This window comes from Nicotiana tomentosiformis, chromosome 11 (genome assembly GCF_000390325.3).
Source record: "Nicotiana tomentosiformis chromosome 11, ASM39032v3, whole genome shotgun sequence".
NCBI classification, from domain to species: domain Eukaryota; kingdom Viridiplantae; phylum Streptophyta; class Magnoliopsida; order Solanales; family Solanaceae; genus Nicotiana; species Nicotiana tomentosiformis.
The window spans coordinates 117661638-117733726 of record NC_090822.1 but is presented as its reverse complement, the minus strand read 5'-3'; the positions used below and the strand labels follow the sequence as shown (position 1 = coordinate 117733726).

Sequence of the window (72089 nt, the reverse complement as noted above, 5' to 3'; positions counted from 1 at the left end):
AGTGCATTGATCACTGGCCCCATGTTGGGTGCTACCTCCCTCATACTAGTATTTCCAAATAAAAGGCTTTATTTTTCAAAGAAAGATCCTCTTTTAAACATGTTTCTTGAAACTTTTTCAAATAATGCTTTGAAAAAGAAAAGAGTCGAGGGTCTACTGGAAATAATATCTCTATTTTCACAAGGTAGAGATAAGGTTTGCGTACACACTATTCTCCTCAGACCCCAATATGTAGGATTACACTGGATATGTTGTTGTTGTTTTGAAAAGGAAAATCTCTTAAAAGATTTTCAAAAAAGTTGTCTAAATGGGCACGCATTGAACACCATGAAGCGGATATAAAATTTAAGTCTATAAATGAAAGGATGTAGCTTAGACTTGGATAGATAAAAACTCGATGGTCCCGGTTTGGCTCATACATAAAATGTTATTCATATGTTCCAAATTTATTGGATATATCTCAAGCCTACTGAATTCATGAGTCCAGATTTTATAAAATAATTAACCCAAATAATCGTTCATTCAATCACTTAAATTAAAAATAGCTGGTAGAGGTACAATATATGCATAATTTATGTATTATATATGTATAATTGTGTATAATTAATTTATATGGCTTGAAAAAGTAAACAATGAATATAGCCGACTATTTGTGTAAAGATCTCTTTTTTTATAGTCGAAACCAGGCCCCTTTTTATCGGCCCATGTTGTCTTAATCTCTTAAGTTCGGCCTGGTTGATTCCTAAAATCTCTCCTCACAATTTCGTAACATGTAGAGATAGTACTGTTTAATTATGAAGGGGGAAAAATTGAAAACGTATTTGTGGAAAAAGCAAATGTGTATTTAGAGATAGTTTATTCTTAAAAGGGGTAATAATCTTAAGCCACTTGTTAGACACACTGCTTTTTGTGATGTTCCATGCATTTATTGGGAGCAGTGGTTTTGGCAATAAGATAGAGTCATGTCTCAAATTTTCTTTAGAAAAAGACGTTCTGAAATTGATATAGAGGCAAAGGATGATACATCAATAGCTAATAAAGATCAACCGTTTTGCTTCTTTTACTTTTATATGAGCAGGTGCTTGCAGCTCGCTCGCTGTCTACTAAATGAGTCACTCCCGGATCTTATCTTTAATCTCAATCAAATTGAAATCAAATTAATAAAGTGAGAAAGAAAATAATAAAAAGATTCGATATGGTGCTCACTAAACCTCCGAAATATCTAATAAGTTGAGTCTTAATTATGTGAGTCATATAGAACGTCAACTCATAAAATGGGGGTTATAAGTAAGGAAAATATAGGACACATTTGTAATGGAGAGGACCTAATTGAATTAGTAACAGAGAACTGAAATAAACTATGGGACCATTTGAACCTTTTTCCTATTTTATAGGATAAGTTAATATTAAATATTGAAATCATGAGCAGCGTAACGTCGCTTTGGCCGAGTGGTTAAGGCGCTTGCCTGCTAAGTAAGTGGGGTTTCCCCGCGTGAGTTCGAATCTCACAGGCGACGTTTGAATTATTTTGAGCCACTGATCTTTTATTTCTATCCTCTTCTTCCCCCCCCCCCCCCCCCCCCAACATTAGGAATTTAGGATTATTACATTTTTGCCTTTATCTCAATTTTATCGATCTCCAAGTCACATTGATTAAATTTTATATATATACAGACTATAATCATTGCGTATCTTTAATTTTCAACAGCAAACTTGAAATTAAATAAAACATTTCACACGAATTGTTTGACTACATGAGATAAATATAATATTATCGAACAAATGAACTAATAGCACTATACATGCAATGTTTAAGTAAATATTATTTACCCCAACTTTGCTTTGAAAAATTGGGTAAATAAAATAAATAATGCAATGGCAAACTGTTAAAATAAATAAACAAATAAGAAAAGGAACTAGCAGCTAATATATAACTGAACTAACATACATATTTGCAGTGAAAATGACATTGTAACTTATAAGCCGTTATAACTGAGATGTCATAATCATGTAACTAAAATTGCCAAAATCAAAGAAAATGAACACATTACTTAAGATATAAATAAGGAATCTGTTTGGATCATGGGCAAAACCTTAATTCATTTTTGATTCTTTCTTTCTATTCGTGAATTGCAAGTTTGGGAAATTGTAAGTTTATGTGTAACCAACTTTAATATTATCGAAAAATCAATTGATGAAAACGAAACTGAAAGCTACTTGAGAGACGTACTATCGTGCATGGCTTTTCAATTCATTCTCTAATTGGTAGGTTATAAAATGAACTTGAATTTGTGATTATTTGTGAAATAAAAACTTAATTTGAGTTAATTTTTGTACACTAACAGTTTAAAGAATTTTTATACTATTAAGTTAACTAAAAGATAATACATGTAATTGTCAATAAAAGTGACAAGTTATTAACTGCAAGTAAAAACCGATAGACGAAAACGAAATCAAAAGCCACTCGAGAGACGTACTACCGTGCATGGCTTTTCAATTAATTCTTCGTTTGGTAGGTAAAACGAATCTTGGATTTCTCATTTTGCAATATAAACTTTAGTTGGATTAAGACTTCTCAAGGCAATTTTCGCTAGTGATTTTATAGTGGATAAAGTTTAATTACATTAATATAATAAATAATATTTTAATAACTTTAGTGTTATAATAAATATAGCATTTGACAAGGTGGATTGCTCTGATGGTAAGCACCCTCCACTTCCAACCGAGAGGTTGTGAGTTCGAGTCACCCCAAGAGTAAGGTGGGGAGTTCTTGGAGGGAAGGATGTCGGGGGTCTATTGGAAACAGCATCTCTACCCCAGGGTAGGGATAAGGTTTGCGTACACACTATCCTCCACAGACCCCACTAATCGAATTATACTGGGTTGTTGTTATTTGTTATTTATTCATTAATTATGTGAAAAAATAAATATTTTTTTTCCTTTTGGGGCGAGAGAAAAGATAGAGGGTGATTGATTTAGGGTTTTTCTTATACACCATAATGGAAGACAATTAAATATACCTTATCTCGGTCTTATGTCACATCAGAACATTGACTAACTAATTCTTCCATAAATGTGAGATCAAATTTGGAAGTGAAGTTTACTTTGCCTTGTATGTTTTTTAATCTATATGCCAATCTTAAACCTAAAAACCTAGAAGGAAATAGGTGGAAGAAACAAAAATGCAGGCGCCTATTCTGGGCGAGTAAGTTTTTACCATGCTAATAGCTTGTTTGGCCTGAAAAAAATTAGTTTATTTTGAGAAGTGCTTGTGTTTGGCTAATCATATAAAAAACACTTTTGAACTACAATTTGTGTTTGGCCAAATTTTTTAAAAAATATTTTTTAAGTGTCAAATTACGAATAAGGACCTGAAGAGATTTTCTTAATAGTTAATGTTGTATAAGTAGATAAATAATTACGAATATTTATTATTAAAGATAATTATTAATTTTTTATATTATTTAAATAAAATATAAAAATAGAATTGAAAAGCACTTTATTCTTTCAAGATAATTTAAATATATCAAAAATTATTCAATAAATACGAAAGTTCATCCCAAAAATTATTATATATTACTTAATAGTTTAAATTAAGTAAGGTTCTTTTGGTATATATAATATTTTGATAAGGGTATTTTTGGTAGGAAGAAAAGTCAAAACTGCTTCTGTTTCTGCTTCTTAAAAACTGCTTCTTCTAGCCAGAAGTATTTTTTTTTTTCGAAAAAACTTGGCTAAACATAGAGTTGTCAATATGGGTCGGGTCGGGTTAACCCACCCAGCCCACCTGGGCTTTAGCAATTGACGGGCTAGGCTAGGCTAGCCCACAATCATGATGGGCCTTATAATGGCTAGCCCACCCAAGCCCTATGTGGGCCGCGGACTCCCACGGATCGACCCATCATTTTAAAATTATAATTTTATATTTTTTTAAGTACTAACCTAAAAAAAGATAAATGTTTAAAAGTAAAAAAATATCTTATTGGGAAAAATTCGCAAAACTTAATAATTTTTTACACTGTTCTAATATATCACAATAAACACTAAAAAGGTAAAAGACAAGACTCAAAACAAACTATTCAAGAGAACGTCTATGATGCTTATAGGAAATCCAACACATCATCTTCATCAAACACATTTAAATCCGTTTGTGATAAGGTTGTCTTAACATATCCAATCTCATCTACATCCACAATTCATATGCAATATTAATTAGTTAAATATTAAGAATAATTAAATTTTTAAAACTAATAATATTCAAATTCACAAAAAAAAATTACCAGTTTGATTTTGAAAAAAGTCGTGTAACTAATTTCGAGTAGTAACAAGTGTTTGGACATTTTCATGATGGATGCATCTCCTGTACCTGGTATGGACACGCCCACCAATGCTAAATGTTGATTCTGATGCTAGTATGCTACAATGTCATATACTTTTTATATTTTATATATTTTAAATAAATATTTTTAATTATTAGGCCCACGGGCCGGCCCAACCCAGCCTCAGTCAAGCCTTACGGGTTGCATGCTTACTCGTGTCGGGCTTAAAAGTCTCATTTTTAAATGGGCTCCAAAAATTCTAGCCCAACCCTACTAAATCATAGGCTAGACTGGGTTGGCCCGGCCCAACAGGCTAATCTCATGTTGACGGCTCTAGCCAAACATCTCAAATTGAGAAGAAAAAAAAAAAGAAGCACTTTTTTGAAAGAAAAAAAAATACTTTTGCCTTGGCGAGAAACTTGGTCAAACATGCTATAAAAGTGTATATCAGTGTGACTAACCTCATTAGTTCCCTAATTTGTTATTACGGTTATTTAATAAAATAAACTATAAAACATACTGTAAAATATAAATGGAGGAAAAATAATTAGAATCACATTCCGATCTTTTTTACATTCCAATCTTAAAAAAGATCGAATTCATGACTACCCTCTCTTCCTTCTCTCGTTTTTAACTTATACACATTAAAAATAAAATACTCTTATACAATTAGGGTACTTTAATTTGTTGTAGCACAGTTTTGCCTTATTGTTTTGTTAGAGTAATTTCATTTATTATGGATAATTATTCCTAATTAACTTATAAGTGATATCGATCATATACAAAAAAAATTATACTATTTAAAGAAGTTAAACAATTTTTTTAAAGAAAAAACATATCCTCCCTTTCTAATTGTGCCCAAAAGCTGACCTCATGCCAATGCATAATTTACGTAATCAAACAATCGTGTCAAAAAGATATTCAGAAACCTTCCAGACAAATACCGATATTAAAGTCAGATCAGTTAGTTATGGAATGTCATAAATCTTGAGGTGAAATGATTTAGGGAAGCACTTACTTTCATTCTGTAGCTAATTACCTTTTAACTATACAGAAATCACTTTAATTTGCCTCCTAACCTAAATCGACAAAAGAATATCTATCTTAGAGCTTTTTCTTGTAAAGACACCTCTCACCAGCAAACCCAACAGGCATGGAAATGGATACATGACTGAAAATGTAATGGGCAAATATTACTTTTAGTCTGTGATCGAAACTATATATTTGGTAACGGTAAATATATATATGAATATGAATAATTATAAATTTTATACATTTTTTGGCTATCATTTTTACATCGGCTATACAATATCATTTTTCGAAATGTATTCGCACTAAAGGATCGTTTGGTTCCAAGGTGGAATATCCAGGAATAACGGTCCTGGGATTATTATCCCACCTCCAATATAAGATACTAGTTAATACCAAGATCTTTTGGTATAAAATTTATAACGGTATTAACTAATATCCATAACCAAACATAAAATAAATATAATCTCACATTCTATTTAGGGATTAGTATTCTAATCCCGGTAACCAAACGAGCCCTATAGGTTAAGACAGATCATAAAAAGAAATCACTTCATAAGTTTTCTCTAGAATTTGAACCTTTGTCTCTATCATTTCACTTGTTCAAATATTAAAATTATTCCCAATTTTATTATAACCTTTTCATTGATATCTAGCACCAGATAAAAGATAATCTCAATTTCTGTTACTTATTGTAGTGGCGGGCGTTCGGTACTTCAGTACGGTATTTAATAATTACAGTTCGATACTTTGGTATTCAATATATTAATTGTGCGTACCAAATACCGTACCATAGTAGTTCGGTACTGTTCGATATTTTCTTATTTGGTTCAGTATAGTTTCGCTACGATTTCGATAACATATTGTATACGGTCGAAACCGGGCTCATCTATTGTATGACAAGTCATGAAACGTGACAGGTTGAAGCTCGACCCCGGATTATATCGAACCAAGGCGTGAAGTCAAATCATCGAGCTCGTGACTCCGGGACCGAACAAGATTGAGAAAACTTTATCGGGCCGAATAACGGAAGGCCAAAAATTCGCAATCGGTTGAATATCACGGCAGAAATCTCGGCACGTATCAAGGAGAGGCCGATTAATTAGCAAATTATGAGATTTTTACCTTTTATAATTGTATTGTGTACGGGTAAAACCGAGCTCGGTGTTCGATCGAGCTTGTGAAATGGAGGGCCAAGGTCGGTACATCTGTAATTGGGTAAAAATATAAGTCCGAGGTTCGATCTCACATCCAACATGGTCAACCAATGGCGGAATATAATATTCAAGATTGGACCCAAAGCATCATCAAAACTAAGCCATCGAGATTATCAGATTTTCCCTCGAGTCTACCGAAGGCGTAACCGGTCATGTTTCTGACGGTCTCGAAGAAAGCTCTGCCAACTCATCCGACAGGTGTCCGTGATTCTTGCCATTTACCAATCTTTTTGGTAGAAATTACGGAATTAGCCAAAAAGGGAACCAACGGTCTTCAAAATCAAGGACTTATGTTTTTTATAGTACAATAAAATAATACCCCAAAGGGTAGGTCTCCCTCAATATATAAAGGGGACTTGACAATTCATTAAACACATTGTAACACATATCAAAAAAGCAATATACTGTTATCTCTAGCTTTGGCACAGTTCATTTTACTCCGGCATCGATAATATTAGTTCTAACTCGAGGGAGATTAATCTCCCAAGGCTAGGATTGCTAAACTTGTGTGGTTTGTATTTATTTTTTATCTTTTATTCCCATAATTACTCTGATTTTTTACTCTGTATCAAATTAAATCACATGTCCTTAAAACTATATACAAATTCAATTGTTATCCGATTTTGAGGGTAACCACATACCAAGCTCTATAATATTACGCAGCAACAAGAAGCTCCTAGATGAAAGGATTCACTAGATTCATCTATGATTCACAGAAAAACATGTCCAAACTTTTAGACATATTCTTTGATGATCAAAGAGAATGCATTATAGGGCAGCGAAAGGGTAAAAGCTCATGAGATTTCCGTTTCTCAGTGTAGGACACTAGGACTGTAGGAAATATTTCGGTATATTGGTATACTGAAATATCGAGCACTCAATACCGAATATCGTATTAAAATATTAAAATACTAAAAAATTTATATCGAAATATCGAAAAAACTTATACTGAAATATCAAATTAATTCGGTCCTATATTCGAAATTCGATTTTTTTGATATTCTGCTCACCCCTAACTTATTGTGCTATGTTTCTTTATTACCCTAGCCATAATTTCATTTTGAACTGATTAACTTCCCTATTGAAAATGACTGTGTTGCTACCTTTAGGAGTGACAGTGAAAAGGAAAAAAGCTATCATTGTTCTTTGAATTCTACCATTAAGGTTAAGTAGTAATTAATGTTATGACTGCAAAGTCCTAATGACAATTAGCGCAAGCTGACTTTGCATTCTTTTATGTGGAAAGTTCGTATTCCAAGTGGACTTATCACCTTCGAGATTAAACCCCATTAAAGGAAAATTTTACTTGCGTGTCATATCCATAATCCTTGATTAATATCCATAATCGTTGATTTTTCACAATACTACGCAAAACATGCAAGCGCACACATAGATAGAAAATACATATCATACACGAGGACGGCTAAGAATGTCCATTAAAAGAAGCAGATGAATAAGATTGTTTTTTAAGCACGAATAAAAGGCGATCTAATTATTTATCCATAAGATAGCTTGTTCAATCCACTAATAAAAAACATAATTGCTTACATTTCAAAAAGTTTTGTACACGAAAGACTAATAGACAATATCACTAATCTCTACAATATTCATATGTGACTATACATATATTCCTTCAAAAGTACATGGTGATTATTACAAACATCAAATTGAAGTAAAAATGACCAAATTACCCTATTTCTAATTACATCATTTAAAGTATAAGGTAATGCAAAATATCCTATACAAAGAGTTAGGTGCATTGCAGGAAATAAAAGTATATATCTACCAGGAAATGATCCTTATTCTCATGAGATTCTTTACCCTCTCATCTTCAATTTCCTGTCCAAATTTATCTCAATATATGAGGTTTTATATGAACTATATAGGATTGAAATTATGTGGTCTAATATTGAAAGAAAAATAAAAGGTCTTGATATCCATAGGAAAATTAAGGTTGTTCTAGGATTATTCAACTTGGAAATCAAGAAAAGGGAAAGGTGAAACATCTTTCATCAATTCCTCCAAGTCCCACTCTCCCACTTTTAGATCATCTCCTTCCCAATAATTCCCTATCCCTCCAAAATTCTCTACTTTGATATTACTACTACTATTGAAATGGCTAGTCAAGTTGGTCATATTGTTATTATTAGGGTTATTGTTTTGGCTGCTCCTTTCAACTAAATTCCCACCTTCAACATTTTGATACTCAATACTTACACTCTCCAATGGTGGAACATAGATCTCTCCTTCAATTCCAAGATTTCCTCCAAATATCCCATGATTATTCCCATAAAAAAGACTTCCATTAGTCACATTCCCTCCTTGTACCATGCATGGTTGTGTAGTCAAGTATGAAGGTGCACCAAATCTACTAGGCATGTTCATTAGACTGTGCTCGAGCGTTGGCAAAGGATCGATAATGGTGTTTAGGGCCATCGATGAGGAAGAAGACGACGTTGAGTCCATGTACATGGCCATTAGGTTATGTTTTTCCATTGACATGAACCCTTGATTGATTCCCATGTTGAGATCTTTGCAGGGTTCTGAGGATGAATCACTTGCATTTGGTGATGGTGTAGAAGAAGAAGATGAATTCTTTAGCCTCTTTTTCAATGTCGAATTCCAGAAATTCTTGATTTCATTATCAGTACGTCCTGGCAAACGTCCAGCTATTTGTGACCACCTTTGAAATAGAAAAAAGGAAATAGGAGTCAACATATAGGTCAAATTGTGTAAAAGTGAAAGTGAGACATACATGTACGTAGTTTAATTTTATTATTTGTTTGGAAATGTTATTCTTAAAAAGAAGATTGTAACAAGTGGAACAAATTCTAACTCTAAGTCCAAGATGCTAAAACACTTGATCAATATTTATTAAAATCCATCTTTAATTTGCCCTTTTGACTAAGAAGAACTAAGTGCTTAATTATGTGAAACAACCTAAATGAGAACAGCGCACATGCATGTTTTATAATTATATTTCTTGTTTGTTAATATTATTAGGATTTAGGATTTTACTTATAAAAAAAAACTACTTCCCCTCCGCCAGATTTGCTAGCTAAAAAATTAAATAGATATGCTATCAACTTCTATAATCACCAATTAACTTCTAATCATACAGTATAACATATAAATTAAGAAACCTATGATATTACCTATCTTTCCTTATTTAAATCCATAAAATTTTATAATAAATAAAATACCTCCTATTAAATGACCAGTTGGCGAGATGTCTATTTTCTTCTTTGCTTCTTTCCTCTTCCAATTAGACAAAATCTCAATATATATATATATATATATATATATATATATATATATATATATATATATATATATATATATATATCAGAAAAATAAAGAGAAAGATTCATTCGTTAAGTAACACCAAATTCTTGAAAAGAATGTGAACTCCATTAATTGTAAGCAAGTAACCAAAACTACAAACCTTAAACAGATGGAGATTATCAGACTTTAATTTAGGGGATGCTAATGCAATTCTAGAAAACATTAGGGATTGTCCAGTGGTAGACCTAATTGTGTGTTTAATTACAAAGAAATTAAATTAGGCGCGCAGAATAATTTGGTGGATGTTAACTCATTGAAAACGTATAGCTAAAGATATGCATGTCTATAAATCATATTATTAAGCTGTTGAAGTCAATAACATCATGATTAGCTTTATCATGTTGCCAATGAAGATTACCTGGAATTCACTGTGTTGTCCCCTTAATATTACTAAGATTCATATATATATATATATATAGTTTCCTTCTTCCTACCAACCACCCCGCCAAACCCTAGTGGTGAGATGGGGTGGAGAATAATTACCTAATTTATATATACTAACACTGCTGTAATGATTTTAATGTTATGAGTGTATGTTAACTTGTCCTAATAAATTAATTACATTATACTTTTTTTGTTATTATTTTCACTTATTATGAACGGTTTCATATAGTTATCATTTAGATGACATAACTTTTTAATTATCAATGTTTAGATATTAAACTATTGGGAAAAATAATTCTTTATGCGTTAATAGTATTTGTATAGTAGGAATTTTGTTCCTTATTCACCTTTTTTTTTTTATAGAAATATCGTCATGCAGACTAGTAGTTTTCAAAAGACGTGGACATTAATCTTCAATCTTATTCACTCAAAATACATTTATATTTATATTCTAAAATTTTCAAAATTGTGATAATATTTTATGTATAATCGAATTCAAAGAACATTATTATGTGTATGCTGCAAATTAATTATGTGTGTGGTTATAATGCCTTTATTTTATTTAGAAAATTAGGGATCCCGCTAGGTACTGAAAAATAACACTAAGAAAATTGGAGTTTGATTAATGGTCCTTAATTACCATGTATTCAGGTTTTCTTCCTAAAATAAAATAAAAAATAAACCTTAAGAATTATTCTCCCTTAATTATCCAACCCCCTCACGCCACACACGCACACACACTAACAAAAGAAGTAAACTGAAAAGAACGAATAGGGAAACTTAATCTAAATATTTATCCTAAATTCCCTGTATGTTTTCTCGTGTCAAAACTTCTGAGAAAACGACTGCAGTTTCCCTCGTATTCATACAGGTAAAAATTGATGCATTCTCATGCATAAGTTAATAATCTTTCTTGCTTAGCAGATTGATGAAATTATCAAAGTTGTCTTGAGAAAAAGTTTTACTACTTATATTCACTGACATTACGAAAAATTTTTACTACTCCTATCAGTAAATTTTGACTTGTAGTATCAGATAACTTACCTTATTATTTAGTTTACTAATCTCGCTGATTATGGATGACTAACTATAGTTCTTATATCTTTTAGGTGGTTTATAACAATAACATACCCGGTATATATTTCTACAACTGAGTTCTAGGTAGAGTAATGTGTACCTAGACCTTACCCTTACCTTGTGTACAGTGGCGGAGCCACCTTATAGGGAGGGTCTTCGTGAGAAAAATATACTGTGTAGCTAGGTAAAAAAATAAATTATATGTAAATATACTATGTATGACTCCTCTTAATTTCTTGGTATGTTTACTTTTATATATTTTGACGCCGCTTAACGAAAATTTTGGCTCCGCCACTGCTTGGATAAGTATATACAGGTTGTTTCCGAAAACTCACAGCTCAGGTAATCACAGTAAACATCGGTAAAGATAAAAATTTGTTTGGTTAATAGTATAAAAATTTGTTTGACACTTATAAAATGTATAAAAGTTAAACTCGTCCAAAATACTAGTGACCTTCATGCACCAATAAATCACATGAACACATTGAGAGAGAAAAAAAAAAAAAGAGAAAAAGAACAGAAAGAGAAAAAGAACAGAAAGAGAGAGATATACCTGTTCCCAAGAAGGGAATGTAAATGGATAATAAGTTCTTCTTCTTGAGGTGAAAAAGCACCTCTTTTAAGATCAGGCCTCAAATAATTAATCCACCTTAGCCTACAACTCTTCCCACACCTTTGTAATCCTGCATTTCTTGCTACATCACTCCAACACCCTTGTCCATTTGTCAACATATAATGCATCAGCTTCTCATCTTCCTCTGGTGACCATAACCCTTTCCTCAACTTCACGTTCGCGTTGTTGTTGTTGTTGTTACTGTTCGTCCCGTTCTTGCCTGAGGAGGAAGAAGAGAACTCAGGCTTCCTCATTGTATGGATTCTTTGTTTTGTGTTCAGAGACTCTTTTTCCTGTCTCCCCAACTGTTTTGATGTAAAAAGAAGTCACAACTTTATATTGATGAGCATCATCATCCTCAAAAACATTTTTTTTTTTTTAAAAAGAAAAAGAAAAAAAGAAATTAGAGAGAGAGAGAGTGAAACTTCCATGGAATGAAAATCATAATCATGATGATATTGATGGTTGTGGGGTTTTGCTTAGAAATGGGGAATCAAGAAATGACAGGGTATAAGGGATAAAACATAGGGGTGGGAGATAAGACGCGGATTCAATATTTTAATTTGACGAATTTAATATTTATATTACGTAACGTATTTATTATTGAATTCATTTGCGTATTTTACAATTATGATATTAGAACTTTAATACCTATTGAAATTTTTTGTTATATATTAAATATATATTGTATGCTCAGTATAGAAAAATATTGGGTTCAGATAAATCCGTTAAAACTACTTTAGTGTGTGTGCGGAGGAGGGGTAGGGTGGTGTTGGTTGATAAGTCTAGGTAAAAACGGTTTGGAAAAGGATAGATGGTCTTCTTGTCTTTGACTCCATATCTTGTCTTTTTCCTCTATGTATATTTCTTCACTAGTAAGTTAATGATTAAAAGTTGAAGGGGTACTAAAATATGTATATACTCTATGAATATTGGTATATCTTTGATACAACTCTATAAGTGCATGAAATTAAAATGGAAAGTTTGTTTTGTAACCAAGTCTAATATTATTATGATATATATTTGCTTCCACTTCACATAATCTACCCCACCCCCTGCCGACAAAAAACCACAATATATAAATCCACACGTGTACATAAAGATAAGAGAAAATATGATTATTATTTTATAAAAGCAGGATGATGGTTTTGGATGTGGTGGAAATTTTCAAGAATTCAAATCATCAGTTATAATACATGATCTTTGAATGGAAATTAATCATCCACCAACATTTTTCCATTTGTAAAATGACACACTCTATTACATTATTAAAATAAAATACCAATACAAAGAAGTATTAATCGTCTTAAGAAGATATGGAATATTATTTTTCAAGGGACTGATATTTTTAGCATTTTCTTGAATATCTAATTTCAAGGGACTGATATTTTTAGTATCTTCTTGAACATCTTTCAAGGAACTGATATTTTTAGCATGATATTTTAATATTATACAAATTTTTACATCCAATAGTTTTCTTCTTTTCTTGATCGTTGAGTCTCTAGAAATGTTCTTAATATTTGAAAGATAATTTAATAACTGCTCAAATTATCGTGCAAAACTAAAATAAAACAATTGAATTTGAATTTTTTCTTTTTTAGATAGAATAACATCCTTATAAAAAAAATGAACGTCCTTATGCTATAGTTTTAATTAAACCCCACCATTTTGATTTTAGTTTTTTATAACCATCAAGGTTACGGTGGAGTGGTATGTACTGCTCATTTCTCAGGGGCGGCCAGACCCTAAAGCAAGTGAAGTTGCTTTAGGCCCCAAAAATTTAAGGGCCTCAAAATTACTATTTCTCTATAGTCAATCTTATTTTATGTTTTTACTGAATTATATTTCTCTATTCATTAGTTAGTCACGTAACTATATCAAATAATCTAGCTTATCATTTATTTTTCTTACATAAATTATACTCTCTCCGTCCTAATATATATGAAAGTGTTTGACTGGACATGGAGTTTATGAAATAAAGAAAGACTTTTGAAACTTGTAATCTAAAATAAATCATAAAAATTTGTGGGTTAGAAATCAACTCATTAAGTGTAAAACTGAAAATCTAAAGTTGAATTGTTTCCAAATATAGAAAGAGGATTGGCTATAAAAAATAGGAGTCACATAAGTTGGGACGGAGGAAGTATGTTTTCTGGGTTCTCCCATTTCAGTAAATTCATTCAATTTTTTGTACTTTATAAAATCAAGTTCTCATTTTTTTCATTTCACATCCTCACTTGTTTAATATAAAAAAAAAAAAAATATATATATATATATATATATATATATATATATATATATATATATATATATATATATATATATATATATAAGGCCTCTTATTAAGGTTTTGCTTTAGGTTTCAGATGTTGTTGAGTCGTCCCTGTCATTTCTTAACCAGAAGTCGGGTTTGAATCCTTGGTGGAGCCAGTGTCGGATGCAACCTCAAAGTACCGGATTCATATGAACCAAGTACTTTCGATGCGGCGTATGAATTTAAGCGTAAAAAATACCTAAAATTGCAAGAAATAATATATATAAACCTATAACTTTAAAAATATAATAAGTTTGAACCCATAGAACTTAAATTCTAGATCACCCTCTCAGTGAAGCCTCTTTATTAGAGATCATTTGACCATTCAAAATGAAATTTTTCAGTGCAAATTCAAATTAATCAGTCCAAAGCGGGATCAGAAAGAAAATAAAAATCGGTCATTTTCTTCCTTCTAAGAGAGGAAAAAGAGGAATGAAGAAAGAAAGTGGATTTTTTGTAGATTTGTGTTCACAATTTGCCAAATCTTGAATGTACACGAAAAGTTTTGAATTTTCACAACGTCATTTGTCTTTCTTTGAAAATCAAATATATAGCATTATTGTATTTTTGGTCAAAAATGAACTTAAAAGCAATCACTGTTCACTTTGGTTACTTTTTCTTTCTTTTTGAATCTATTAAAAAATCATTCATGTGTTTCACTTTTTATTTATTGGCCCTTTGAGCTTGCTATTGCTTCCCGACACGTTGCAATGATTATTATGTTAAATAAAAATAACGTTATTAGTTGTACTAATAACAATAATAATTAAAAACTCCTTTGCTTATGCATAAAAAAAAGAATCAAAGAGAAGTAGATAAATTGTGGTTTACGTAAGCGTGATAATATTATGTAAGACAAGAGAGAGAACCTCATGAGGAAAACAAGAAAGAAATTTTCCAACTAATTATCAACTGTTTAGACCCCACAAATTCACTTTTTGTTTGCTTCCTCTTGTATTTTCATATTAAGAAGTGGGGATCAAGAGAATGAAAAATGAAAAATATAAAGAAGAAAATAATGGAACCTATTTTCCTAGTTTTGGTTTTACGAGTAAAAATAGAAAATAAAATATTAAAGTGTAGAATCCAAATGAACATTTCAAGAATTTAGAACGGTTTTGCTGAATAATTATATATATATATATATATATATATATATATATATATATATATATATATATATATATATATATATATATATATATACATTTAATATATATAACGGTTTTGCTGAATAATTATATATATATATATATATATATATATATATATATATATATATATATATATATATATATATATATATATGTTTTTCGGCTTTAGCATTTTTATTCAATCATATAACAATTTATTAATCAAACAAACTCCATTATTTTAAAAAGTATTTTTTTTTTTCGCCAAACCATGCGGACTCTAATTCCGCTACTCGCCGAAGTATATGTAGCTTGAGAAGCTGCTAAACATAACATGTGCTAGCTAATTTTAGGACTGGTAATTGAAAAATAGCCAACATTTGTAAAGTCATTGAAAAATAGTTATTATTTGATACGAAAATAGAATCTGGACAAAAACACTCTAGATGAAACACATAAAGTTACAGCATAATATGTTGAATTATGGAACTCCTGCATATAAACTTCCAGCATATTCTGTTAGAACTCCAGCACATTATGTTGGAATTTCATATGTAAAAAATTCAAACTCCAACATATTATGCTAGAATTTTTCTGATTTTTAAGGGAGTTTTTGTTCAGGTTTTATTTTGACATGAAAAAGTAGCCAAATTTCGATTACATTTGAACTTGTGGCTAATTTTTAATTACTAGTTATAAATAGGCTATTTCTGATTATTTTTTTTCCCGAGAAACTGTCTCCATTAATAGAACCGTAATAAAAAAAATCGTAAGGAGAACTACTGCTAATATGTGAAAGATCACGTTTAGGTTACTCTAACGTGAAATGATTTAGATAAAATACTTGAAAAGTGATGTTTGAGTACAGTTAATGTGGTTTTGGATCTTTTCATTATGTTTATAAACCAGATAAGAAATTAATTACAAAAGAAATTATATATAATATTCTTTTTTCTTATTTTGTAGTCTCAACCAGAAAGACACGTTGTAAAAGTCAAGCTATATTAATAATAACATGCATGAAAATAGGAATTCCCAAAAGGCCTGAAAAGCACTTTGCCCTTCAAAGTTAGAGTTCAATCACATTTCACTTCATTCTTTAGATTTTGTCACACTACATACTACCCCGACAATCTTTGCATCTCAAAATGGTCTAAAAAATCTTGATATGGCACCAAGTTCTTGTTGTTACAATCTATTGTCTCTTTTCGTATTCATGAGCTGAGGGTCTTTGGGAAACAATCTTTCTACTTTTCTGGGATAGGGGTAAGGTCTGCGTACACTCTATCATATTCTACTTGTGAGATTTTACCGGATTGTTGTTGATGTTGTCGTCGTCGTTGTTAAGGGTTAAACTTTAACAATGTGAATATCACTATGTATCTTACTAAGGGCATAATCGGTATTTTATCATGAGAAACAACCAAAACAATAACAAAATAAAATAAAAAATAGATCAAGTTATCTCATATCCTTTCTATTTTTGTAAGAGATCATGATAATAATTCTATTAAAAAATGTTAGACTTAAAAGCATGAACTTTAGTTATCTTACCAACATAACATTTGAAAACTAATTTGCTATAAACTAAAAATTGGGGATCGTCCGTAGATGTCACGATCCGAATTTTCCACCTTCGGACCGTGATGGTGCCTAACATTTCACTTGCTAGGCAAGCCAACGTTAGAATAATATTAACCATTTTTAAAATAATTTTTAAATTTATTAATAACAAGGAAGCAAATGAGGAAGCAATTTTGAAATAATCTATAATAATTACGGTGTCTAAATACCATCCCAGAATTGGTGTCACAAGTGCACGAGCTTCTAGAATAAATACAAATAAAGGTCTGAATAAAATAAAGCTGTCTGGAAATAAACACACAGCTAAAGTACAATAGACGGGGACTTCAGAACTGTGAACGTCATGCAGTTATATCTCAAGTCTCCTCTGATAGCTGAAATTCGAGCAAGTCTATGGTACGCCGCTGGGACCAACTCCAAAATCTGCACAAGAAGTGCAGAGTATAGTATCAGTAAAACCGACCCCATGTACTGGTAAGTACTGAGCCTAACCTCGACGAAGTAGTGACGAGGCTAAGGCGGTTCACTTACATTAACATGTACGCAATATTAGTAACAACAACAATAATAGAAATAAATCAGGTAATTCATTTATAATAATTGAAGGCAACTCAGCAGTCATAACCAATTATCATTTCCATTATTTCTGTTGCAGCGTGCAACCCGCTCTCATAATATATCTACATTCAGTTTTGTTGCGGCGTGTAACCCGCTCATCCAACATATTCATTTTAATCAAGTCTGTTGCGGCGTGCAACCCGATCCTCCAATATTAACTTTTTAACAAGTCTGTTGCGGCGTGCAATCCGATCCTCCAATATTGACTTTTTAACAAGTCTGTTGCGGCGTGCAACCCGATCCTCCAATATTGACTTTTAATAAGTCTGTTGCGGTGTGCAACCCGATCCTCCAATATTGACTTTTAATAAGTCTGTTGCGACGTGCAACCCGATCCTCCAATATATTCATTGTAATTAATCATGTTGCGGTGTGCAACCCGCTCCTCTAACATTTTCATTTACCAATTCGTATAGAAAAAATTTTCCCAATAAATGTAACAATTAATATAAAATTACAAGATAATAAGCATACAATAATTATGGTTTAATTATGAAGCAAACAATGACAAATAGCAAATTATTATGGAAACCAGAGAGTAAATAGGCAGTTTAATATTTATTATGCTAAATATCAAATAACAATTAAGACACATAATTCAAATAGCATGTAACAATTAATGCAGGAATTCAAGAATTTATATTTGCAAAGAATAAGAGAGAAATAATTATTATAATAATTAATTTATAATTAAAAATAATTTGTAATTTTTCAAGTAAGCAGGCAAACAATTAATTTGACGACGTATAGACACTCGTCACCTCGCCTATACCTCGTTTACATGCAATTCACATAACAAACAATTTAAGGGTTCTATTCCCTCAAGTCAAGGTTAACCCCGATACTTACCTTGCTTTGCAAATTCCAATCAATTATTCAACCACAGCTTTTCCTTTAAAATTTGCCTCCGAAAGCTTCAAATCTATTCACAAACAATTCAATATATTCAATACTAATCATAGGAATTAATTCCATATAAATTTATAAATTTTTCGGATAAAAATCTGAAATTCATTAAAATATTCGGCAGTGGGACCCACATCTCAAATCTCGAAAAAACTCACAAAATTCGAACACCCATTCCGATACGAGTTCAACCATACCAAATTTGTCTAATTCCGATATCAAATGGATCTTCAAATCTTAATTTTTTATTTTTGGAAAGTTTTACAAAAATTCCAATTTCTTCCATCTAAATCCGAAATAAATAATGAATATAGACATGGATTTATGAAATACAGTCACTATATGATAAAGAACACTTACCCAGTCCGAAATCATGAAAAACTCCTTTGAAATCGCCCCTAAGCCGAGTTATAATTGAGGGTTTGTGAAAAATGGGAAAAATTCCGTTTTTGGTTATGTTTTAAGTCACAGGGGTCAGGCCTTCTTCGCGTTCGCGAAGGACCTGTCGCGTTCACGATGAGTAGCAGCTCGTGGCTTTCGCGTTAGCGAGTCCTCCTTCACGTTCGCGAAGGTTTCCCCCCTGGCCTTCGCGTTCGCGAGGCATAACTCGCGTTCGCGCTGAAGGAATGATCGACCCTCCCCCAGGTGTGCCTAACACTACGCGTTCGCGAGGAGATGGTCGCGTTCACGAAGGGTAATACCCCCATCGCTTCGCGTTCGCGACCAAGCCTTCACGTTCGTGAAGAAAAAAGATCCAGCTGCCCAGTTTACTCTTCGCGTTCGTGAGAGTACCTTCGCGAACGCGAAGAAGAACATGCTAGAACACCTACTGCAGCAAAATACCAGATTTTCAAAGTCCAAAACATCCCGTAACCTATCCGAAACTCACCCGAGCCCTCGGGACTCCAAACCAAACATGCACACAAGTTCTAAAACATCATACGAACTTGCTCGCGCGATCGAATCGCCAAAATAATACTTAGAACTACGAATCGGACACCAAATCAAAGGAAGTTTTCAAGAAAACTTTAAAACTTATATTTTTACAACCGGACGTCCGAATCACGTCAAATCAACTCCTATTCTCGCCAAATTCGGCATACAAGTCACAAATATAGTGGACCTATACCGGGCTCCGGAACCAAATACAGACCCGAGGTCAATAAATCCAATATCAGTAATTTCTTAGAAATCATTAAGCTTTCAAGCTTTTAATTTTTTATCAAAATTTCATAACTCGGGCTAGAGACCTCGAAATTTGATTCCGGGTATACGCTCAAGTCCTAAATTATGATACGGACCTACCGAAATTTTTAAAATACTGATCCAAGTCCGTTTGCTCAAAATATTGACCAAAGTCAACTTAGTTGAGTTTTAAAGCTCTATTTCCCATTTTAATCCATTTTTCACATAAAAACTTTCCGAAAAAATATACGGACTACGCACGCAAGTCAAGAAATGATAAATGGTGCTTTTCGAGGTCTTAGAACATAGAATTACTTATTAAATTTAAAGATGACATTTTGGGTCATCACAGTAGAACAACTAAAATCTAACTTTTGAGGGGATAATTAAGGTGCACACATCCCAAATCTAAGCAAGATAAATACTAGGCTCCTATACAAGTCCCTGGTGATAATAACTAAGAGTCCACTAAACTGTATAGAGAACCAGGTTCTCTATCAATTTCCACAGTAAGAAACAGACTATAAAAACCAAACAGTATAGGGAACCGAGTTCTTTATCTATTCCCACAGTAAATCGGCAGTAAATAAAGAACACGCGATATTTACATGAAAAACTCATTGCTCAAGGGATTAAAAATCACGACCTACCCTAGTTAGATTTCAACTCCGCTAAATCGAGCAAACTTCAGATTATAACCAATTGCAATCTAGGAATTAAACTCTTAATCCCTCACCCCTTATAATAACTTTATTGTAAGCCCTTTGCAATAACTCTATTATAAAGCAACAAATATTGATTAACTCTAGTCAAGAAACTAAACCAAACAGTGATTTAAATCTGTCCTACAAAGATACTTCTTGAAAGTAGTGTAAGATTATAAATGAAGAACAAAATAACAAAAACTCAATAAACCTAAGGACTTAAAATATCTTCGATCTTTGAATCTGGTCCTTGAGGTTGCAGCAACTTTGTTCTTAAGAGAGGTGGTGGCTAGCACTTGAGAGAATAATATCTTTTGATTTGCAAGTGTTGGAAAAATTAAATCCCTTGCCTCATGTTGATAATATGTGTGTGTGAGGTCATCAAGGATGATGCAGTAAAGTGTCCTTTAGATTGGCCTTAGCAAGCTACAGATATGTTGCTGCCAGACGGTACAATGCAGCAGTCTGCCAGACGGTACAGTGCAACAGCTTTTACAGCTGTAGAGTTGACTGCACGACGACCAAGGGAACTGATCCCTATCTGTTCCCTTTGTTGTTCCCTTATCTGATTTCATTGAGAATTGAACCGGACATCTAATTAGTTACTCTGAACGCAAAGAAACTAATTGTATCAGGTTCCTTATCTGGTTCTCTCATGAAGTTTGTCAAATTATCAAAACAAAAGACGCATAACTTATCACCCGGCATGACATGGCATTGGCAAGGTTTTCACTCTTTGTCACTGGCCTAGTGCGCTTATGGGTTCTTATAGCGATATCAAATTAATAATTACAGTCAAATATTTTATACATATTTTAGTGGATCTTTTAACCTAAATACAATATCTGAACAAAAGTTATTAGGTTCACGTGAATCGATAACCGACCCTTTAAATCTGGGAAAAAAATAAGAAATTAAAGAGCCTGGTTTATATAACTGATAATTGAAAAATAGTCACACTTTCAAAAGTAATCGAAATTTAGCCACTTTTTCGTGTAAAGATAAAATCTGGAAAAAAACACCCTTAACTTAAAAATCCAGAAAAAATTCAGGATAATATGCTGGAGTTCAACATAATATGCTGGAAGTTTATACACAGGAGCTCCATAATTCAACTATTCCGCAACTTTTTGTGTTTTGGCGAGGGTATTTTTGTTCAGATTTTATCTCCGCATAAAAATAGTAGCTATTTTTTAATAGCTTTGTAAACGCTGACTATTTTTCGATTATCAGTCCAAAAACTGACTAGGCTATGATATTTTCGCTCTAAATCTGCCCCTAGCAGCATGCATGATATAAGAAAGAATGAGTGAGACCTAAGTATGACAGTGAACCCTTAGGCATGCATATTATAAGTTAATTGCCTTCAGGTCAGGAGCCAAGGCAGTGTTGCGGATCGATGTTGGTATTCAAAATGGAAAAAGTTTGGCATCAATTAAGGCAACGATGGCATTCAAAATGGTAAAGTTTGGCACCTATTAGAGCATATCATAGACGATTTTAGTGAGGCATGCGCACTAGCTATGAACTACTTTTTGTCGGGAAGGACGGACATATTCAAAATTTTGATTTGACTGTCATTCAACTATTATATTTTTAAAATTATAAATTCGGAATCTGTTATTTATTAGAATTTTTATTGATTTTCACATATATTTTCTATGTTCTGTATTAAAAATGTTTGGTTACTTATGTTCTCCATTCGCCATGTGAGGAAGGGAAACATTAGATAGTAACATGTAACTTTCGATTGTACTAGGATATAAGAACTATCAGTTAGCTATGACACTGTATTTTATACGATCATATATAATAGATACTATTAATATCGTTTGAATAAAATAAAAAATAAAAAGGATGTATCTCCTATTTGTTGGGATAAAGTTTCTTCTCTACAAAGGCTTTTTGTAAGAGTCGTCAATCGTCCTAAAGTATATCACTACTAGAAATACTGTCTTTTCCCACATAAGAATCGGTGAAAAATTTGTGTGAAATTTAAATATTTTTACGACATTTCAAGGGGAGACGCTCAGTGAAAAAAATGGTTGATGGAAAAACTATGTAGTTTTCGAAAAACTTTCGGACCGAAGAATAATCTTATTTGTAAGCATAATATTTATGGTCGAACCATGAGCGTCAAAGGTAGTTACATACAAGGGACACTCGGCACAATCTAAGCAAATCTTATAAGTAAACATCCCTAATTAACTGCTAGGCCTACAAGATTAAAGATTCAAAAGTACTAATAATTTTCATATTGTGTTTCAAATGCCATTAAGTTATTGTTTCTGCAAAAAAAAAAAAAAAGTGTAATATTTCATCTTGAAATGTCTAAAGTGATCAACTCGAATATCAAATGTTTTGTAACCTTAATGAGTATTAAATTTAGTGGGTGAAATTTAACTTTCATGTTAAGAAAAACGAAAATAGCGAAATTTATTAATTTTATTAAGAAATTCCTTAAAACTAATAATCTTAGTTTCCATCTTATGCTGGTCATTTAGGTTTTAAACATTTTCCAAGTATGAATAAACTTGAATTGCAACTCTTAATTCGCTGCTAACATTTACTTATCTATTGATTAGTGTCGGTGGATCGTTGGTTGGTGTCATATATATTTCCAAAGTTATATATATACATTATGTCATATAACTATAAGAAATGCAACTGCTATCTTTTAGTTTTTACATGTTAAATTTATACAGAAACCTTAGAGAGTAGTCAAATTACTACTTCTAAATCCTCCCAAAACTTTGAAACCAATATACAAATGGGGTCCAAATAGATTTTCTGAAATTACTTTTCAATATTCTGAAAAGCTTCTGCAATATCCGATCGAATTTATTATTTATTTTTTCTAGCCAGTATACATAGATTAATTCTTTTAATTTTATTAGGAACTAAGAAGCATCAAAACCACCAATATCCACGATCCATTTTTTAGTGGTGAATAAAGAATAATATTCTTCTTTTGTAGAAGTTTCATCTCAACTCCAAAGCCACCTTTAATGTTTAATATTTACAAAAAGGAACCCCAAAAAGGGATGAATAAAATAAAAAAGAAAATAAAAAGGTGGAGAAAACATTGAAGTTACTTCAAAGATCTCAACTTTTTGTATGCTTCCTCTTTACTATTTGTTTTCTTTCCAAACTTTCTCATTTGGTCATGTTAATTATACCACCAAAATAAGCAATCCCTTCCCTTTAAAGTTCCCTAGAATGGGCCAAAGAATATTCAATTTGTACTTATTGGAACCTTGTAATAGAATGAATTTGCTATCAACACAAAGTTGCCTATCAAAATAGACCCCAATTGAGAAAGATCTTCACAAAAAATCATTCATGATACTACATAACTCTAGCTAGCAAAAAGAAGATAGAGGCTATTTAAAAATGTAATTTGAACAAGTTGTATGCTTTTCTTTTCTGCCTTTTCTTTCTTTTATGTATGTAACAATGCGGTGAGGAACACAATCAAATCTTTCTATAACAACTTTGTTTGTTTTGATATTTTTTTGCTGTTATAGTGAAGTATTGTTATAAAGTCAATATATTATAACATAATATAAAATTAGTTCCTAGAAAAACTTCGCTTCTATAATGAATGTATGTTATATAGAGATACTATTATAGAGATACTAGTATTAAAGATAGTTTTTTTTTTTTTTGGGGGGGGGGGGGGGTTGTATATGCTTTGGAGAATTCATGTTTTACAAATTTACAAAATCTACGGAAAAAAGTTGCAGTAATTCGATGTTTACACCAAACTATATTAATTTTGTCATAGTCAATGATAAAATTGAAGTGAGAATATGTATTAATTTTCTATAGTTAAGTGATAACGGTGTAAAGATGTATTGGTAGGCGTCTTTGATTTTCAATTTTTGAGGATATAAAGATGCATTCCTCTTTCAACTTACAACCTGCAAAAGAGGATTGAAAATCCAATGATGATCACGTACTATGATTGTACATACTCCTAAATTAGTATGAAATCACGGGGCTTAAAAGACTCTCAGCCTTCTAAAAGCTACTATGCCCCAATCAGGGACGGAGCTAAAGGGTTAGATAGTCCAAATCTCATACGTCGGAAAATTATATTTTATATATAAGGTCAAAGTGTGGGGTTAGTTTTGGGAAGCTTATACCCTAAGTGTCCGAATGTGTACTTTAAACACGCCTAACGCATAGTACTCGGGACTTGCCTAACAGTTCATGTGCAAATCATGTGTCGAATTATCTAATTAGTATTGTTGATCCTCAAAATATTTTAACAAATGATGAATGTTTTATTTTTATCTGAAAAAATATGAAGATTGAGAATAACTCAAATAACGAGCCATAGTATTGCAATTTATTAATTGAGAGAATTGTCAGGGTGACTATCATTGAATTATTTTATTTTTGAAAATAGATAGGTGAAGTTTATATGTCCACTTGCTATTGATTTTCATTTCTTAGTATTATATTTTTCAAGATTATCATTCTTTTATTATTTTTCTATTAGAAAGTAATTTTATATTTATTCATGAAGGAGTAATGTTTTAAATTATAATTGATAGTTTATTGATTATTTACTTTTAAGGAGGTAAAATACGTAAATATATATTTTTGAGGAAAAATCATTACTAGCCATCCGCTAGAAACTTATATCAGCCGCCATCCATAAATTATAATTTATATTTTTATAGCCCAAAACTTATTCTAATAGCTAGCCGCTGAAATTAGCAAATCAAACTGACACAGAACATAAGGGGAAATGAGGGAACGAGAATTGAAAGGTAAAATATCGAGATGGCTCTTAATTTGTTCATAGGAAAATATTTATCATTTGATTCTTTTTGGCTTTTATGCTATTTAGATATTGATATTTTATACATATTTGTGAGGAATATAAAAATAAAACTTTTGTCATAAATGTTGATTTTTATCAGCTGATGGAAGGGCAAAAAGGACAAGTGTCGTGTACACAATAATCACACCTATTTGGGTCATTACATATTTTTTATACACATTAGTATATCATTTAAATTCATAGTATGAAAAAGATAATGCCAAGAAATTGATTTGTTCCTTTTCCTGTATGAGTCCAAGATGTGACAATGCTATAAGTGATCGATGGATAATTAAAACTTCACAAAACCACTATAATTGAGAGCATTTGTATGATTAGCCATTCTCTCATTACCGAAATTAAAACGAATAAATTACATCTAAATTATACGCGATCACTATATATAAAAATATATATTTATATAACTACAATCTTACTATACAAAAATTATATAACATTTAATATTACTTATACAAAAAATATACAAGTTTATATAACAAATCAAAAATCTTTCAAGTGTTTCCCTATATCGCAGTTCGTGTGCACGCTAGTATAAAATATATATGTATTTTTTTACACATTGTAGAATATATATATATATATATATATATATATATATATATATATATATATATATATATATATATACGTAGAATAGTCTATACACTTTGAATACACAAAAGCACTTGGAATACATTAATGATACATTGAAAATACATTTCAAAATACATGATACACTCTAAATACACGGTGTGTACACATTACACATACAGAATGCGTATATGATTTATATACACTATGTTTACATATTAGACAATACACATGTGTATACAGTTTTGATACATTGTATAGACATATTATACATTCATGATACAAAATACACTCGGGATACACTCAATATATACTTTAGATACACAAGCATACCCGAGATAGGATCAATATACACTAATGATATACTGTCAAACTTAAGATACAATATATATATATATATATATATATATATATATATATATATATATATATATATATATATATATATATATAATATTTATACATTGCAAAATAATATATATACAACTTTTTTTATAAAACTATAATAAAATTATCGCTATATATATATATATATATATATATATTGCTACGCTTCGCCCACCTTTAAATCCAAACCCACCATCAATACCCATTTCAAAAGATCTTCACTCGTAAAATGTCATTATGATTCAAAAAAAAGAAAGAAGAATAAGAAGAAATGTACAAAATTAAATACATAGAGCTTGACCATTGTCACGACCCAAAATTCAACTAGTCGTGATGACTTCTAACCCAACCCGCTAGGTAAGCCAACTTTCAACTATCCAATTCCAATAACAATTATTAAAGCAATTTAAATAAATAATTATCTTAACTTTATACATTCCCCAAGAACTGGTAGTACAAATCATGAGTTTCTAAGAATAGAGTTTACAAAGCGGAGATGAAATAAATACATAGTCTGTTTGAATAGTACATAAACAGAGCTTTTATAAATCTAAGGCTACCATGAACAAGAGGCATCTAGAACAGGAAGGCAGATACATCTTCAAATCCGGCAACCATCGAGCACAGCAACAACAACAGCCAACATCTGCACGCAATGTGTAGAAGTGTAGTATCAGTACAAACGACTCCATGTACTGAGTAAATAACAAACATAATCTTAGGTTGAAAGCAGTGACGAGCTTTTACCAAGGTCGGATCCAAAACCAATAGTTCACCACAGTCCATAACAACGTAAAGCCAATAATATAAGAAGTAACTCAGAAATAAAATACTCAGCTAAATCATGATTTCTAAAAATAGTTCTTCCCTTTCACATACATCAAAGAAAAACCCAAATCGTTTACCAAAATTTTCAAAAATATGAATAAGTTTGAAAGCAATAATTTTTCCAAAATCCTTTCAATAATAAATGAGATGTTTCATTTTCTTTCCAGATAACCCATATAAAACAAATGCATCATTATGCCCATAGGTCAACATGTGTGAGAAATCATGAATGATGTGATACTGTACAGTATGAGAAAAATGCATCTCTATGCCTGTATGTCATGTGTGCATGTCAATACGATGCAACTCAGTGATAAAATCATATGCATACTCCCAGAGTATCATTTCACTCAGTCCTCCCAGTCACTCAGCACTCGCACTCGGCACTCGTACTCAGTAGGTACATGCGTTCACTGGGGGTGTGTACAGACACCGAAGGGGCCCTTCAGCCCAAGCACTATAATCGGCACGGATAACTCACGTGCTATAATAATATATGAATCCGCACGGCCAACTCACATGTTGCACGAATAACTCACGTGCTATAATAAAATCTGGATCCGCACGGCTAACTCACATGCTGCACGGACAACTCACGTATTATAATAATATCTGGATCCACACGGCCAACTCACGTGTTGCACGAAAGACTTACGTGCTATAATAATATCTGGATCTGTGCGGCCAACTCACGTGCTATAATAAAGCCTATAAGGACTGTTGCAGGCGGGCAGCCCCGATCCACATAATAATCCTCACAATCAGGCCCTCGGCCTCACTCAGTCATCATTCTCTCCAGTCTCTCTCTCATGGGCTCACAATGTCATGAAAATAGCCCAAACATGATGATATGATATGATATATCAATAAATAATAACAGAGGCTGAGATATGATATGTAATGACATGAATATGACAGAGTATAATTTTTAATTTAAAACAAATAATTCACAACAATATGACCTCTATGAGTCCCAACAATACTGGCACATAGCCTCAACATGATTCTCAACTCAATTTCTTTAACACATAAAACTAAATAGAAATTGCCAAGATTATTTCACTACAAAATTTCACGGAACCAATTACGTCACAATTTCAATAGTGCACGTCCACACGCCCGTCACCTAGCATGTGCGTCACCTCCAAATAATTTACTTAATACATATATTCAGGATTCATATCCTCAACTCCAAGATTAGAAGAGTTACTTACCTCGAACAAGCCAAATTCAATGTCGAGCAAGCTAAGCAATGCTCCAGAAATTCCATTCTGCGCGTATCAACTTCCAAATGGCTCGAATCTAATCATAATTAATTTGATTTAGCTCACAAAAATTATAGGAATTAATTCCATATCAAAATACTAATATTTTTCAAAAATCCGAAATTACGCCCCAAAAATTACCTGTGGGGCCCACGTCTCGGAATCCGATAAAACTCACAAAATCCGAACCCTCATGCAACAACGAGTCCAACCATACCAAAATTACTCAAGTCCGACCACGACTCGGCATTCAAATCCTCAATTAAAATCAATGATTTTTCTACTATTTTCAACCCAAAATACTAATTTGTTGATAAAAACAATAATAGATTCGTGTAATTTAACCAAAACCGAGTTAGAATCACTTACCCCAATCCATATGATAAAAATCGCCTCAAAAATCGCTTCAATCCGAGCTTCATAGCTCCAAATGTATTAAAATGGCCGAAATCTCAAAATATATCTTCTGTCCAGGTATTTACTCTTAGCGATCGCGAAGCAAAAAAATTTTCAGCCCCAAAATTGCGCTTCGCGATCACGGAAAATGCTTCGCGATCGCGAACAACAAACTCCCCAACTCTTCTAGATAGCCTCTAGTATAATGGTCATAAATTTTTGTACAAAACTCCAAATTATAAATGGTTTGGCTTTCTGAAATCTATACACCAAGGGCTATAACTTTCATTTGTTGCTCATCTCCCAGTTCCTTATAGATTGCTAGATATAAACTTCCAAAATCAGCCCTGTGCAACAGAGATTTCCAAACTCTTTCCAAACAGCCTATAGTATATCCACCATACCGTTTAATACACAACTCCAAATGAACAATGGTTTACATTTCTGAAAACTAGACATCAAGGGCTACAATTTTAATTTTTAGATCATCTCCAAATTCCTTATAGATTGCGAGATATAAGCTTCCAAAGTCAAGTCAGTGCAGCAGAGATTTTGTTCTACACGATCGCGAAAGAGCTTCCGCGATCGCGACTCACAAGGTTCCAAACTGCTGTTTGCTCTTCGCGAATGCAACCAAATGTTCGCGGTCGCGATGCACACCTCTGTAGGCAAAAATCAACAATTAAAAATGGCCTAAAAATTGTCTGAAACCACCCCGAAACTCACCCGAGCCCCCTCGGGACCTCAACTAAATATACCAACAAGTCCTAAAACATCATACGAACTTAGTCGAAGCCTCGAATCACATCAAACAACGCTTAAACCAAGAATCGCACCTCAATTCAAGCCTAATGAACTTTGAAACTTCCAATTTCTACAAACGATGTTGGAACCTATCAAATCACATCCGATTGACCTCAAATTTTGCACACAAGTTATAAATGACATAACGGAGCTATGAAAATTTTCAGAACTGGATTTCGACCCCGATATCAAAAATTCACCCTCCCTCCCCCCTCCCCGATCAAACTTTTCAAAAATTCGACTTTCGCCCTTTCAAGTTTAATTCCACTACGGACCTCCAAAAAAATTTCTAGACACGCTCCTAATTCCAAAATCACCATACGGAGCTATTGGAATCATCAGAATTCAATTCCGAGGTTGTTTACACATAAGTGAATATCTTATCAACTTTTCCAACTTAAGTTTTCAATTATGAGACTAAGTGTCTCATTTCACTCTGAAATCCTTCCGGACCCGAACCATTAACCCGATAAGTCGTAAATCAACTGTAAGGCATAAATTGAGCAGTAAATGGGGGAACAGGGCTGTAATACTCAAAACGATCGGTCGGGTCGTTACATTCTCCCCCCACTTAAACATATGTTCGTCCTCGAACGTGCTAAGAGTAGTTCTTAACCTTCAAATCTCTATTCCACCTTACCACGCACATACCCGGGGGTGATCTTACGTCACCCTATTCTATATAGGCTTGACCACACAACATAATTGAAAATAATTAATTTAACCTTAGCCAAAAAACCTTGGAGCCAAATTTCTAACATTCAGAATTCTTTTCAAGACCCGAATCTCACTTCTACACACTGTATAATCCTAAACAAGTTGTATCCAGCCATAACCATAATCCCAGATATAATAACATAACATACTACACAACTCGCATACTCGTAGCACCATTTCTGATCACAGTAACTACTCAAAACCAACCAAGTACTAGTATAAAACCCCGCATTCAACAGAACCTCATTCCGAAACCTTCGTACACTGCCAATGGTGAAAGAAACAATCAAAAACTCATAACCACTCATCAGATCAACTAGCCATGGAGCTCTCTCGCCCTAACCAGAACCATAATCCTCTCAAATATAACATAATCAATCATGATAGTACCCATTCTAGGTCCAATGACCTCATATTATTAAACACAATAACTCCATAGACACGCCACATTAATATAACTCCAGCCACCACTGCACAATCCATGTACCCAAATATGGGAGATGTCTCAAGGAAGGGAACCATATTACAAGTTCAACAAGCACCAACACAACCACAATATTACAACCAACTCCTCAAATTTCGTGAAGCGGATAACCGTAGGTGCATGTGTACAATTGTAGAGGAAGGAAATTAATAGATCAGATAAATTATTATAGAAATAGAATTCTCACACACGGCACGGACAACTCACGTGCCACTAATATGAATCGCCCGTCATGGTCACAGGCCTCCAGTTCCAGCATATCATACATGAGCAATTAAATAAGTACACTTGTGTATGATAATGAAATAAGATTCTCATGCTCCTGGACTGGTAGAAATAGCACGCCATAGTGTAAGCACATGCAAAGTCTACTATCACACTTCAAATCGGATTTTTTTTAACGCAGAATTAGTAACTACCACGTTTAATTAGGGAATCATCTTCTTTGTAACCTCTAGTTCTCAACAAAGGTATGAATACGGGATACGATATAACTTTACACTTAACAGTCAACTCTAGGCATATTATAGCGTAAGCATTCTTCCGAGTATGAATACTTGCTCTAATGCCCGCACAACATACCACATCTATTATGCCATCATGTGACAAGCATAAGAATCCCATTATCAACTCTGAGTCACCGACAAATTACATACCCAGTTAGTTAGAAACCTTCATCTTTCTTCCTTTCAGGAGGAAACACAATACATAACACGTTCCCCACACCGGTAGAAAAGTATCCGGCTCAAACTATGGTAGAAACCATCAAGAATACTTTAGAATCCATTTGAACATAATCAAGCCATCAGAACTGAATCTCTCTAACTCAACCAAGCTACGCAGGTCACCAAACCCAAGAATATTGTCACCAAAATATTTGTAAAGTCTTACCACATCGTAATTACCCAAAAGACCGATCCTACCATTACCATACTGGTCCAGTTTACTACCCAGTTGTCTTATTTCTCCGAGTCCCTTCCGAATTTATCTTCATATTGATACTTCTCCTTGCTAAAACACCACGATCTTTAACCACAACTCACTATAAGACACCCTAACATAAAACTACACCGCCCTAAGGCCCATAAGTCAATGTATTCTTCTTAAGTACCCCAAAATCACCACAAATGAGACATCCACTCTGAAAGACCTTATGTAAATTTAAAATTGTCCCCCTTTCCTTTCTTATACTGAAATATAGAGTCCCTAGTCATACAGAATTTCGGCAAGTCCAGTCGCCATTAAAAGCAAATCTCATATTTTTATCCATACACAAGTCCGGAGAAATTCTCAATTGCTATATATAAACCTCGAACCTATTGGAACTTTCTCAAGAGTCTCCCCCTTTGTTCAAATCCAAATTACACCGCCCAAATGGGCCAAAAGACATGTGCCCCATTAGCACAACAACATTCAAAGAATTAACTCTACTTTAATACCACCGATCAATTTCATACTTCATGGGCACTACATCATTCACAAATAACAACTCACTCATCCCACGATTTTCATATACTCATAAAGCGCAATATAACCCGTATCCAAAAATTTCCTTACTCGAGTTATTCTCGAACTCCACCTCTGCAAGTCATCGCTGATTCCCAAGTAAACCTCAGACCAAAACAAAAATTTGACATATAGCCATGAATTAAATTGTCAATAGCAGACTCCCCTACTTGGCTCAAAGCCATAAATCAAAACATTCGATAACTCACAATACCCATACTCTATTACTTCCATGATGCTACAGTCAGCTCAATGAAAATTCTTCTCAAATGCATGTAACACTAACCATAAAATACCTCGATCATCCTCTAAGCTCGTATTTATTCTCTTGACAGTCAAGTCAACTTTCTCAACCAGATTCAAATTCAAATCTCAACACATATAACCCGCCGGTAGAAAAGAAACTCTCCAATCAACATTATAAAGAATACACCGATGTAGATTACTCTGCAAGAGATAACCCACCTGCTTAGCCTCAAATTGGCATCTTATTATACCCTTTCGCAGCCACAATTACTATGAAATCACTTAATTTTTCTGAGTCCAAACTCATTAACCATTCACGAGAATTTAATTTTCCCCAAAATTTAACAACGTGAAAGATCCTTTAAAACATTCACACTCGAGATTGTACGTCACATCAAAATAAAAATCAAGCACCCAATGGCCTTCCTTTACACTTCAAGGAAGCACTTCTCGCCACATTCACATCGTCTTAACACATTCCGCAGTTACATCATACTCATCACAAAGCCATTCCATCATTTATCGAGCCACAAATTTTGCTCGTAGGGACATCTCCGGACATATAAGTCCAAATGTACAAATTACAACTGAAGCTACCGAGCCTAAGTTGTGGTCTAACCATGGCCTCAAGTCCTCTAGACTGGCCCATCGCCAAAACACAAAATACACATCTCGAACCTCGTTCATAGAGTCACAAGTCGACGATCCACAGCTGATATCGAGCGCTCATGTGCACATACGAATGCGTGGAAGGAATTCAAAGAGCTATATTTCAAGCTGAATCAATTTTGCACGATAAGGAAAGAAATATGGCAAATTATCCTAAATGCCATGTAGCCTCTCGAAGATAAGTATGGACGTTATCATACCGATCCACAAGACTCTACTAGACACTTGCTCATGACTTGTAGAACCTATGAACCTAGAGCTCTGATACCACCTTGTCACGACCCAAAATCCAACTAGTCGTGATGATACCTAACCCAACCCGCTAGGTAAGACAACTTTCAACTATCCAACTCCAATAACAATTATTAAAGCAATTTAAGTAAATAATTATCTTAACCTTATACATTTTCCAAGAACTGGTAGTACAAATCATGAGCTTCTAAGAATAGAGTTTACAAAGCGGAGATTAAATAAATACATAGTCAGTTTGAATAGTACATAAATAAAGCTTTTATAAATCTAAGGTTACCATGAACAAGAGGCATCTACAACAGGAATGCAGGTACATCTTCAAATCCGGCAACCATCGAGCACAACAACAACAACAGCCAACATCTGCACACAATGTGCAGAAGTGTAGTATCAGTACAACCGACCCTATGTACCGAGTAAGTAACAAACATAACCTTAGGTTGAAAGCAGTGACGAGCTTTTACCAAGGTCGGGTCTAAAACCAATAGTTCACCACAGTCCATAACAACGTAAAGCCAATAATATAAGAAGTAACTCAGAAATAAAATACTCAGTTAAATCATGATTTCTAAAAATAGTTCTTCCCTTTCAAGTACATCAATGAAAAACCCAAATCATTTACCGAAATTTCCAAAAATATGAATAAGTTTGAAAGCAATAATTTTTTCAAAATTCTTTCAATAATAAATGAGATGTTTCATTTTCTTTCCAGATAACTCGTGTAAAAAAAATACATCATTATGCCCATCTGTCAATATGTGTGAGAAATCATGAATGATGTGATACTGTACAGCATGAGGAAAATACATCTCTATGCATGTATGTCATGTGTGCATGCCAATGCGATGCAACTCAGTGATAAAATCATATGCATACTCCCAGAGTATCATTTCACTCAGTCCTCCCAGTCACTCAGCACTCGCACTCGGCACTCGCACTCAGTAGGTACCTGCGCTCACTGGGGGTGTGTACAGACTCTAGAGGGGCTCCTTCAGCCCAAGCGCTATAATTGGCATGGACAACTCACGTGCTGCACGGACAACTCACGTGCTATAATAATATCTGGATCTGCACGGCCAACTCGCGTGTTGCACGAATAACTCATGTGCTATAATAATATCTGGATCCACACGGCCAACTCACGTGCTGCACGGACAACTCACGTGTTATAATAATATCTGGATCCGCACGGCCAACTCACATGCTGCACGGATAACTCACGTTCTATAATAATATCTGGATCCGTGCGGCCAACTCACGTGCTATAATAAAGCCTATAAGGCCTGCTGCAGGCGGGTTAGCCCCGATCCATATAATAATCTTCACAATCAGGCCCTCGGCCTCACTCAGTCATCAATCTCTCCAGTCTCTCTCTCATGGGCTCACAATGTCATGAAAATAGCCCAAAAATGATGATATGATATATCAATAAATAATAACAGAGACTGGGATATGATATATAATGACATGAATATGACTGAGTATAATTTTCAATTTAAAACAAATAATTCACAGTAATATGACCTCTATGGGTCCCAACAATACTGGCACATAGCCTCAACATGATTCTCAACTCAATTTCTTTAACACATAAAACTAAATAGAAATTGCAAAGATTATTTGACTACAAAATTCTACGGAACCAATTACGTCACAATTTCTATAGTGTACGCCCACACGCCCGTCACCTATCATGTGCGTCACCGCCAAAAAATTCACATAATACATATATTCAGGATTCATACACTCAATTCCAAGATTAGAAGAGTTACTTATCTCGAACAAGACAAATCCAATGTCGAGCAAGCTAAGCAATGCTCCAGAAATTCCTTTATGCGCGTATCAACTTCCAAACGGCTCGAATCTAGTCACAATTAATTTGATTCAGCTCACAAAAATTATAGGAATTAATTTCATATCAAAATACTAATATTTTCCAAAAAATCGAATTACGTCCCAAAAATCACTCGTGGGGCCCATGTATCGTAATCCGATACAACTCATAAAATCCGAACCCCCATTCAACCACGAGTCCAACCATACCAAAACTACTCAAATTCGACCGCAACTCGGCCTTCAAATCCTCAATTAAAGTCTATGAATTTTTCTACTATTTTCAACCCAAAACACTACTTTGTTAATAAAAACAATAATAGATTCGTGTAATTTAACCAAAACCGAGTTAGAATCACTTACCCCAATCCATATGGTAAAAATCGCCTCAAAAATCGCTTCAATCCGAGCTACATAGCTCCAAATATGTTAAAATGGCCGAAACCTCAAAATATATCTTCTGTCCAGGCATTTACTCTTCGCGATCGCGGAAAATGCTTCGTGATTGCGAAGCACAAAATTTTTCAGCCCCAAAATTTCTCTTCGCTGTCGCGAAAAATGCTTCGCGATCGCGAAGAACAAACTCCCCAACTCTTCCAGATAGCCTCTAGTATAATGGTTATAACGTTTTGTACAAAACTCTAAATTGCAAATGGTTTAACTTTCTGAAAACTAGACACCAAGGGCTATAACTTTTATTTGTTGCTCATCTCCCAATTTCTTATAGATTGCTAGATATAAGCTTACAAAGTCAGCCTTCTGCAACAAAGATTTCCAAACTCTTCCCAGACAACCTATAGTTTATCTACCATAACGTTTTGTACACAACTGCAAATGACAAATGGTTTACATTTCTGAAAACTAAATATCAAGAGCTACAACTTTTATTTTTGGATCATGTCCAAATTCCTTATAGATTGCGAGATAGAAGCTTCCAAAATCGGGTTAGTGCAGCAGAGATTTTGTTCTACGCGATTGCGAAAGAGCTTCCGCGATCGCGATTCACAAGGTTCCAGACTGCTGTTTGCTCTTCGTGAACGCGACCAAATATTCGCGATCGCGATGCACACCTCTGTAGGCAGAAACCAACAATTAAAAATGTCCTAGAAATGGTCCGAAATCACCCCAAAACTCACTCGAGCCCCCTCGGGGACCTCAACCAAATATACCAACAAGTCCTAAAACATCATAAGAACTTAGTTGAAGCCTCGAATCACATCAAACAGTGCTAAAACCAAGAATTGCACCTCAATACATGCCTAATGAACTTTGAAACTTTCAATTTCTACAAACGACGCCGGAACCTATCAAATCATGTCCGATTGACCTCAAATTTTGTACACATGTCATAAATGATATAACGGAGCTATAAAAAATTTCAGAACGGGATTCTGACCCCGATATCAAAAAGTCAACCCCCCCTCCGGTCAAACTTTTCAAAAATTCGACTTTCGCTATTTCAAGTCTAATTCCACTACGGACCTCCAAAAAATTTTCGGACACGCTCCTAATTCCAAAATCACCATACGGAGCTATTGGAATTATCAGAATTCAATTCCAAGGTCGTTTACACATAAGTGAATATCCGGTCAACTTTTCCAACTTAAGTTTTCAGTTATGAGACTAAGTGTCTCATTTCACTCCGAAATCTTTCCGGACCCAAACCAATTAACTCGATAAGTCGTAAATCAACTGTAAGACATAAATTGAGCAGTAAATGGAGGAACGGGCCTGTAATACCCAAAACGATCGGTCGGGTCGTTACAACCATAACATCTCACATCCTCACAAAAATTACCATACCACCAACACACACCATCAGCAACGTGCAGAACATGGCTAAAAATCTCACCTCTTCTACTATCACCCCAAGCATCAATTATCGTAGGATTAATCGTAGAATTTTTCTTAAGACTTAAATTGAAATCTCGATAATTTTTTTTATGTCTGCGTATATTTTACCCTCCCTAGACCCCCATAATATGGGATTACACTGAGTGTGTTATTGTTATTGATAACTTTTTTTAGGTACTTAGACAAAACTCCCCAAAAATACTCATACAAAGAGAGAAAAAAGATCAAACAAAAATAGCTAAACGGACAAATATAACCGACAAACAAAGAGGGAAAATAATTAAATAAAAATAGCTGATAGATAAATATTGTTTTAAGTCTAATAAGTGTCTATGTAAAATCACATACTATTTAGGAAAAGGTAAGAAATAAATTTAAATAGTACTAAAAAGGTAAAAGTAATAAGAGAGAGAAAAAGTGTTAGAATTAAAAGAATTGAAGAAAAAAAGTAAAAAAATATAGAAAAATTAAAAAGTCAAGCGGGATACGTGAGAAAGATAAAATAATTTGGTATGGGGTCGCTAACACTTTTCCAGATATTTCCCCTTTCAAGGACGCTTTCTCGAGCCTTTTTCACAAAACGAAAAAAAGGAAAAGGGCCAAAAATGCCCTTGAACTATTTGAAATAGCTCCAAAATGTCCTCAGTTTATTTTTGGTAACAAAAATATCCCTGCCGTCTATATTTTGGACCACAAATGCCCTTAAACTGTTAGTTTTGCCATTGAAGGTGACATGACAATCCAACTGGGTTAGATTTGCTTACATGGCCATCCACCCAAGCAATACATGGCAAAATTATTTTTTCAGAAAAATTATTTTTTCAAAATTTTTAAAAAAAATACAAAATCAACACTTATTCCGAAAAAAGTAAAAAACTTTCGGAAAAATTATGTTTTTCGGAAATTTTTATTAAAATACAAAATCTAACACTTATTCCGAAAAAAGTAAAAAAATTCCGAAAAATAAATATTTTGGGATTATTTTTCTTAAACTGAGGATTTTGTCTTTAAACCGATAGCGATTCTGATAACAAGGATTTGATCCTAACAAGTGGTATTATAGACAAAAAGAAGTATCTCTCCCCCCGGATTCTGATAGCGATTTGATTTTGTATTTTAATAAAAGTTTCCGAAATAAATAATTTTTTCGGAATTTTTTTTACTTTTTTCGGAATAAGTGTTGATTTTGTATTTTAATAAAAATTTTCGAAAAAAATAATTTTTCCGGAATTTTTTTACTTTTTTCTGAATAAGTGTTGATTTTGTATTTTAGTAAAAATTTCCGAAAAATATAATTTTCCGGAAATTTTTTACTTTTTTCGGAATAAGTGTTGATTTTGTATTTTTAAAAAAATTCCGAAAACATAATTTTGTCATGTTGGATTGCTTGGGTGGATGGACATGTAAGCAAATCTAACCTAGCTGGACTACCACGTCACCTTCAATGGCAAGACTAACAGTTTAAGGGCATTTGTGGTCCAAAATATAGACGACAGGGATGTTTTTAGTACCAAAATCAAACAGAGGGCATTTTGAGCTATTTCAAATTGTTCAAGGGCATTTTTGGCCATTTTTCGCAAAAAATATCTAGGGAAGATAAAACGTTGTACCAAAATTTACTTTTGTCTTTTATCCGTTGGTTTTATTCGATGGGGGCTACAATTTGATATTAATTTTATCCGACTGGACATTTCAGGTTACGTGCAAAACTTTGGGCTAATAATATTTTTTGCCGGCCATACAAGGTAGTTTTCTCCATATTTTTTAAGAAACTATAGTTTTTTGATTGTTTGACAACGACATTATAGTAGATTTGTATCTCATAATGACTTAAACACTATTACATTGTTTATACTTGTAAAAACATGCTAGATATTTTATCTTCTACGAGTTTCTTCAATCCTTTTTAAATTTTTAAAAAATTTAATGTGCTTTCGATAGTTTTCGTGTTATTAAGCTATTTTATTAATTTATAAATTAAGAATTTAAAGTTCCATGGGGCTTATGGCCAGCCCTTTATGGAGTAAATCGTCCTGCCTCACGTCTCCACCTTTTAAAACACCGACCAAGAATAACATTGCAATACATGTACAAATCAAAACTTATTGACAGCTACTTACATAAAATTGATTATCTACAGTTCAGCACCATGTATTCTTTCTAATCACGCCAAATCTGGAAACTAATATCAGAACAACGTCAAAATAGTTAACCACATGAAAGGAGCTAACAATTTGCTAACTAACGTAAATCTATCAGTTCCTAGAAATTTTTATAGAATCCAAAGAAAGCCTATTGGGTTGACAGGAATTTTTTAGCATATTTACGTGGTAAGTCAAAATAGACAATGACTGTTGCAGATCAAGAACAGCAAAGCTGCACGCTCTTGCAGAGTGCCCACAGAAGTGCTTGAAACTCTGATTTTTATCCTAAGCAGAAGATCCATCATTTTCCATGGGCCGCCATCCTCTTGCGTATTTCAAGTGCTGTATTGAATATCCCAAGGGTTGGCTGGTTGCATACAAAACACTTATTGTTCTTCGCATGGTGCTGTTAACCACAGCAACAACAACAACAAAAAATTTAACTTGCAATCAAACACGGTAGAAAATAGAAGTGAAATAATTAAGTTGTGTGTGCGAGGTGACTGTAGCTCAGATTGATTGCAGTAGTCTCTATAGTTTGCCAGAAGCCCAACCAATACAAGGTGCAGCTTTTACTTAAGAAAAAAGGTACTGCTTGCTTCAGTAGTAACTCCTGCCAAGTAGTTGCTACTTTTATATCCTAGTGCTAATATCTCCTCTACATCAGATATACAAAATTTCTCATGTCCCTAGTTGCATTGAATAGCTAAGAAACTAGCAAGAAAAACGGAAAAGGGCATATTGAGGGCATTAGGCACCAAGAAAGTCCTTTAAAACCATCTCACATTTCCACTCTGTTGGCTTTCCTTTTTTCAGGTGATTAGGGTTGGGGGAGGGAATAAACTCTATTGTCACTTCAAACAAGAGGAAAAGGTTCAAAACAAGAGAAATGGACTAGGTACATAAAGGGGTTGTCGTTCACAGATTCTATGACATGATCAAGCAAACAAAAGAAGGTCAATGAAATTACCTTTAATGCACAATGCACACAGAAGTAATGCTTGCATTTGGTCACGACCGATCAATGAAAGGCTGTCTGCAGATAAAACAAGCAAATGGTAAGGAGTTGTCATCATCTTCATCGCTCTTCTCTGCATTCTCACCATCCTCATCGAGCATCCCCATAGCCAATTTTCTTTTCCTCTCTTTCTCAGCTTCCTCCCACTCTTTTTCAAGCTGCCACCCAGACTTATAATCTCCCCGGTCATGCAGAAATTTGCAAGCATCCCCATATCCACAATATCCCGTCTCTTTATAGTCTTTACATATATCTGGCTGATAGTCAAACCTCGTTGAAACTCTGATGTGGGCAGAAGCCCTAAGAGGACCGTGCGCGCCACAAGCTTTCTCACTGGAAATTGTATGTTCTCTTCTTAAACCAGCTTTGTAATCAGTGTATTGATTCATCCCTTTGTATAGTTTTTGATCAGCGCTGCTCTTAGATTTTCCTTTTATAGCCTCCTCTCCCAGCTTCAGAACCCTCTCTCGAATGGCCCGAGCATCTTTAGAGAACTCAGTCTCAGTTTCTAAAGATGCTGTTGCTCTACTGTCATTTTGAACTGTAATTTCCTTTGGGGACTCAAAATAAAAAAGAGGGGCCTTGTTACACTTTGGAGGTCCAGTAGAAAAATCTGCAATTGCTGGCTTTTTCTTCATATATATGACTGAACTTTCACCTTCTGCATCTTCATTCTCCCCCTCTTCAAGCGTAGGACGCTTTCTGATATTTTTGGCCTTGGATTGTTTTCTGAAAGAATTGCATACTGAAAATAGCAGGAAAGAAAACATATTAAGCAAAAGCAAAATGCACCAGTAAATTGACAAGGGAAGGCAGAAACAAAATAGAACAGAAAAGGAACTTAGGATTAACATTTGCTAGCATAGAATACATACATACCCCCCCCCCCCCACACACACACACACATATATATATATATATAGTAATACACACACACACGTCCATGCGAAACCAGGAATACTAACGACAGCAGTACCTAATGGAACATTAGTTACACGGTCATGTCCAATGACAATTACAAGACAGTCACTTATGATAGAGTAACACGAAATACCAATAAAAATAAAGCAAGATAACAAAGGAACCAGGAATACTAACAACAGCAGTACCTAATGGAACATTAGTTACACGGTCATGTCCAATGACAATTACAAGACGATCACTTATGATAGAGTAACAAGAAATAGCAATAAAAATAAAGCAAGATAACAAAGTTTCAATCATAACATTATGATAAAGTGCACTGCATAAATAAGACATTAGCTTCTGATTAGCCAAAGGCATTTGATAATACTACGTATTTAGATTTTCCATATTATGACATAAAGATAAAAAAAAAATTAATAAATTCTGAGAAGATTATGCTAACTTTGAAATATTTTACTAGACAAACCATGCTAAACAAAAGTTGCATTACAGGTAAGACAGTTAGAAAACGTAAAGGTAGAAGCTTACGGTCAGCTGATGCCAAGGGATTCGGAAGTGGATTAGCATTGGGAGCGGGAGGATCATCGGTTGTCTCAGAACAAGTAGCAGGAGTATTAGTTAACTTCTGAACAAGAGGCACGTCTGTAATATCTCTCATCATGTTGGGCTTTTGAGTCAGCTGCTGCTGGACCTGCTCCTTCAGACCTGCTTTGCCACAAAATTAAAATAAAGGTTATCACTCTGAAAACCTGATAAAATGCAACATGCAAATAAGCGCGCAGATAAAATTTGGCCTGCATCTATAGAAAGAATATTTCTTCAAAACTCAACCATGAATGTTATTCAGCTACAGCTAATTAATTATGAATTGATCAACTTGATTAGTATCAAAGTAGCATCATGATACAGATAAGAGTTAGAAGTTAACAAGGAGTGAACAATCCATGTCAAATAGAATGTTACTTTGCAAAGTGGAACCTAATGCACATTGCCCACTATTTGCAATTCCAGATACACCCTTTTATATTCTAAAAGAAGAGCCAAAAAAATAAAATAAAAACACCACTGCATCTATATGCAATCTTTTTTACACTGAACAACTTATTAACATTACTCCCCGGAATCGCCTCTTTTTCACTGTCCTGGTAACCATTTCAACCATACCATGTAAAGTAAATCCCAAACACTGATACACTCCTTAGAATTTGAACACTGAAATGCATATTAGCAAACAATACGCTTTCCACGCACACCGAAGACAATTGACGTCTTTGCCTTTCATATTTGCTCACATTCAGTAGGTAAGTTCAAGAAAAATCTAGCTTCCAAGTTAGCTAACAAACATAAAAAAAAAAAAAAAAAAAAAAAAATTATATCATCAACAAATACACCTAATAGAGCAGAATATATAGAGCATTTAAATAAAAAACCCTTACTAGCTGGTAATCGAGGTATTGATCAATAATATACAACATGAAAATAAGAACATAAATAATTCAGCATTATACTAACAAAATAGCAAGTTGCACATACCCTATCGATTGAATTGGTGAGACCGGAAAGCAAAAGAGTTTGAGCTTAAGTGATGGATTTCTATGGAGGAATTAAATTGAAGCCCTAGCTCAGAGGGTTTCACAGTTCAGGGGAAGAGTGAGGCGGGAGAGAGAGAGTAGCTGGTTATTTGTTTGTTTTCCATCTATATATATATAGCCTTAATAAAATATTAACGCCTTTGGAAACGAAGGCGCCTTTTTTTCTAAACCAATTAGGACACAAATTATGAAAAAATGAAGGATTTTAAAATAGGCATAACACGGAAATGGTCCATTTAAACTAATTACTTTCGCAACCAATATATATATATATATATATATATATATATATATATTATTTTAAAAACGGCTAAAAAATATATTTCTCTTTTAAAATTGAGTAGTAACTTTTAAACACTAACCTAAAAATAATTTCATAAATTTATGTTAGATTATTTATGAATCACAGAACATTACAAAAAATCAACAAAACTACATGTTATAGCATGTCATATGTCTAGTTTTATGAGTTATTAAATCCATCGATAATAATTATGGACTAGTTATTTTTAATGACTCGAATTTATGTGACATTATTCTCACGTTTAGTAAAAACTACCACTAATACCATCATTGTGAAAAAGATTTGCTTGACTATTGTTTCCTCAAATTGAAGTTTAATATATTTAAAAAAATAACTACACAAATTAAAGCTTTACCATGATATTTTATGTAATTTTAAAGTACGTATAATTATTATGAAAAATATAAGAAATCACTTCATAATTTCCACTAAACAATAATATGCATTGATTCTTGTATTTTGAAGGAGCCAATTAATTTTTTGGAGTAAAGGAAGTGCATACCCTTAATCTCAATTCACAATATCAACCAATTTGATTATGATCTCAACTTTATTCCTAAACCTATAAAACCACTAGGGTCTTTAATGCAATTATCCTCCCCCAACACCCAAGAAAAAAAATCGAAGAATTAATCAAAATAAACGTTCATCTAACCAATTAAATTAAAAATAGGCGTCGCAAAGTATAATATATGACTAAATTAGGTATTATATGTGTATAATTAATATATAATTTATGTCAAAGCACTGTACAATCAACCCTGCACAGTGTACAACACTTATAAAGCTCAGCAGCCATATCAAAAAGCTTTGAAGCTAGTATACCCCCCAAAAAAACCGCCATAGCCAGAACTTCACGAACCTCATTCCCCAAACGAACAGAAATGCTAAGGGCAACCATGTCAACAATCCCTCTTACCCTTCAATCTTCACAATCTCTCAAACATTTATTCTCCCTTTCCCCTTTCCAAAACCCCCTTATCCACTCTTTTACTCAACTAAAAAAGCACCCAACTTTTACCAGAAGACTGTTTTCTCTAAAACCCATTTCAGTTTCATCCCCAATTAGGACTTATGTGGATGAGAAATTCGACCCCACATACTTATCTTGCTCCATGCCACAGAAGAATCCACTCAAAGTTGCGGTTTTGGTTAGTGGCGGCGTTGATAGCAGCGTTGCTCTTAGACTGCTTCATGCTGCTGGACATTCCTGCACTGCTTTTTATCTCAAGATTTGGTTTCAAGTATGTAACTTTACTACTTTGGCCCATAATTATTTACTTTCTTCTTTTGAGTTTGTATGAGCTAAAGAATATCAGCTGTTTTGCTGCTAATTGACACGAAATTTAAGAAATAAGAAACTTTTTGAAACTTGTGGTCTAAAACAAGCTACAGACTACCTGAAATTTGATATCGGGGTTAGTTTCTAAGCCTAGCAAAACACGTTGCCTCGCCTCGCCATGCTTAACCGGCGCTTTCATTGAGGCTCTAAAACATATTTTTTCTTGCCAATGAATATCATATTGAAGAGGCAAGACTAAACAATTGATATTTCACATACTTTTCTTTTATAATTTCTTTGTCCATATATTTGTTATTCATGCTTATAATTATTAGTTTTGGTCTATACATACATATTTGTATTTTTTCACCATTTCTGCCTTTCTTCATTAAAGGCCACTTTATTTGCACTTTGCATACCTTCTAGCTTTTTTGCACTTTTCTCCTTTGATAACATTGACGACCCCTTAATCTTTTTAGTTTCAAGCAGCGAATTTGGTTTATCAAACAATTCCTAAAGTGTATTGCCTTCGCTTTTGTAGGAAGACTTTGAGAACTTTTGGTCTGAATGCCCATGGGAGGATGACTTGAAATATGCAAAGGCTGTTTGTGACCAGGTCAATCTTATTTCCTAGGTTATTTCTCTTTTATGTATTCGTTTGGAACAGAATTTGGATACATTGTAGACACGGCTGCTTTCTTTCAGTCATCTCTATAGCTCTGACTGATTTAGGTTAATTAAATGCTAAATCTGTAGTTAATGGACAGGATTATAAAACTTCCTGCCTGGCTGTGGAAAAAGGAAAAAAGAAAAAGGATAAAGGATAACCATACCAAATACCAAATAGTTTGAAAAAGATTAAATCAAGAGTGCTTAAGTTCTCTTGCAATAGTTAGTTTGTTATTTCCAAGTTAAGTTTCCACAGCATCTGTTTTCAAACTTTTCAGGTTGATGTACCATTGGAAGTTGTCCATTTGACTGATGAATATTGGAATAATGTGGTATGTTTCTGTTTACTTTTGAGCTGCTTAATTACTCATTTTACCAACTTTGTCTCATTGAGTGGGACTTTGTTACGTGTTTATTGGGTTCTTTTTACAAAGGTTTCTTCATGTGATGTAATATAAAGATAAGCTAGGGGCTATTGATGAAAGCTCGGTTGTAATATTAGTTTGTTTTTTGATAAGTAAGTTTAACATGTTCAGGTATCATATATCATTGAGGAGTACAAATGTGGCAGGACTCCAAATCCAGATGTCCTTTGTAATACTAGAATAAAATTTGGTCAGTCATCTTATATTATCAATGCACTATTTTTTCCGCTGTCTTATAGTTTCGTTGGCTTGAAAATGGCAAAATTTATTTTCAGGTGCTTTTATGGATGCCATTAGTGGAATGGAATTTGACTTTGTTGCTTCTGGACATTATGCAAAGATTGTCCACGCATTTACTGAGCATCTGGATGAACCTTCTGTCTTAGAATTGTCAAAGGATATGGTGTGTATATAATGTTTTGAACTTGTATTTACAGTACGTTTTTACCATACTTATACATGTTTCTTAGAGCCTGTTTCCATGTTTTCTTTTGCAAAGTTTGATGTATTTACTTGAGAAGGGGAGATTTTGAAGATGACAGTGGTGGGAAAGAATCTTTCTTGATTTTAGGTAAAAGGATGAACATACGAGAAATTGAATTAACTTAGGCAGATATATATGGTCAGGAATTAAGCATTATGCTCCCATCAAAAGCAGTTTTGTTTGCAAGAGACATAGGCGTTCAGCAGACGAGGATGGACTGTTTGATAAAATACATTTGCACACTGAGTTTCTCTTCTATAAAGAAAGGAAAAGTTTTTTTGATTTGGTTAAAAAATAAATAAATGAAAAAATGGTTTGAGTTGGGTTGGTTTAGCGATAATCCGTTCTACCCGAATTGGCCGAATGCCCAAATCCATCTTGATTCAAGAAAATTCTGGACGGGTTGGTTCATCAGCCATTTATTGACTCAACCCTTTTAGACTGGCCTAAATTTAGCCCGACATTCCTATTTAATACCCCTAGTTTGTGAGTGTACCAAGTTGTGCTAGTGTTGTCCTCCATTTTTCTGAAAACTTGCATTGAAGGGCTCTTTAAAATCTCCTGCCTACTCTTGGCATAATTAATTTCTTTTCAGAAATCCCATGTCTTCCTTAGTCTAGTGCACAGTAACATTAAACAACACATGAGTGAAATTCTTTGAAATTCCATTTCTATATTCATCTTTTTATGTATTTTGGAAGTTTTGTCGATAAAAAGCAACTTTTATACTCTAAAGTTCATGATATTTCTGTAGTTTCATTTGATTTTCCCTAGTATTCTAAACACGTCCTCATCCCAAGTTTTTCATTCTCTTTTTTGGGTCAATGCAGCTGATTTCTTATGTCCGCAGTGGTGTTGTTTCAGGTCAAGGACCAAACCTACTTCCTTTCGCATCTCTCACAGGCTCAGCTTAAACGGCTGATTTTCCCACTTGGATGTATCCCAAAGGTGAGGTGAGACTATTCTCATTACGCTTATCACTTCTTTACAATATCGTTGCTATAATGATCAAATATTATGTTGCTGAGAGAGAATCGTCTTTACCCTCCTTCGTACTGGGATGTGATCATTTGAAAAATTCAATTCTTCATTGAGGCTGAATTGCTCTTAATCTTTCGTCACGTATCTACAGGATGAAGTTCGCATGCTTGCTAAATCATTTAATCTACCAAACCAAGACAGGAAGGATTCGCAAGGAATATGCTTTCTTGGCAAGGTCTGTTTTACCAGCACATTCGACAGTTAACATGAATTTTTTGTTTTTTGGTATAAGGTGATGTCGGTACAGTCGTATGCCATTCTCATGAAGTAACTTAAATAAGTTAGTTACTAACTAGTTTAGCTATTCCTGCTGGTAAGTTGTAACCAGTTAAGTAGCTCTCTTAACCATCACTCATGAGCATTATTTGCTAAACAAAAATAGATGAGCTTGCCGGATTTGTTGCGGCAAACAGGTAATTGTCTAAACTTGTCCATGCAAAGTGGGCCTTACAATCTTTTTGCTATATCTGAACCATTTTATATCAAGCTGCCAACGCTTTATAATGGGATGTGGAGGTTCATATTTTGCCATGCACCAATACGAGTAATATAAGTATGTTCTATAACCATGACTAGTTACATTTGAAAACTTCATCTTCTGCGTAGAGGGTCTACACGACAAATCTTTTAGCCGTAGATTCATTATTTTAGCTATAACAACAACAACAACATACTTGTGAGGATAGAGAGGTTGTTTCCAATAGACCCTCGGCTCATTATTTTAGCTATACACTTTCTTAATTCTGTTAGATTGCAAACTTCTCCAAAAAGTTTAAGATTTGTTCTTAATTTTTTGTAGTTGCATATAGTTCAATTGTCCCCAAAAGATCTTAGTCTCAGTTCCATTTGGAATTTCAGATAAAATTCAGTGAATTTGTCGCTAGACACATTGGAGAATCAGAAGGTGTTATATTGGAAGCAGAGAGTGGAGATTATCTCGGAAACCACCGTGGCTTTTGGTTCTATACTATTGGCCAACGCCAAGGTTTACGTCTTCCTGGAGGGCCCTGGTATGTGGCTACTAGCTCTTTCTTAATATATATGTGACCAGCTCTGGTCTCAAGTAGTTATGCAATTCGATTATCTTATATCCAATTGTTTTTTATTGTGTTATTAACCGCCTACTGCACATGGCTACTTGATCATTAACAAAATTATATGGCGGATGATAGTTGCCATAATCCACCCTCCAAAGAGAACAAAATGCTTGCGTATTGTCATCTTATGGCCCTGATCTTCATTGCGTTTAGGAATTTTGAGCAATTATAGTAATCATCAATCCAAATATATGTTGTTCTTTTGTATGAGTTTTCAAATGTACTTATTAGATATTTTGCTTACTTTGTAGGTATGTTGTGGAGAAAGATATTAAAAACAATGTCGTATATGTATCAAGAAATTATTTCTCTGTTGACAAGAAAAGACGGTTATTTTGTGTTGGATCCTTGAAATGGCTCAGTGGGTTACCTCCTAGACAAATCAGTCAGCTTCAATGCAAGGTAAACCTTTCTTTTATTTTTTCCTCCTTTAAACTTCTTGTTTATTTTTTGAGTTCATTGACACCTTTATACGTATCTAAGAATGTTCAACATGAACTTAGGCTGTAAAGAGCAAAGGCTATAATATACGTGACATAGCAGACTAGTGGAGATATGAGTTGAATTTCTTGGGATTTCATTTTTCTTTTGCTTGATTATTTTTATTTTAGGAGCGTACTGTTGTTTTTTTCAATATTTTGCAATGTGAGCGTGGCAGCGCTGTAAATTCAGAGTAATATGGTGTTGATATACAAGTGAAATTCTCAGTTTTTACTGGTTTTCTAGGTTCGTCATGGTCCCGGTTTTTACAACTGCAGCTTGGTCATAGAAGTTGATGAACACGGTCAGGAAGTTGCAGTTGTCCGGATATCTGAAGATGATCAGGGTCTGGCAGCTGGACAATTTGCAGCCTTTTACGACGGAAGAACTTGTATTGGTTCTGGCGTAATACTGGAGTCATGGGATGATCAGGGATATCCAATTTGTGCGAGGGCTCTTGAAATTGCTCGAATGGAAGATAAATCCAAGCTCGGGAAACCAGTCAAGATAATGGTTAAACCAGAGCAGAGTCTTGCTACAATCTGATAATAACTATCAGGCAAAGCTTTATATGGTATTGCTAATTCTGGAATTGCTATCACTAACTAGATTTCGCCTTGATTTGGTATGCATTACATTGGCTGCAATAGCTTGAAGAATAGCAGTGATAAATTGTTTTAGGCTCTATACATGTAAACTCTAATGAGTTTTATCAAGATTTATAAGGAGAGGTAAGTTTGTTTTGTATAATATTGGAATGAGATAGCTTGACTTATAGGTCATGGGTTCGAGCCATGGAAGCATCAACTAATGCTAATCACACCCCTTGGGGTGCGACCCTTCCGCAGACGCTGTGTGAATGTGGATACTTTGTGCACCGGGCTGCCCGACTGAGATAGAGCTTATATGGAACGATATGGACAAGAGAAGTGGATCCTTACTTGCTTGCGATTGAGGCACAGTAGTTGTTATTTTAATCAATAGAGCTAGTGAAATATGCGCCTGGTCATTGGAGGAGGGTGGTTGGTTGGTTTTCAGTTGTATGGGAACTAGCATTTATGTTTGGTGATATATATTTGCCAAGATTTAGTTGAGAGGCATTGTTTAGATGAAGCAGCTTTATTTCTAGTAGATAGACCAGTTGCTGCCTGTTATATAGAATATCTTTTTCTTTTAGTTTCCAATGATAAAAGCACAATGTTGTTAAAAGAGATGTATGTACCCCTCTTTCTTAATTTGTGTAATAGTTTGAACGTTGCAGTCAAACCTTATTACATGAATTTTCGGGAAAATAAAAATTTACCCAATTAAAGCTAGCAATCTTCACCTTTTATCTCAGAGAACCAAAATGTCGTTTATCTTTTGTATTTTTTATTTTATTTTATATATATACAAATGACCGTTTTACTTATTGACAAAAATAATACAAATGACCGTTTTACCTAAACTGGCACCGCAGTATTGTAATCTTATTGAGATAAAAAACAAATCTCTATTTTTACCCACATTTGGGACTATCTTTTTAGGTCTTTGCAGTTTTCCCCCAAAATATGGGATATTTGACTGAAACATTGTGTGTTATTTTAGTGAGAATTCCCGAAATATGCAAAACACAAATGTAAAATGTGATTTATACGCGTCTTGAGTTAATTGAGGTAACAGTCCGTCTTGGAGATGAATATTAATAGCATTTTATAAGGGGACAAAAACACAAATAGGCAATATTTAAGAAAATTTTATAAAATCCTAGCAGCAATCCGTGATTAACAAATATAGCAGCTAATTAATTACATCCCTTAATAGAACCTATAAATCTAGACCGTGAATCTTGTTTAAAAAAATTCCAAACGTTTCAGTTCCTAAAAATCCATCCAAAAAATTAGGACCTCAATAACTCCTCCTATAACCAAGGCACCCTGGACTTCACACTTCCTCAATTTCATGCCATCACCTAAATCACACTCATTGCTAACACATCATCCCCCCCCCCCCCCCCCTTCCCCCCAATAAATCACAATTAATTTACCCCACATAATAAATTTTAGAGTATATATATATACTATGTCTTTTGAAGACAAAACTATATACTATTATTATACCTAAATACAATTAAAATACATGGTATATTATATTTATTTAATTGTATTAACTAGGTATAAAAATTGTATGTACTTTGTCTTCAAAATACATGGTATATTCTATTTATCTAATTGGGTTTAGTTAGTATATACTTTATCTGGATATTATCCAACATTTTGAGGATTCGATTATGGTATAATTGAGGAACTGTGAGAAAATCTCTCTATAAACGTTTTTTTTTTTTTAAGAAGAGAGAAAAAAATTAATAAGCAAATCTTCATTTTTTATCCCTTAAGTAAATAAAAGAAGAGTTTTGTGACCCCTTGCTTTGTTGATTAGTTTATTTTTAAAACTGCTAAGAGGAGAGAGAGGGTAAACGATAAATAAGGATAAATATCAGATCCCTTGATTTGGGCAATCAGCTTTTGTATAATTTTTATAATGTGTTAATATTGTAAAAAATTCTGCTATATATGGAATAAAGAATAAGTGATATTATTTTCTTAAATAACTTTTTAAGAGTGCTCTCCCATGTAGTTTTCTCTTTTATAAATGCAATAGTCATATTTCTGAAATGCGACTCATCATTCACACTTCAAGAATGCGACTCATAATTATAATTCATAATTCAAAAAGTGCGACTCATATCATACTTCAAAAATACGACTTTATAAAATATTATTGGTAAATCATAAATGCACTTACAAATAACACTTTAGGTGCGTGCATCGCCAATGGGTACCTATGCTACTCTCTTTAAGAAACTCAGACAAAATAGCCCATCACTTTGGAGAAGGGGTGCCTCCTCATAAAGGGGGTCGTAATGACCAGACCCTAGTATATTCATCTTTATAAATTCTTTCTAATTTCAATAAGAAAGAAACTGATGTAATAGTAGTTGGTATAGTTCTGTAAATATCATAAATGCAATTGCAAAAAAGAGACTTATAAATCGTAATTGTACTTATAAAACACAATTTGTAACTGTGACTTATAACTCGTAATTGCATAAATAACAATTGGTAAATACGACTTGTAAATTGTAATTTCTGAATCGACTTATACTATCGAAATTGCTAAATAAATTGGTGTTTCCGAATCGACTTATCAATTGCTAAATGCAATTTATAAATTGCAATTCTAAATCGCATTTGCTAGATGGACTTAGAAATCGCAATTGTAAATACGTTAGAATAATCTCATTATTGTGTAATCACAATCTTTTAATACGACTATGAATTCAAATGCGACTTTCGATTTATAAAGCTACGGGCTGATAAGCCCCTCCGGAAAACAAAGGATAAACCTCTCTTTGCTTCACTCTTTCACTCTCTCAGCATCAATGGAGGTGAGTGCAGCAATATCTCTATCACGAACTCTCTCTCTACTCTCCCCAATTTCACTCACTTCTTCATCTATTCCATATCTTCCACCTCTCTCTCTCTCCCGCCGTTGCCACCTCCGCCATCGCCGCTACACTCTTAGCCGAAGCTTTTCCCTTCCACCGGCCGTACCATTCTCCAGTAGTAGTAGTAGTAGTAGTAGAGAAAATGAAGATGAAGAAGCGGAGTTGGTGGAAATTGAAGACTCTGAATTAGAAGAAGAGTATGTTGAAGATGATGATAGCATTGATGTTGACTCACTGGAACGTGAAGCTGAACTTGTCGTTCGAGAGTTTTCGGATTCTTTGTCTCGACAATTGACTATAGGTTTATCTCTATTTCCATACTTCCACTTTACGAGTTATATTAATAGAGAGAGTTACTCTATCCTGAAATGTAAAAGTCCAAAACTTTGTCACAAAGAAGTAGTGGGTGCAATGGTATTTCAGCTCCACTGACTTAAAAATACATTGCAGCCTCTTGAATGTGAGAGAGATTGTTGTTATTGTTTGGTATATTGAGTTTAATCTGATACAAGTTACAAATGTGAGAGATTGTTGTTATCATATTTTTCTTTACCTTGTTTGGTCTTTGTACACACTACACTCTCTAGACCTCACTAGTGGGATTACATTGGGATTGTTATTATTGTTGTTGTTGGTGTTTGTTCAGAAGGTTAACTAAACAGAGTCTTGGGCTGTCCTTTGAGCTTCAAAATTAGACCACACTTTCTAGTTGAATATAAAGTGGCAAAAGGGGACAGTAGTAGAGTGAAGGAATCTTAATTGAAAGTTGAACTGTTCTGAGTATAAGATTTATTTTTCCCCTTGATGCTGAAGTTTTAACCTTTTTAAACAGGGAAATCCAAAATACTATCTTCCCTTTTCCTTGTTTTTTTTCTAACTGTGGTGTCCGGGCCAGCTCTCACGCACCTCGACTAATTCCACAGTATACCTGCTACCTCCACCAGCAACCGGTACCAGGTAACTCTATCTACCAAGGCATGGACATATAGGAAGAAATCACTTAGTGTTTTTGTCTCCGCAGGGATTTGAACATGAGAACTCAAGTTCTCAACCCACTTCATTGACCACTAAGTCACACCCTTAGGTGCTATCTTCCCTTTTCCTGTATCTGCACAAACATGGGGCCTTTGCATTTCCCTGTTCCCATCATGCATATGTTATTTCAACAGAAAGGTTTCCTCCTAAATACTAGCAAATTGCCGACATGTAACTCTAGCACAGAGGTTCAACGATACTGCAATGGATGGAGTTCTGTGGATAATCTTGTTACAGCTCTTTAACTGCTGAAGCTTTGGAAATTGATTTGGCTGTTAATCAGTGAATTGCAGGGAAGATGAGACCAAAATGCAATATATTGTATAAGATCTTGCTAAACTGTTCCATTGTCGCAGCCTATATCTTTTTAGCCCTTTAACGCTCAAGATGTTCTTCCTGTGTTGATTACAGATGAGGAGAGATCTAGTCCAAAAGAAGCACAAGTCAAGGAGAAGAGACGTAATAATACCTCAAAAAATGTTAGTATCTCATCTGCTACTATGTTGGAACTTATACTCCCATACTTTTAGAGTCTTACTGAGAAAATAAAATTGAACTGTAGTAGAGATTTGTTCATAAATCACGATATGATATTCTTGTCTCAGGGATTCTTCCCTTTGTTTGTTATTATATAAGCCTGCTATGTGTAAACTGTAAATTGATTATTAATCCTGAAACTGAAGAAAGAGCCCGAAGTGAGCCTGCAACCATAACTCATTTTTAAGTATTTGCTTGTCCTCATTTTTCGCATTATGATAAGCACAAGATACTACATCTTTCTTTTACTTGACTCAACTCTTTCTATTTTGTGATTATTCAACTAGTATCTTGGAATCATGAGTAGCTATGCGTTTTGAATCTAAGAGACTCCTGTGTTGAGCTGCTGAATTGACTCGTCTAGCCAGAAAAAGGAGGATAGGTTGGAATGCAATTTCCAATATATTGCTTGGATCCTCCAAAATGCGGCCGCACCGATGTCGGATCCTCCAAAAAAGCATTACTTTTGGAGGATCCGAAACATACCCGGCGACATTTTTGGAAGACTTGCGCAACATAGATTTCCATCAAGCAAACGGCTAAAATATGTACAAATGCAGTTCAGCAACTAACATTCTGAGTGCTTTGTTTTTTTTTTTTCAACAAGTGATGCGACTATGCTTTCCTGAGCCGGGGTCTATCGGAAACAACCTCTCTACCTTCACAAGGTAGGGGTAAGGCTGCGTACCCACTACCCTGCCCTGCCCAGCCCAGACCCACTTGTGGGATTACATTGGGGTTGTTGTTGTTGTACTAACATTCTGAGTGCTTTGTGAAGATCTACCCTCTATGTCCTCTATGTGTATTCTACTAATTTTCTGTGATCTATATGAAGATCTAATTTTATGCGGTTGACTTGACCAGTAAAAGTTTATTTGCAGATTCCTGATCATCTTCTTCCTAAGGTGGCGATTGTTGGAAGACCGAACGTTGGTAAATCAGCACTATTCAATCGTCTTGTTGGGGTATTTTCTCTAAACTTGTCTTGATTTTTGATTGCCAGGAAATAGAACCTTGACAATCTTTATAAATGATCCAGTTTTCTTATATGATTTCTTCTTGCTCTGGCTTTCTCTTCATGACACTTGGTTTATCTTCATCAGGGGAAGAAGGCCATTGTGGTAGATGAACCCGGGGTAACAAGGGATCGCTTGTATGGTAGAGCATTTTGGGGAAACTATGAATTTGTGGTGGTGGATACAGGAGGTGTGCTTACCATTTCGAAATCACAGGCTGATTTAATGGAAGAACTTGCTATCTCAACTACAATTGGAATGGAGGGCATTCCACTTGCTACCAGGGAGGCTGCTGTTGCTAGAATGCCTTCAATGATTGAGAAACAAGCTACTGTGGCTGTTGAAGAGTCATCTGTCATTATATTCCTTGTTGATGGCCAGGTATACCCTTTAGCAGAATTACTTGGAGACTAATTGTATTTTGAAAAATTAATTAATAAGGGGTGATGAACTTTCATTTTTAGGTAATGAGATTTCCAAAAAGATAGAGGGTGTGTTTGGTATGAAGGATATATTTTCGGAATATGTTTTCCTACTTTTCGTTTGTCTAGGAAAATATTTCCCTGAAATTAAAGGAAAATGATTTCCCTAAGGCCCAAGAAGAAAGCATTTTCCTTGAACTGTGATTAGAGTTTTGTTCCCCTTTTTTCTCAACCCACCCTCGACTCACCCACCTCACTCTCTCTACCCCTTCCCCCAGTGGCGGAGCCAGAATTTTCACTAAGGTGGATCAAAATATAAAGAAGTAAACTCATGAAGAAGCCAAGGGGTGTCAATATGTTACCTATCTGCATAGTGTAATTTTCTGAAGAAGGGGTGTAACCGACACCCCTTGAATACATGTGGCTCCGCCACAGCCTTCCCCAACACATTCTTAAGCTTCTCATGTATCATGCAGTTAGCAGAACCAACGTGCTTAATATATGGATGTCGTAACTTTATTTATTGTCATATTCTTTTGTCAAATTCTGATTGCGAGACATTACCTTATCCTTATTAGTGGTTAAAGTGTATAGCTTAATATGGTAAGACAGAATAACAAATTTTAAACAGGCAGGTCTAAATGCTGCTGATGTGGAAATAGCAGATTGGCTACGCAAGCACTACTCGGACAAATGTATTATTCTTGCTGTAAATAAGTGTGAATCTCCACGCAAGGGAATCTCACAAGCATCAGAGTTTTGGTCTTTGGGGTGAGCTGATTATTCTGGCAATATATCATTATTTTTGTACCATAAGTTCTGTTTATTTCTTTTGTTTATTTGAAAGTCTGTTGCATTCTGGGCTTGAGATTTTCAAAAACTAGAATTCTTTTCCCTACTCTTTTTCAGAAATTCAATATGATATGCATCAATGAACTTGATTCATTCTTTATAAATAAACATTGTAACTTCATGACTGCTGTTTAAATGTTCCTTTTCTTTAATCTTATAAAACATGTTCCTTTGTTTAATTTATTAGGTTTGATCCCCTTCCAGTATCTGCTTTATCGGGAACTGGAACTGGAGAGCTTCTAGATCTTGTTTGCTCAGGGATAAAGAAAGTTGAGGTACTCTTTCGTCTGCGCTGAGATTAGGTGTCCTTTTACTTGGATTAGTATACTATCTTAGTGGCTAAGGCCTCTGAGGAGTATTTCTGTGCCTTATTTCCAGAAATTATGCACAGAAATAGGTTAAGTCACATATTCGCTAATTTAAGTAAACTATAAAAGCAACAACACAAAAGTTGGTGCCGAATCAAAGCTACATGTACAGAATCTGAAAACAGCTATGCATAGGATAAATCTGTACAGCTATCGGAGGTATGAAGCAAATTAAATTTTTTCATCTATATATCAAACTATGAAAAGGAAGTTATGAAAAGAAATCTAAAGTTTATGTGGGATCAATCCCGGGGATTCAGATGAAAGAGCAATGTTAGAAGGGGGCATGAGTTACTGCTATAGAAGATGGAAACCTCATGGCAGCCAAAGAAATCTTCTTCTCTTCAGCTCCTCCAGGTGAAGGCTTCAGTAGAGAGTTAATTTTTTCACAAGAAAATGAAATTTTCAAGGAAGGTAGTGGGGAACACATGTCTTGGACTTCCTCTTAGTAACTTAACGCATAGGAAATTTCTGGATTTTATTATAGCTTTTTCCGTTGTTTTATTTTCCTTTTCCTGTTAATTTTTGTATTCCTCCTTCTTCATCTTGAACCCTTTTCATTTAATACAATTGTTTTACCAATCAAAAAGAAAAGGGAAATATTTTACTTTTTGAAATATTTTGTAGGAGCCAGAATATCTTGAAGAAGAGAATTACGTTCCTGCAATCGCCATTGTTGGTCGTCCAAATGTTGGTAAAAGTAGTATTTTGAATGCTTTAGTTGGAGAGGACAGAACAATTGTTAGTCCGGTTAGTGGAACGACTCGTGATGCTATTGATACAGAATTCACTGGATCAGATGGCCAGGTGAGTCTGTGTCTGGCCTTTCCGTTATTAACCTGAAAAGATATAATTTTGAAAGTCAAACATAAACCACAACTTTTTGGAATGCTCAACTTCATGTGAATCTATTTGGTGTGCAGAAAGTTCGCAATACTAGTCTCAAGATATTGTGCTACTCCTTGCGTGGTTAAGGAGTGGTGAATAATTTTAAGGGCTTTAACTGAAATCCATCCACCCTTTCTATGCGTGGTACTGGCTATTGATCTTAAAGTTTGAAGGCTCTAAATTTTCTTCCAGTTTCGGTTTTAAACTTTGACCTCAGGATTACTAGTTAGTAGATTATGAGGTTTTTATTTCTGGTTAGTAAATAAGTTCTGAGCATTCCATATGTTCATATATGTCTAGTGTCTGCAAGTAGTTAATTAATATTTATATCTCTAATCAATAGTCTTTCAGCAAAAACATTGAGAGAGAGAGAGGGAGGGAGGGGGAGAGAGAGAGAGAGAGGGAGGGAGGGGGGAGAGAGAGAGGGAGGGGGGAGAGAGAGAGAGAGAGGGAGGGAGGGGGAGAGAGAGGGGGAGAGAGGGAGGGAGGGGGAGAGGGAGAGGGAGAGAGAGGGGAGAGAGAGAGAGAGAGAGAGAGAGAGAGTATATCTGACAAATTGTGAGAATTGGTTATACAGTATTTTGGAATAGCCTTCTCAAATCCTGTCACAAAATGCGTCAAGTTTGTTAATTGTACATGGTCTCATGATGGAATAACTTGTGTGTTTCTCACCCTTTAGAATTGTATAGAACTTAAGGATATTGGATTGGGCAGGTAATTTATCTGAGGGTACCTGAAGTGTTTTCAGAAGCTCGAGCCTGTTCTTGGAGTTGCTTTAACTTATTTATCTGTTTATATAGTGTTTTTCTTTCCGCCACAGGACTTAGTTCAAGTGGCAAAGGTTGAGGGACTTGTGATTTAGGTCACAGGTTCTAGCCTTGCGCCAAGCGAATTAAGTCTGGTATTTAAGTAGAGAAGGGTAGAGGTGCGTCCATTATCCCCGAGTTTCAGAGGCTGCTGTTAGTTCTAAAGGTTGGCCCCAGATGGATTTCTCAGAAAAAAAGATAGTGTTTTTCATTCTTCAATTCTTTTTAAGTGGAATGGTGATGCTAGTCCATACCAGTTCACACTTCATTTCTCCATATAGTTTCATTTCCCTCTTTAAAAAGAAAGGGGAATCTTTCTAAAGTTACATGGGTGCTTGCATTTAGATCTACCTTCTTTTCGTAGAAGCTTTTAAAAGATAGATATCCAGGTTACCAACTACCTGACAGAGGTTTTTGAGGTCTTTAAAGATAAATTTGGGAATGAAATTGGCTCAAATAGCGCAGAATGGGTATAAAAGTTTCATATAGCTGACCCCACTAAATATACTTGAGGTGTAGTTATTTTGCTGCATTTGGGAACAGAAATTGCTGGATCATATTGGGCTGTATATACCTCTTTATATTACTCAGGCAAATAGTAACTGGGTCGCACTTGTTCTTTTCCTTCTTGGATTTTGTTTTTAGCAGGATGACTCTTTATTGATCAGGGTACTTTTCTGTGTAAGGGAGCATGAGTTCTTTCTTACATAATTGTCATTTGACAGAACAAAGAATTATGCCTGCATCATGCTTATAAAGTGATTCTTTGCACAATGTGTTGCATTTGTGATGATAAATGCATCCGATTTCTTTTTTATTTTGATGAAGTAAGTGGGAAATGCATCCTATTTCTCAGATAGTAAATCAATGAAAGAATTTTCCGAGTATGAATCTTTTGCAAGGGAGAAAAAGGATCTTAAGACTAGGTTGATTTCCAATCAAGGCAGATACTGCCTGATCACATTCTGAGATGCTGACCTTCTCATTTTTGTTTGTGATACAATTTATTGCAACTATATACAACAACTTGTTGATCATATGTACTTCTCATTCTGCATTATTCATTTGTTATTAGATGACTGCACTTCGACCTCTACTTGCTCTAGTTGAACCGTTAATGTATGACAGAGTAGATGTGTTTATTGATATAACACAACGACTGGGTTAACTTTAACTAGTACATAAAGTGGTCAAGCAATTGTTAAGCCTACCAAAAGTCTAGCTAAATATTTAGACAAGACTGTATACTCTCTTTACACTAGAAATATAAATGAAAGAAATTTACTTACCTTATCTAACCCAAAAAAAAAAAAAAAAAAAAGTGAACATTGTTCATAAAAGCAATTTGGATGCGTAACAGAGTCAACATTCATTCCCATCCTGGATGTAAGATTTATAAAATGGCTTGGGTTAAAATTGGAGTTTCCAGGTTTATCACCTGAAGTTGGCTGAGAAAACTTACATTTTAATGATCCTTTTCTGCAGAAGTTTCGGCTTATTGATACTGCTGGAATAAGAAGAAAGGCTGCAGTGGCTTCATCAGGTAGCATACCAGAGGCTTTATCTGTAAATCAAGCATTTCGCGCGATTCGTCGGTCAGATGTTGTGGCTCTTGTTATTGAGGCTATGGCTTGCATCACTGAACAGGTACATTAAGCTGACTTGGAGAAACTATTGTTGTGAGATATGGTGTAACACAGCAATGAGTGCACGGCATTCCTTAGTAATAGGCAAAAGAGTAGTTCCCTCTGTGCTTATAACATGGCTACGTAAATATTGATATGTTAACTTATATTTGTTTCCTTGCAATTTTTTAGGATTGCAAAATTGCAGAAAGGATAGAGAAAGAAGGGAAGGGTTGCCTCATTGTTGTGAACAAGTGGGACACGATCCCTAACAAGAACCAAGAAACTACTGTGTTTTATGAGGAAGATGTTAGACGGAAGGTTCGTTCTTTGAGTTGGGCACCTATTGTGTATTCAACAGCAATAGCTGGGCACAGTGTTGAAAAGTATGTTCCTTATTCCATCCATCTTCTTAGTTATTACTTCGACTCTCATTTTACAAAATTTATTGCCTTAGTTCAGACAAATCGGTTGCAATTGACTTGGCATTTATATTGAGTATCAGATGTGTAGGTGCATTTGCTTACTAGACCAAAGGGATAAAAGAACAGCATATCATGCCATTCTCGCGGCTGTTATACAACTCAAACTTTGTATTTCTGAGCTTAATGCTCGAAAACAGTAACGGATAACTGAAGGTGTATTAAGAAAGATACATAGTGGGACCTCCTGTGGGTAATAAGAAGCTTAAGAAATTAGGTCCCCTTCTTTTGTAATCCCACTTGAGTATTGTCAATAAAAAGTAGACTATTAGAGACCCAAAACAATGAGAAAATGACTTGTAACTGTGAAGCTATGATAAAGCTTCTACCTGATGATATCCAACTGAATTTGCTCATGCTTACCATCTACAGTTTAAATGGCTTAATGAACTCCTTCCTTCAACTCTCTGTTTCAGTAACATCATAGGAGAGGATGATGAGAAGGCACGTGCAAATTGAACTGATACTGATCCTTCTGATTAATTACTTTGTTCTTTTGTGATGGAGGAATTTTCAGGAAATGTATCTTTAAACCAGAATCAGTGATCACCTTCTCTGACTTCCGAAACGCTTTTCATATTTTCGATAACGATTTAAAACATTTTTTAATTTGTTTGAGGTATATCCTGAAAAAGATCTGTATAATTTCATTTACTAATCATAATGTGGCAATTTGATTCGCTTTTGCTGGATTAAGACAGGATAGAAACATATAAAGTAAAACCAGTCAAGCTGGAACCTGCCTATCCTCCATACAGGAAGAACAATAGGAGGTTTCTGTTTATTATCCATGTGGTGCATTTGTACAATTTGGAATGATTTTTTGAGAAAATTTTTAAATTTTTCGGAAGAGGTTTTGGCTTGCTAGATACTCTGAATCCAATGTTGGTGCAAAATTTGGTTCCGCGACATCCATCAGACTAAGAGATGATTTGATGAGACAGTTGGTTACCAAGGTGAGTCCCCCAGTTTACCTGGAGGTTTCGGCACACAAATAATGGCGCAACTTGATCAGGGTTGCTCCTGAACGAGTTTGGCCGCCGTGCAATGGATTGATGTCATGCTTAGTGCAAATGGACTGCTTGGTATTGTGCTTGATGAGATGCGACTTGTTATGCAAATTTAAGGTGGAGAGTCATGAGATGTTTGGCGGCATATTCTGTTTTGTTGGATTACGACAGGTTAGAAACATATAAGGAAAACTGGTTAAAATGGAACCTGCCTATAATCCAGACAGGAAGAATAAGAGGACATTTCTGTTATATCTATGTGGTGCATTTGGCTTTTGTTACAACGCAAAAATCATTTGGCTCGTACGCTCATGGTTTGCTGAGCACGAAGGGTAGGTATTTCTGTGAATCATCTTCAGCGGATCCCGAGTACACATTTGTTTTTCTTGTTTACTTTTGGGGGCTTGGATAGGACAGGGAGGGATGTAAATGGAGAGCATTTTTTTCTACTGAAGCTTTTGTTTGGTCTCACTGGTGACCTTTTGTGTAATATTATTTCTGTTTAAAATAAAAAAATCTTGATATATTATTGTTATATTCTAGAATCATTGTTGCTGCTGCTGCGGTGGAAAAAGAGAGATCAAGAAGATTGACTACTGCAATATTGAATCAAGTTGTGCGGGAAGCTGTTGCATTTAAAGCACCTCCCAGGACTAGAGGTGGGAAGAGAGGACGTGTTTATTATAGCACTCAGGTAAATTTCATTTGGAAAGATGCATTTACATTTACTATTTTCCACACGAGAAAAACTAGTAATCCCTTTGTATTGTTACTTAGGAGGCAGGAAGGACATAAATTATGTTCGATGTGATACTTTAACTATTGTAAGAGGTTTACTTCCAAGCTGGCTACCCCTCATTCTGTGACATCATTAAAATGGAAAATTGATTTAACAGAAATTGTATTGGCATACATGGCATGGAATGCAAGTGTGTTGTAAAGTTACACTTCAGTGGCTTGAGTTGAGATTCACTAAAACGTAGTAAACTCATGTCCTGCCTTTAATTTACAGGCAGCTATTCGACCACCAACATTTGTCTTCTTTGTTAACGATGCAAAGCTCTTTCCAGAGACATACCGTCGTTACATGGAAAAGCAACTGAGGACGAGTGCAGGGTTTGCAGGCACACCAATTCGGCTTTTGTGGCGCAGCAGGAGAAAAATGGAAAAGAATGATGGTTCGTTTTCATTAACAAATGAAATTTATTTTCATCTTTCGTCATGTATCTGCATTTTCTTCTCTTTTTTCCTTTTCCCTTTTGCTGTTTAATCGCAAAACATGAGTGTGCTATTTACAGTCATTTAAGTTATGCAGCAAATACTCATGTACAATTCTTGCCATGAGTGTGCAAACAGTTGCGCTGCAGGTATTTGAGCCAATGGATGTCTAGTTCCATGTCCTCAATCTTAACCACGGCTAAACATACTGGTTGAAGCACATCCTTACACATGTTAAATTTATCTCATTTAGAACCTAATGGTATATATTCCTCTGATCATTTCATAAATAGCCATAAGATATGTCTCTGGAGATGGCTCATGAAAGGTTTATTAATTCCATTATCATGTCTCGTTACACACATATTTGGTTCCACATTTTTATTTACCCAGTTTTAATTTCTAATTTTATGGGGTTTAGAGAAAATCATCGGGCTAGTGCTTTCATGGTAACGCGCTATATTCTGTATATGACTTGGAAAACTAACACAGTTTTACTCTGTTGGTCTTCAGGCAAGGATGGTCCAACAAAGATGCAAGAGAACTTCAAAGACAGAGAGAAGAAGTTGGCAGTTCCAGCATGAACTTATGGTACTATTGAGCAAATGCAGTTATCTTCTTGATGTCTTCGAGAAATTAAACGTCTATGCAAGATCATCAAGCTGTTACTTCGGAGGCTCATTCTGGAAAAGCTGTCAAGGCTGCCGTTTGAGTTTGATAACTACCATCTATTCTTTATAGGTAAAGCAAGTGTTGAAGAAAGGAAGTGGCACTCACGTCGAGTGATTGCTTGATTTATGACCTGACCATCACTGGTGATAATAACATATGTTTCAGGGCCAAGAGGAATTGCATTCAAGCACTTGCATGTGACCAAAACTTCTGTTAGTTTGTCAACTACATTACAGATGGAATAGAAAGAAACAAGAAATATGAGAAACTCTGTTGTATATATTCACGGTATGGCAGATCTTGCTCGTACGACATATTGTAATAATGTCAAATCAGTTTACATGTGAAATAACATTTATATGGTAATTACATTATGATGTTCCAGCAAGAGACCATTTGTGAACATACGAAGAAAAGTTTAAATTTTCCTTTGGATGGGGAGGCTTTACTATCTTGGTGCAATTCTGTCGAAAAATGATACCAAGTAGCCACTTGTAACACCCCTATTTAAAACATATCCAATATTCAAAAATTATTTAAAGTTTAGTCCATTTTGGAAAATCTAAGACTGAACCTGCCGCTGCTGCTTTAGTTGGAGTCTGTCAAATTCAGACCTTCGGGTTTGTATAGTCCAACTTCAGACGCATAGGTTGAAATTTGAAAATTTCAGACCCACAATACTTTGTTCTCCTCCATGATACTTAGTCTGACAGACAAGGAGAAATATAGATAGTTTATCTCTTAGTTCTTGAGAAAAGTAGTACTAAGACAAGGTAGCCCGAAGACGTACAAAATTTATCGATAGTAACAACGGATTGATACCTAATTCTATGAGAGAACTAAGGCTACAATTACACTAAACATAAGAAGCCGCCAAAATGGAAAATTTTCGAAAGGAAAATGCAGAAAGCAGCATTAAGCATGCTAGACTGAGTTGCGGTGTGCATTTTGAAGGCCGGCCAAGTCTTTGTTACCAAAAGATACACACAGAACCCAAAGTCAATCCAAACAGGTACACTATTCTCCGTAATGGTGAAGTCTATACTTGAGAAAGCGATGATGTCCTCTGCCACAAAGACCGGCCCAAGATTGAGCTTGCATGGACAGAAAGGTAAGCATTATTTAGCCTGTGGCAAGAAACAAATATCATTAGGGTGGAAACCATAGAATATGTGAAAAGTAGGTGGGATAATACTGGGTATGTTGTTGTTGTAGGTGGGAGGGTAGAAAGTAAGTTTTTCTTCACGCGCAACTGGTGCTTTAAGTCTAACAAAGCAACTACAGAGATTACAGTACACAAGAAGAAGCTGCAAATGCAATGTTTACCGGTCAACGTCTGGCATAGCCAAAGGATCATGCTGCTCTTCTCTTTGTTCAATAACTGGAGTAGCACCAGTCATGGTAGCCAAATCTTGAGCACCTTCAGCCTACACCAGAAGGATTGACAGCATATGTCAAAAGATAAACACGAACTATACACATTCTTCATTTAAATATGACACAGTTAAAAGAGGAGATACAATTTATAGTCTGAAACAGGATATTATGAAAGGAAAAGAAAGTTAACAACATAGATATCACATGTACAGCCTGCTCAAACTAATGAGTTATCATCAACTACTACATAATGTTCGGTAATGAAAGAGATACCGATCATCAGGTAAGAGAATTGTCCCAGAGGAGAAATACATGGAGGGCACTTTCCACCCCTTAACATTCACCAAGCAAAAAAATTAAAATAAAAATAAAAAAAGAAATCAAGAACCAGGCCACAGCAGAAGTTATGAAGCTGATGAGAGATCAGAAAAAGGTGCAAAACTTTGAATTTCTTGAACAAAGCATTTTAGGTAATGGCGTAAGATGGATTTCTCAATAAAATCACATTTTTCCTGATTCTGTGCTGAACAGATCCTTGAATATTCTAGACAAAGCATTAAAGGTAAATGGCGTAAGACATGGATTTCTCAATAAAATCATATTTTTCTGATTCTATGCTGAACAGCCTTGAAAAACCGGTCTGTGTATAACAAGGAGCTCTTAAACTGAGTTAGCTTCCTTCCAGCTCATTACTAGCAGTCTGTTCAGCAAAATGAGGAAACCTAAACAAAAGGGAAGCAATATTCTGGTACTCCCGGACACAAATATGAAGAGTGACAGACTATGAAAATTTTAATTTGATGCTTAATAGTTATGGCCAAGAGATTTGAATCTATTTTACTGACTGCGATTATCTTATCAGTTGTTCCAGCATGCAAAAAAATATTGGCAGATAAGTTCATGAAGTAGCTTAATCATTTAGCTTCTCATCAAAAACAGTAATTGCACAGAAAGGAATTGGCCTGAATATGAAAAATAACCAAAATCTTGCCTGTTGAGGGTATTGCGCATAACCAGCATATGCACCATATGCATATAGCGAAGGATCCTGGGTGGCTCCATAAGCGTAGGCATCATAACCTTGTCCATAGCCATAATAAGCATTCCACTGACTCGGATCAGCAGGCTGACTCCATACACCAGCGTCCTGCAAGATAGCGCCATATTTGATCAGATGCTAAACAATTAATAACTCGTGGAATATAAGCAATTCAGATCTATAGTTGATAGTCCAGCTTGCTGAATAACAGTTTGCATCTTGCATGTACACACGTAACATAAATGTCTATAATGAACAGATCCATACATAGCACACAATATTTTACTATGTTTGTTTTAAATATTGACCGCTTATCTTGAATGGACAACTTTTTCAGAGCCTGATAACGAATTTGTTCCAATCACTGGCTACATTTAACCCGATGGTTCTTACTTTTGTTTTCAATGGCTTGTTAATGAAGAATCTTACCAATATTAAATAATTTTATGACATGGATAACCTCTTCATGACACTTGCATAAGATCCTAAAGACTGCACTTTGTGGCTAAAAATAAAAATCTACAGGATTTTTTTCACCTGCTTAATGGTCGGACTCCTGCAACAATTTCATGACATGAATAACTTCTTCGTGACACCTTCCTAAGATCTTAAAGAAAAAGTTCGTGGCTAACAATAAAAGTCTACAAGGATAATCTTCACCTGCTTAGCTGTTGGACTCCTACCCCATGAAACACGAACAACTTGTTGACCAACCAAAGCACCCTGCATCCTCTGGATTGCTTCTTCAGCAGATGACCTGTATAGTGAATATTAAGGGACAAAACTTGAAAACAGAGAAAAAATGCTAGGAATAAGTAAAAGATCAATATCGCTATGATTTGACATTTTTGTGTCTTACAATCAACTGTAATAGGCAACTATCACACATCAACTTAGGCAGACAGATACACTTATTTCCCACCCCCACCCCACCCCACCCCACACGGTTTGATATAAAAGTGAAAATTCATGAAGACAGATACCTGGCAGTAAACTGCACAAAACCACAGCCCTTGGAAGCAGGGATCTTAACATAAACAATTTCCCCAAACTGCAAAAAAACTTGTCTCAGTTCCTCCTCAGTTAAGTTGGGGTCCAGATTACCAACATAAACCTGCAGTTAAGCAAAGACAGTCAGAAGAGAAGTGGAAATATGAGGTAACACATTCCAAGTTCTTAACTTACTGTTGTATTAGTCAAGTCATTATCTACAGGAATAGTCTGTACTGTAGGAGGATAAACAGCAGGCGGATAAACAGCTGCATCAAAATAAAAATTCACTGTTTAGTGTACTGAGGAACAGAAAGTAAATCAAAAGATTACTGCATTTATAAGCTACACGAATCTTCCAAGCAATGATTTGCGTGACCACCAAGAAATTTAATGTTCTTTCTCAGATAATTATTGTTCTCTTCAGTTATCAAAGGTGCATCAGCAAGAAAAATGAAAAGATTTGGGAACTGTTCCTGCAAGAATTTTATGAGTTGTGTAATCTGAAACTTGTAGACGAGGTTGATACTCTAATAGAATTCCATTGAACATTACAGGTTTAAGTTATGAACTGTATTCTCATATTGCATAGTCATTGGAATTCGAGGTTAGCTCACACATAGTGAGCACTTCATGCCTCACCAGTTGGTGCCCCCCCCCCCCCCCCCCCAAAAAAAATAGTAATTACTTTTATAAAAATTGTAAATCATTTTAGTAATCATTCAGCACAATTTTTTTTAATGACGGTGGTGTCTCCAGGCCAGCTTACGCACCTCGACTAATTCCCTCGAGTACCTGCTACTACCTCCCACCAGCATAGGTACCAGGTAATTTTGTCTACCAAGGCTTGGGCAGACGAGAAAAAATCACCTAGTGTTTTTTGCCTCCATTAGAATTTGAACCTGAGACCTCATGGTTCCCCCGACAACTTTATCGTTGGATTTAAATATTAACAAAACCTTGTTACCCACTAAAAATACAGTTCTGAATTACCTTTTACTACTGCTGCATATTGTTGCTGGATAGGGGTTGTCTTTTTTGGTGTTGCTGCACTGATGCGCATCGGCCTAGTTGAGCAATACATCCCATTCATTTCAGTCATGGCACGGTTCCGTTCATTTTCATCAGCAAATTTAACAAATCCATATCCCTTTGTGCGTCCAGTATTGGGATCAGTAACAACCTTGGCTCCTCTAACCGAAGGATAGTGAGTACGAAAAGTCTCTTGCAATAGATAATCCGTTACATCAGGTGCTAGATCTCCAACAAATATAGAATGCTCTGGTCCAGCATCACGACGCTCTCCAATCCCAAATGATGCCCAATTTAACCTAAATGTTACCTCTGTCCCTGGTATTTGAGTTCCATTATACGACTGCAAAATCCGCTCAGCAACTGCATGTGAATTAAACTCCACAAATCCATAACCCTCAGGTTGGCCAGTAATTTTGTTTCGAATTACTTTTATTGAGAGCACCTGCATAGGCCAACATTGTTCATTAACATCACATTAAACTGCATAAGCAAAAGTTAATCAAATTAAATATTTATACAATTTGAGCTAAAATCAAGACACCCAAATAAACATATTCAAAGAAAAACCCATTTTAAATGGGAAAAAAAACAATATAACAAAATTTAAGCGCTTCCAAGAATTCAAAGGAACCCACATAAACTATTCATTAACCAATCCCAAAACATGGCTTTTTGAGCTTCTCAAACAAAAATCTTGGCTACTTTAGCTAAAATTAAGATATTCAAATAAACAAATCCAAGGAAAAACCCATAATAAATAATAATAAAAAACAACAGCATAGCAAAATTTAAGCTTTTTCAAGAATTCAAAGGAACCCACATAAACGATTCATTAACCAATCCCAAGACTTGGCTTTTTGAGCTTCTTGTAGACATCGAAAGCTTCTTGTAGACATCGAAATTTTACCGGATCAAGCTAAATCCTAAATTAAAGATACTATAGGACTCTTGAAATCCTAGGATTCTATTAGGGTTATTTGGAGGTTACTCTAGCCTAAACCTAACTAACACCTATATAAAGGGATACATATTCCCTTGAAGAAGCGTCTCAAAATTCCCATAAACTCTTGGGATATTCACAAAGAGATCAAAATATGGTCGAATACTTCTTGACAATCAAATAGTTCAAGAAGCTAGAGATCAAGTACATTCCAGGAGGTCTGCCCATCCTACGTTCAAGAAATTCGCTACTTCAGTCCTCGAATCACGGAGATAATCAGAATCACGGAGATAATCAGGATAGAAGAATCAAGGGAGAAACAGAATTGTACTCGCAATTGATTAGTACAAATATTTTTCTCTTATTTTGTGATTGCAGTTTATTTTTCATATCTTGAAAAATTATTGCAAACACTTCTCAAACAAAAATCTCGACGATTTGAGCTAAAATCAAGACACCCAAATAAACAAATTCGAAGAAAAAACCATAATACATGGAGAGAGAAAAAACAGAACCAACAAAGTACAAACTTGAGGGGAAGAAAAGAAAAAAGGAAAAATAGGAGAGAGAGAGAGAGACCTCAGCAGTTTGAGCAAACCAGCTATGGAGATAAGATTCATCAGCCCAATAAGGCAAATCGCCAATCCAAAGAGTACGCACTTCTTCTAGAGTAGCGGGCTGGTGGTATGGCTGCTGTGTATTCATCTTTGGCTCTGTGTGTTTCGCTGGGGTTTTAAGAATTTTGGCATATATATATTACATTAGGGGAGAAAACCTCTGTGAATGTTAAATAACATGGATGGCAACTGAATATTACATAAATATCACAAATATTAAAATGACCAAATAGCCTTCTTATGACAAAATTAATTCATGGAATTCTAAATTATGCTTATCTTAATTATTCTTCACTTTACAATGTGATTCATTGGACTACTATTTGTTGACATGCCAAGGAGCGTGGCTACAACATTTTTTAGGCACATAAGAGTGAAGACAAAGTGAAAATCAACTTTCAAGTGTGTCCTTTTTTATACGGCCAAAACCGGTTTTCGACCTTTGTATGATTAGTCAATATTGGAATATAATGGATCGAAAGTCATCTTCATAATATCGGGTATGAGATCCGAAGCTAGGTTACCAAGCTCAAGTTTCAGGGACCAATTAAGTATCGAGCTCGAAGTCAATACCGAGCTCGATTTCAAATTGAACTATGATGTGAGGCGGTGTTATCGAGTTTAAAAGCCAGAGACCGGCCAATACCGAGCCAAAATCAATACCGGGCCCCGAGCCAATATCGAGCTCGAGCCAATATCGAGCTCTAAACCTAGAAATCGACCAATACCAAGCCCGATCAAGATCGAGCCGAGAGACAAGAGCCGTTACAGCCACACTAAGGGAGAAAATCTCGGCGGAAATTAGGGAAAAACTAATCTATCATGGGATCCTCATTATGTATTTTTAATTATATCTAAAGTAGGATCCCTCCACTATAAGAGGGATAGTTATTATTTCTGTAGGGGAGGGAACATTAAGGCATTGATACACTCTCATATTATTGATATTCACAGAGAAAAACATACTAATATTTATATTGAGATTATCCTTTTGTGAGCTTTATACATTGATTCATCTTGCTTGTTCATAAAATAGCTATCTATTTTAATTTGGTTGGTATTTCATTCTTCATACAGTCAATACCCAGTATATTTATACTTACTTTCGCATTTGTGCCAAGTTGTACCACGTATCCTTAGAACTACGTATAAATTCTCCATTTTTCGGGTAAACAGTTTGGCGCTCATCGTGGGGCTAAGGATAACAGTGGTTGTTTGGTACGAATCTCTACAAAACACACCATTTTACACTTTCTCTTGGAAGTATCTTTGATTTCAGGTTGAAAACGACGAATTCTCAATTAATGGCCCTACCTATCGACAACGGAGCTGGCCTTCAATATGAGAACAACAACTTAACCCCCGGGGGTGGAACGCCACTCGGCGATCCCGTTGGAGCTCGGGTCGAAGAGCCAATAGACGTCAATTCACATGCGGCCATCGAGGCGAACCAATGTTCCGACCCTGAAAACAACATTCATGGTGGAACTCGGGCTGCAACTCGAAATATCCAAAACGCTGAGGAAAACAGAATCAGCTTGCGTATGATCTTCGAGATGTTGCAAGCTCAATAAGTAGCAATAGCCAGGTTGCAGAGCCAAACCCAGGCACCGACAATACTCGAGCTCAGTCCACCCCAGGAAGTCACCCACAAAACGGGGCCAGCTATAGTAAGGTCAAATGAGCAAGAATCGGGGACTAATCCCGAAATCGTTAAGATGCTCGAAGAACTGACAAATCGAATAGAGTCAGGAGAAAGGAGGATCGAGGCAAACGACAAAAAAATAGAAACATATAACTCCAAGGTTGATCAGATCCTGGGGGCTCCACCGATATTGAAGGGCTTAGATTCCAAAAAATTCATACAAAATCCTTTTCCCCCGAGCGCGGCTCCTAAATCGATCCCAAAGAAGTTTCGCATGCCCGAGATTCCTAAATATAATGGAACGACCGACCCTAACGAACATGTCACCTCTTACACATGTGCCATCAAAGGGAACGATCTAGAGGACGATGATATCGAATCTGTATTATTGAAAACATTCGGTGAAACCCTGTCAAAGGGAACAATAATATGGTATCATAATTTACCGTCTAACTCTATTGATACTTTTGCTATGCTTGCAGATTCTTTCGTAAAAGCACATGTTGGGGCCATAAAGGTCAAGACCAGGAAGTCAGACCTATTCAAGGTAAGACAAAAGGATAACGAGATGCTAAGAGAATTCGTATCTCGTTTCCAAATGGAGCAAATTGATCTACCACCAGTCACAGACGATTGGGTTGTTCAAGCTTTCACTCAAGGTCTAAACGAACGAAACTCGATGGTTTCACGGCGGCTGAAGCATAACCTGATCGAGTACCCAGCTATTACTTGGGCCAATGTGCACAATCAGTATCAATCCAAAATAAGAGTTGAAGACGACCAGTTGGGTTCTAGGTCCGATATTAAAGGGGATATCGACCGAGAAGCAAGGTCAAACAAGGATCGATACCGACCGTATAACGGAGATCGTAGGGGTAGCGAACCTTTACGCAACCCCGTATGAGGCGAAAAGAGAAATTATTGAGGCCAAGGGTCTCTGGGGCTGATTAACAGGAATGGGTTCGACAGGCATACCGGACCTAAGGAAGAACCTCGGTTATCAGAGTATAACTTCAGCATCGATGCATCCGCTATCATATCGGCTATCGGACGCATACAAGATACTAAATGGCCTCGACCTATGCAGACCGATTCTGCCCAGAGGAATCCTAATCAAATGTGCGAATATCATAGCACTCGTGTCCACAAAATGGAAGATTGCAGGCAACTAAGAGATGAGGTAGCTCGGTTATTCAACAAAGGGCACCTTCGAGAATTTTTAAGTGACAGGCCAAAAACCATTTCAAAACAGGAATTTCAATAGACAAAACGAATAAGAAAAGCCACAACACATCATCCACATGATCATTGGTGGGATCAATACCCCATAGGGGCCGGTGCTTAAACGCACTAAGATGTCGGTTGTAAGAGAAAAGCGATCCCGGACTCAGGATTACACCCCTGAAGGAACCTTGTCCTTTAATAACAAAGATGCGGAAGGAATCATGCAACCACATAACGATGCACTGGT

General features: G+C 35.0%; 4 protein-coding genes, 1 non-coding gene and 1 pseudogene across 6 annotated transcripts; 3 read left to right on the top strand and 3 right to left on the bottom strand.

The window, feature by feature from the left end:
- Positions 1 to 1435: 1435 nt before the first annotated feature.
- On the top strand, positions 1436 to 1517 carry TRNAS-GCU (transfer RNA serine (anticodon GCU)). Its single transcript has one exon. It is a non-coding gene; the product is annotated as a tRNA-Ser (tRNA).
- Positions 1518 to 8090: 6573 nt separating this feature from the next.
- On the bottom strand, positions 8091 to 12313 carry LOC104103466 (transcription factor MYB46-like). The gene is made up of 2 exons (XM_009611378.4): positions 11925 to 12313; positions 8091 to 9248 (listed from the first exon to the last, which is right to left on the bottom strand). The coding sequence occupies exons 1-2, from the start codon at positions 12236 to 12238 to the stop codon at positions 8531 to 8533; spliced, it is 1032 nt and encodes a 343-aa protein (XP_009609673.1). The 5' UTR covers positions 12239 to 12313; the 3' UTR covers positions 8091 to 8530.
- A 26862-nt stretch (positions 12314 to 39175) lies between these two features.
- LOC104108578 (zinc finger CCCH domain-containing protein 1-like) lies at positions 39176 to 42884 on the bottom strand (annotated as a pseudogene).
- Positions 42885 to 43892: 1008 nt separating this feature from the next.
- On the top strand, positions 43893 to 49790 carry LOC104108579 (uncharacterized). Of its 2 annotated transcripts, XM_009617651.4 has the most exons (11): positions 43893 to 44323; positions 44903 to 44977; positions 45309 to 45362; positions 45567 to 45645; positions 45731 to 45858; positions 46804 to 46887; positions 47072 to 47155; positions 47839 to 47990; positions 48329 to 48479; positions 48804 to 49131; positions 49406 to 49790. In XM_009617651.4, the coding sequence occupies exons 1-10, from the start codon at positions 43964 to 43966 to the stop codon at positions 49101 to 49103; spliced, it is 1467 nt and encodes a 488-aa protein (XP_009615946.1). In that variant the 5' UTR covers positions 43893 to 43963; the 3' UTR covers positions 49104 to 49131; positions 49406 to 49790. The 2 variants fall into 2 exon arrangements, with proteins under 2 accessions (XP_009615946.1, XP_009615945.1); XM_009617650.4 differs by having other exon boundaries at positions 48804 to 49790.
- A 1932-nt stretch (positions 49791 to 51722) lies between these two features.
- Positions 51723 to 63363, top strand: LOC104108581 (uncharacterized). Its single transcript, XM_009617653.4, has 12 exons — positions 51723 to 52345; positions 53491 to 53558; positions 54498 to 54581; positions 54720 to 55013; positions 55686 to 55825; positions 56094 to 56181; positions 56902 to 57081; positions 59454 to 59615; positions 59786 to 59979; positions 61629 to 61779; positions 62098 to 62263; positions 62817 to 63363. The coding sequence occupies exons 1-12, from the start codon at positions 51979 to 51981 to the stop codon at positions 62885 to 62887; spliced, it is 1965 nt and encodes a 654-aa protein (XP_009615948.1). The 5' UTR covers positions 51723 to 51978; the 3' UTR covers positions 62888 to 63363.
- A 328-nt stretch (positions 63364 to 63691) lies between these two features.
- LOC104108580 (polyadenylate-binding protein RBP47B') lies at positions 63692 to 69127 on the bottom strand. Its single transcript, XM_009617652.4, has 8 exons — positions 68936 to 69127; positions 67375 to 67858; positions 66577 to 66650; positions 66375 to 66505; positions 66052 to 66148; positions 65344 to 65499; positions 64302 to 64402; positions 63692 to 64102 (listed from the first exon to the last, which is right to left on the bottom strand). Exons 1-8 carry the CDS (start codon positions 69059 to 69061, stop codon positions 64015 to 64017), a joined length of 1257 nt encoding a protein of 418 aa, XP_009615947.1. The 5' UTR covers positions 69062 to 69127; the 3' UTR covers positions 63692 to 64014.
- Between the last annotated feature and the right edge of the window lie 2962 nt (positions 69128 to 72089).

What these genes read in the sequence shown, in the direction of transcription:
- LOC104108581 (XM_009617653.4), top strand. Translation starts at nt 51,979, where the DNA reads ATGGAGGTGAGTGCAGCAATATCTCTATCACGAACTCTCTCTCTACTC. An exon ending in TATTCCTTGTTGATGGCCAG is followed by an intron (nt 55,014 to 55,685) that starts GTATACCCTTTA and finishes AATTTTAAACAG; the next exon opens with GCAGGTCTAAATGCTGCTGA. An exon ending in GCTGGGCACAGTGTTGAAAA is followed by an intron (nt 59,980 to 61,628) that starts GTATGTTCCTTA and finishes GTTATATTCTAG; the next exon opens with AATCATTGTTGCTGCTGCTG.
- LOC104108579 (XM_009617651.4), top strand. Translation starts at nt 43,964, where the DNA reads ATGCTAAGGGCAACCATGTCAACAATCCCTCTTACCCTTCAATCTTCA. An exon ending in ATGAATATTGGAATAATGTG is followed by an intron (nt 45,363 to 45,566) that starts GTATGTTTCTGT and finishes TAACATGTTCAG; the next exon opens with GTATCATATATCATTGAGGA. An exon ending in GAATATGCTTTCTTGGCAAG is followed by an intron (nt 47,156 to 47,838) that starts GTCTGTTTTACC and finishes TTGGAATTTCAG; the next exon opens with ATAAAATTCAGTGAATTTGT.
- LOC104103466 (XM_009611378.4), bottom strand. Translation starts at nt 12,238, where the DNA reads ATGAGGAAGCCTGAGTTCTCTTCTTCCTCCTCAGGCAAGAACGGGACG. An exon ending in CATTCCCTTCTTGGGAACAG is followed by an intron (nt 9,249 to 11,924) that starts GTATATCTCTCT and finishes TCTATTTCAAAG; the next exon opens with GTGGTCACAAATAGCTGGAC.
- LOC104108580 (XM_009617652.4), bottom strand. Translation starts at nt 69,061, where the DNA reads ATGAATACACAGCAGCCATACCACCAGCCCGCTACTCTAGAAGAAGTG. An exon ending in GGTTTGCTCAAACTGCTGAG is followed by an intron (nt 67,859 to 68,935) that starts GTCTCTCTCTCT and finishes TGGCCTATGCAG; the next exon opens with GTGCTCTCAATAAAAGTAAT. An exon ending in ATGCGCAATACCCTCAACAG is followed by an intron (nt 64,403 to 65,343) that starts GCAAGATTTTGG and finishes CTTCTGGTGTAG; the next exon opens with GCTGAAGGTGCTCAAGATTT.